The sequence below is a fragment of the Carcharodon carcharias genome, chromosome 25, assembly GCF_017639515.1.
Source record: "Carcharodon carcharias isolate sCarCar2 chromosome 25, sCarCar2.pri, whole genome shotgun sequence".
NCBI classification, from domain to species: Eukaryota; Metazoa; Chordata; class Chondrichthyes; order Lamniformes; family Lamnidae; genus Carcharodon; species Carcharodon carcharias.
In genome coordinates this window covers 35,563,425-35,635,513 of record NC_054491.1, presented here as the reverse complement: position 1 = coordinate 35,635,513, position 72,089 = coordinate 35,563,425, and the positions used below count along the sequence as shown (strand labels likewise).

Below are 72,089 nucleotides of genomic sequence, written 5' to 3'. Positions count from 1 at the left end.
TATTTACTCAACTGTCTGTCCAACAAAACAGTTGCAAATTGCTCTCAATCTTTGCAGTTTATTCTGTAATGCAGGATGTTGTCTCTCTACTAAGACAGGTTGCAAGATTTCAAGATAAGTTGAACATTAACTGCTATCTTGCTGGCCCGAAGGATTTTCCAAGAGTTGTGTTGCTTGTTTGGAGTTGTTTGGTATGGTGCCTGATTAGGATTTGGTAAAGTGTAGTGTGAAGCTTCATGGCGGGCTGTACGTTATTCTCACGCACATTATGATCAAGAGGCTGAAACTCTGTCTCCTCATACAAAGTGTTACCAGTCTCAGTGGCCTCACGCCATCTGCAGTCAAAAAGATTGTGCAGTTGCATTATCACTTATAATCTTGTTCACGTCTTTGAGCTTATTTCTCTTCCCTTTCGTAAAGTATAAAAAGCAAGTTAGCCACAAAAATTCCAATATTTGACTGGTATGGGGAAAGCTGGTTAATGAAGAAACTAGAGGGCTCCTCCATAACTGATGGAACATAACTGTGCAGAAACATCTGTGCTTGGAGGGACTTCTTAGCTTTTGGAATGTTAATGCACTCCAGCATAGGGCAAGAGTTCTTCGACTTGATTTATTGTATCTAATTACAGCATGACTCAGCGATTTAATAACTCAATGATGACTAGAGTGTTGCAGGTGCTATGTAAATGTTATTGCATTTTCCCTTGAAGAAAAATAAACTCTCAGTTTCCTGGGAGAAGGTGTCTGTTAGCTTTCTCCTGCTTCCCAACCACACCTCATGTCAGCAGCACTGTGCCTTTGAGCATAGCCACTCTCCCCTTTTAAAAAAATACTCTGGAAAGAAAAGTGTGTGCTTCTGCTGCAGCATTGGCAGGAAATGCTTGAAGGTTAATGAGTGTCTGACAAGAAAGGGGAAGAGCTTAAACTGGCGGGGGGTTGGGGGGGTGCAGATTTTAAAACATTTACAGGCACCAGGTGGCAGCAGGTGCTTGGGAACACCACCATATACAAGCTCCCCTCCAAGCTGAACCTGACTTAGAACGGCTGCCATTCTTCCACTGTCGCTGGGTCAAAATCCTGGAACTCCCTCCCTAACAGCACTGTGGGGGTACCTACACCACAGGGACTGCAGTGGTTCAAGAAGGCAGCTCACCACCACCTTCTCAAGGGCAATTAGGGATGGGCAATAAATGCTGGCCTAGGCAGTGACACTCACTTCCCATAAACAAATAAAAAAAAACAAATGTGAGTAGAAAAACAAATTAAGAGAAGTGACTACAGTGCTGTAGCGCCATTTACAATCTGTCTTCCTTTACGGGTAGTCCTTCTGAAAGGATGGTATTGGCGAATTTAAACTGCAATGTTGCTCTATGGTTGTCCCTAACAGATGTTCTATGTATGAGCGCCTGGCTTAAAATAGCTGCTGCACTCAATGTAAACAAATTTACGGCATCAAGCCTGAATACGCGATGCAGTCAAAAGATTTGAAGAACTCAATCCCTGACTCTCCTTTCACTTTCCCTCCTTGTGCTCTCTCTCTGTTTTTTTTTAAATCCTCATCTCTTTCTGCAGTGCTAATTCTTTTTATTATCTCTGTCACTGTCTCTGCTTCTTGGGGCTGACTATTCAAGTTGGAGATGGGAAACAGGAGCTGGGTTTTTGTTTCAGGCCAGAAACCCGTCTCCAGTGGGAAACTGATTAATGTTTAGATTTTCGTGGGGTTTGAGCCCTTAACTAATATGGAAATAGGTTTCGTGCCCACTTACAGCCAGTGCGGGAGCAGGAATGGAGCTGGGTGGAATACTTAAAGGAGAGCACGAGTTTCAGTTTAAACCCTTATTAAGTGCCCAGTTCCACTGTTCTCCAATGACCCTCTCTGGGGTCAGGCTGATATCCTGATCAACCATGACTGCCTCACAACTCCATAGCTGCCTGCTCAAATTGGTTCAGAAATTGACACCTGTGCACCCCTTTAAATACTCTACTACCCCCTTCAACAAGTTCTACGTGAGCTAATTAATGAGGTTAATTGGCGTCAATGGGGGAGAGAGTGTGATTCTTGTTCCACTGTCCCTCCACCCTGTTGATTGTTGCTGATACTGGGACAGGCATTTGAAATTATTGACATGCCGCCAGAATTGGTTTTAATGGGGTGGGGTGAGGGGGTGGGGGGGGGGGGGTGTTGGGGCATGTCTATTCCTGCCTCTGGGGGCTCAAAGATACAGCCCTTGGTCTCTCTCTCTCTCTCTCTGTGTCTCTCCATCACTCCTTTGTTCTTTTCCTCTCATTTCTCTCTCTTTACTTCTCGCTGCTTGAATACCTTTGTTCGGAACCAAAGAATTTCGATGTGAGAAAAGACCACGGTCCATCTCATTCAACTTTTGCCACCCTATTACAGACCCCAACACGAGGCAAGGTACACTCCATTAATGGAGAGCTTTAAAACCACTGGTCAAACTTCCTCTCAAGCATATAACACTGACCACATGTAATGTAATATTGCGTTCTATCCCAACATATTATCAACCTGTTTTATCACCTTCAACGACACTGACAGGGACCACAAGAAGTACGGGCCTGATGATTTTTAGTCAGTGGGGTTTATAGTGTGCAGGAGATAATAAAACCAATATTTACATAACTGGTGAATTCCCGTAAATAAACACCCACTGTTGAAATCTGGTTTATATGTTTAAAATTCATCATTAGATTATTTATTTAGAGCCTTTCACAAGGTCCCCAAGGATTTCTTGAAGTGTAGTCATTCTTGTAATGTAGGAAATGCAGCAGTTAATTTGTTTGCCACATGTTCTCACAAAGATAAATGATTTTTGGTTTAGAGATAAATATTGACCAGCACCCTGGGGAAAGTTCTGCTGCATGTATTCAAGAAGTGCCACAGGACTTTTTTTGCATCCATATGAGAGGGCAGTTGGAGCCTCATTTTAATATTTCATCCAAAAGCCAGTACCTCTGACAGGGCAACACTCCCTCAATACTTCTCTGAAGTGTTAACCTGCATGATGTCCTTAAGTCTCCTGCAGAGGCTGAGTGCGAACAAAGAGCCAAGGTTGATGTGTGCGGAATGATTGGCTAAATCACAAATTCTAATTGCTCCTTAAATGATTCCCATTTGCTGCTCCTGATAAGTAGATTAAATCAGATCAGTCAGTTTGATGCGTCTGCCAAAACCTGACACTCATTTCCAGTTATTTTTTAACAACCTTGAAATTGTTTTTGTAATCTGACGCTAAACATGGATTACACTATAATTAGAATAAATGAAACATCTCCTCAGAAATGACAGCATGTTAAACAGTCTCAACCTTTGACTCTTTAATGAATACATTTATAGTGGTTTATGGTTTCAGGCAGTACGAACGCACAGCAGAGCTTTTAGGGAGCCAAAGGTAGGCTAACTCATTAGGATGATAGAAAACCAAATTTGAGACAAGTGACATACCTAAGCCTTTGGTCACAGCTACTGAGTTCCACATTTTACACAGAACTACAAAGAATATATAGCAGAAACAGAGCTGTTGGCCCAACTAGTCAGTGCTGGTGTTTATGCTCTACACCAGCAACCTCCCACCCCTCTTTACCTGAAATTGTGGTAGTGCGTTCTCAGAGTACGTTCTCAGCACTCTCTGAGTCAAAAGGTTTCTCATAATTCTATACTGTATTTATTCATGTGTATCATACATTTATGGTTTCTATTTTTAGACCCTTCACCTCACCTGAGAGGAAACACCTTCTCTTATAGCTACCCTATATTTTTTAATCTTTCATGGATTGTGAGCACTGATGGTTAGGTCAGTATTTTTATTGCCCATCCCTAATTGCCCTTGAGAAAGTGGTGGTGAGCTGCCTTCTTGAACCGCTGCTGTCCATGTGGTGCAGGTGCACCCACAGTGCTGTTAGGGAGGGAGTTCCAGGATTTTGACCCAGCAACAGTGAAGGAATGGTGAAATATTTCTAAATCAGGATGATGTGCCTTGGTGGGGAACTTGCAGGTGGTGGTGTTCCCATACATCTGGTGCTTTTGTCCTTTTAGGCAGTAGAGGTTGTGCGTTTGGAAGGTGCTGTCTAGGGAGCCTTGGTGAGTTGCTGCAATGCATCTTGCAGATGATACACACTGCTGCTACTGTGCATCAGTGGTGGAGGGAGTGAATGTTGAATGTAGTGGATGGGGTACCAGCCAATTGGGCTGCTTTGTTGTGGATGGTATCGAGCTCCTAGAGTGTTATGGGAGCTGCACTCATTCCAACACACTTGTGCCTTGCAGATGGTGGACAGGCTTTGGGGAGTCAGGAGGTGAGTTACTCTTTGCAGAATTCCCAACCTCTGACCTGTTCTTGCAGCCACAATATTTATATGGCTAATTCGGTTCAGTTTCTGATCAATGATAACCCCAGGATGTTGATCGTGGGAGAATCAGCGCTGGTAATGCCACTGAATGCCCACAAAACTTTAAAGATTGTCGTCCCTCAGCCTTTCTTGTATCAATGGTCATATTTAACAATACGGTACTAATTTTAATAAGCAACTCAGTGAATGAATATTGATGCTAACATCCATGACAAAGCTAACTTTGCTACAAAATTATGCCTAGAGAAAGGGCATATGGTTCTAACCTGTAATCAGTAAATACTTGTGTAAGTGAAGCATTTGTCCACTTGGAGACTTGATTACAAAAGCAAAATACTGAGGATGCTGGAAATCTGAAATAAAAGCTGGAAATACTCAACAGGCCAGGCAGCATCTGTGGAGAGAAACAGAAGGTTTCAGGTCGATGACCTTTCATCAGAACCGGGTACATTATGGCCTGGGATCTCGGTGTCACAGCATGCCCAAGGTCACCGCTTTTACGTTTTAATACAATGATTTACATAATCAACAGCACATAAACAGACCCTTTGTCCCAACTACTCAATGCTAGTGTTGATGATCCACCCAGGTCTCCGCCCACACATTGCATCTCACCCTATCAGAAGAACATCTACTCCTTTCTTTCTCACTGACCTTAACCTTAAATGCATCGACGCTGTTCGCCTCTACCACTCTTTGAGGGGTTAAGTTCCGCATTCTAACCGGTCCCTAAGTTTAAAGAAAAAAGGGCCACTGTCCATTGTGGTGCAGATGATTTCGGGATACCAGGAATGAGAAAGTGGTCTCAGGCTGTGATCATTAGGTTTACACTTCGGGCAGAGTTTCCCATTCTGGAGGCTGATTGCGTTCTGCGTGCCGGAAGGTCGGAGTGATTCCCACCGGATGGCAGGGCGTGTAGCCGTGCGAGATTGTCTGCTTTTCAGCTCATTATTTATGCGCGACCGAGCAACTCGTTGAACCTGGTGGTGGGGGCAGGAGGGCTGAGATTCACCCACCTCCACCATTAACTCATGGGGCTGAAGGTCCAGCTGCCATATTTAAACGACATCCATACACACACACACGCACACACATACATTCAATCTCTGCAGCCCAGAGCCCAAGTCCAATGACGAGCCTCTGGAATCGGCCCTCAGGGAAATTTTGCAGCTCCAAACACGGGCAGGGGGCAACAGGCAGGGCTGTCAGAGGCCTTCAGCAGATTCGAACGAAGGGTGGAGGAGTCTGTCCCTGTTCTGTCTGATGTCGTGGCAGCGACATGCCAGTGCATCGAGGTCACCGTTGGAAAGGTGGCATTCGCCATGGAGCCACTGGTCCACCAGATGTGTGGTCAGACCCACACACCTGCATTGTAGCCTTGAGTGAGATCCATCAGTGCCTAGTTGAGAGGGGGATGGGGCACCTTGACCTCCCTCAGGAGTCCCTTCTCCTCAAGGAGTCAGGGAGGAGCACTCGGTCACCCAAAGGGAGGACCATCAGCTGCACGCCCCGGAGCAATCCAGGGGTGTCCTGCCACTCCAAGTCTCCTCTGCCTGTGACCCCCATCAACTCCAGCTGGTCCGGCCAAGAAGGGTGTCCCTGCCCCTGAGCAGGAGACCCTTATCAGGCCAGGGCCCTCTAGGCCTGGTTCAGTGTCTGGTCAATGGTAACCCCCAGGATGCTGATAGAGGGAGAATCATTGAGAGGCCTCCAGAGGACACATGCCAAGGTCATCTCAGACAACAGGGCATGGCAGTCAGCAGGCTGCCTCCACCTCTGCTGCAGATGTTGGGGATGCACCTAGACATGGTGGCAGGGTTAGAAAAGTTAAGAACCACAAAGTGTGGCACAGATGTTCATTCATTGTATATGCTTTGCACATCTGTAAGTATATTTTGCTTTTCTGCCTCAAAGCCCCAGCTAGTCAATCGCTCTTCCCTGTGATGCAATGTTCTGAGGTCATCCAAGTGTAATGGATCCCCCCCACCACCACAGCATCCCCCCCAGCCTCCTCAAGTATCCCCCATCGTGTCCCTCAGCTCCATGGTGTCTCACTCAACCTCAGCTCAGTCAGCCACTTTTATGTCCACAGAAGTTACCTGAACAAAGCCAGTTGCTCTATGAACATGGTGGTTGGAGAATGCACATGTAAGACTTGCATCAGAGTGGCCTCTGTGGCTATGTGGCCTCATACAATGTGGCCTCATGAGTGTAGATCTTGGAAAGTTTTTGATGATTCTGATGCTGCTTCACTGAACCCTGTTCTCTGTGGATGTTGTAGGTTTTAAACCCGACCCACCTTGGAGTCATTCCAACCAAGCGAACTTTTCAATGGCCTCCCTGTAATGACTATCAGGTTTAGGTGTGGCTTATGGTGTAAGTAATCATCGGCCTTTCATACCGGCCTGCAGCGTTAACTCATGACCATGTTTACATGGCTAAACATTACCCCTATAATAGTTCTCATTCTACCCCTGCATGATGCAGAGCAATGGATCTAATTAGCACTTGGTGACTCTTGAAATGACTGATCCAAGGGCATGACTATGGGATGGTTTTGGTGTGTGCTGGCCTCATGAAGCCTGGCCTATTACATGTAAGGATGCACCTAAAGGTCTGGCTACTGTGATTTGACAGAATCCCTGTGCTAGCTCTCATAATGGCAATTGACATGGTTATCTGATCGTGACAAGGCCATCAGTTTCTTAGGCTTACTCGTACATCTCCCAATCTGCTTGAATAAAAATGTGAAGGCCTGTAATGGAATGAGAGTGAAGCATTGCCCCAGGGCTGTCGAACACTTATCCCCCCAACCTCCACCGTCTTCCCTTAAACTGCCCCCACCCCAGTCATGCGTCTCTGTCCACCCCTCCCATGCTCCAGTCACCACCCCCTGCCCGCCCCTCTCCAGGTCGAACACCTGTCTTCCACCCTATTCCCTTCCCGCTGCTCTTGCCTGAGCAGCTGTGGCATGGAGTGGGAGCAGCTGCGAGGACAGTCCAGCGACAGGCAGTCGGACCCCACGCGTAACAAAACGCAAAGTCAGGAGCGAAATGCATTTCGCCAGGTGCGCGTCACTTATATTCGTCCATGGATCAGGCGAGTCTAATAAAGCTGCTGGTGGGGCAAATAGATTCAGAGTGCGAGCATGATTTCAACAAACTGAGCTTTTACTGATCATTCGTGAGATGCAAATGCAGTTCCCGACATGGAGCAGTGGAAAACGGCATGAAGGTCTGGAGGGAAAGATTCCAACTTATTTTCCCTCCCAGCAGAAATCTGACTTTTGTCATCGCTCCAAATTTGGTGCCCCTACCCACCGAGGACCGGAAAATCAGCCCAGCATCTTGGCTGACTGTTCACTAGCAGCATTGCATCCTATTGGTCATTGAGCCTGCCCTCTGGTCAATAGTCAGCCACTCCAGGGAGAAGCACAATGTGTAACTGTTCCCCACTCACTGCAGGCTTCTGTTCACCATTTCAATTCTGATTTTTAAAAATTCATTCATAGGATGTGGGCTGGCTAGGCCAGAATTTATTGCCCATCCCTAGTTGCCCTGGAGGCGGTGGTGGTGAGCTGCCTTCTACGTGGTGCAGGTACACCCCCAGTGCAGTTAGGGAGGGAGCTCCAGGATTTTGACCCTGTGAAGGAATGGCGATCTATTTCCAAGTCAGGATGGTGAGTGGCTTGGAGGGGAACTTGGAGGCGTTGAGTTTCCCTGAGTCTGCTGCCCTTGTCCTTCCAGATGGTAGCGGCAGTGGGTTTGGAAGATGCTGTCAACGGATGGCAGGATTCATAAGCCAGCAAGAAAAATCCAGCCCAGGGTGCGGTCTCGCTCAGTGGGAGTGTTAGCCACAAGGTCAAGAGCAGCTTGGGTATTTTAACCCAATAATATAAATCCATTGATAGCACATTCTGGCACTTTCCTCCACTGTCCTTTCTCACCCCCTATTTTCTGGGGGCATCATCATTTCCTTTGGGGAATGCTGCCACAGATGTCAATTTGCCTTCCTTAATACAGGATTCTGGTGTTGGCACAGTATTCAATTGGGGAGGGTATCTCAGCCGAGCCCAATTCCATCCTCAACAGGCAACCAGATAGATCCGGAGTCAGTGATCAGGACTGTGAGCACTAACTGACTTGATTTTCTTCTCTTTGTTTATTTGATTGGAGGGGATTATAATGCTGTCTGTACCCAAAGGTTCACATATGGACAGTTTTATTCTCACTTTTTATTCTTACTCAGTATTTACAGCTGTTTAAAGGTGGCCCAGAGAATAAAATACAAAACAATAAATGGCTTGAATTAACACCTCTGGAATTGTGTTCTCCCACAGCCAGCAATGAGACCGATTCCTAGCTCATCTGTTTTGGGATGTTGCTTGAAAGGTTTGTTTTTCTTCGTTCTTCCATGGGATGTGGACATCACTGGCCAGGTCAGCATTTGGTCATTCCTTGAACTGAATGGTTGCTCAGCCATTTCAGAGAGCACTTTGAGAGTCAGCCACATTGTTGTGGTCACGTATAGACCAGACCGGGTAAGGATGGCAGATTTCCTTCCCTAAAGGACATTAGTGAACCAGTTGGGTTTTTACAACAATCAATGATAGTCTCATGGTCACACTTACTGAGACTAGCTTTATGTTCCAGATTCATGGATGAATTTAAATTCCACCAGTTGCCATGATGTGATTTGAACCCATATCCCCAAAGCATTAACCTGGCCTCTGGATTACTAGTCCAGTGACATTACCACAATGCCACCATTTTCCCTGTGGGTCTGGACTGGAGAACTCTCTTCCCCTCATCCATAGTATTGTGAGTTCGACAATGCCAACCAAGCTACCTGAACAGGTAGACATGAGGTTGGCACTAAGAGATATCAGACCTGTGTGCTCAGCTTCATGTGCTGGTATAACAATGACAGTTTGAGCTCAGTGGTAAGGGGGGTCCAAGTGATAGAACAGGATAGACATCTACAACCATTCATAAATAGTCAGGAAAACAACATCTGCCCCATTGAGCCTATTCTGCAGGGTTGTGATGCCTGAAACATCAGGATTAAACATGCTTACCTATAAGGAACTTTGTGTTCTCCTGGGAGAGGCAATGAAATGGACAAAAAAAAACCAAGGTCAATTTTGGGGAAAGAAATCCTCTCAGACCACTACCATCAAGAAGGGCAAGGGCAACAGATAGATGGGAACATTGCCACCTGCAAATTCACCTCCAAGTCATTCACCATCCTGACTTGGAAACATATTGCCGTTCCTTCACTGTCACTGTGTCAAAATCCTGGAACTCCTGCCCTTACAGCACTGTGGTTGTACCTACATCACATGGACTGCAGCGGTTCAAGAAGGCAGCTCACCACCACCTTCTCAAGGGCAATTGGGGATGGGCAATAAATGCTGGCCCAGCCAGCGAAGTCCAAATTCCATGAATGAATAAAAAAAAGATGCCCTTGGGCAATCAATACTAATCTAGGAGATCACACTGACCATGATTTGTGTTAGCTAATATTCCACCTAGCTCTCTGTAGGTGATCTTGCCCTGGACTATGAACTGCTCTAGCTAGCTTTCAACGGTTTGCAGTGAATGAGCCACCATTACATGAGCTGCCAACTTTCTCTTCATTCAGATTTTGTTTCTTCCACTCCCTCTTTCTTTCCCAATTTTTCTCCAGCTCTTTCTTTCCTCATTCAGTCTCTTTCTCTCTCATTTGAGCTCCTTTATTCTCATTCATCCTCTCTCTATCTATCCAAATTCTGTTCCTCTTTTCTCCATTCCTTCCCTCGTTCAACTCGTTCTGTTTTATCTTCTTTAAAACTCTTACTGTTACCACAGATTATCTCAATCAATGTATGAACCCTATAAAGGCTGAGGCTGGAATGTTTACACAATCTTTTTTAAATTCTTTATTCACAGAATGTTGGTGAGGCTGGCAAGGCTTGTGTTTATTGACTATCACTAGTTGCCTTTGACAATCCAATGACATTAATTAGCACAGTCCTTTGGTATGATCCAACTAGTATTCTTTTACATGTCTGCGGGTTACAATCTAATATTGGTTAATTTAGGTTGGCTTGTGATCAATCAAGTGTGACTTGATGAGCTGTAATTATAGTAAGTGTTGCTGCCAGCATCTTGAAATTTTAAGCCTCCTCACTGACCAGCTGCCTGTGGAGGCCCAGCAAGTGTCTGAAGCTCACCAGCCTCACCTCCAACATTGGGTGGGCCTGGGGCCTGGGGCCTGCCCAGTTCAGGCACAGGAATCCCAGGCTGGTGTGAACCAATTCCTAGGCCAATGTTCTGACTTCCAACCTCACGGTGCATCAACTTTGACGCACTCACCAAACAAAAATAACCCTTCCCCAGCACAGAAACTGTGTTCATGCAAATATAAAATTCTGTGAATACCCCTTATTTTTTCTCTATAAATGAATCACACCATATAACTGAATTACATAAACATGTTATAGATGAATGTTTATACAATACTCCTTATTATTTTAAACATCCAATTTAATCTGATATAACCCCATTCCTTTTGTTAATTAGCCTCTACAATTATATAAAACTTTGCAACATACAATTCCATGTAGTTTTTGAATTACATTTATTTCAAATTCTGTGCATTTTTCTCCAGTATTTAATCTACTTTACCTTTATATTTACTAACAACTTCTTTGCTCCCTAAAGCTAACTAAAATGTATACATTCACCATTTCCATGTCAATCTTTCTCTCGTCATCAAACACATCATCCTACTTTCAATGAGTCACAGAGCCACAATATATTGATACAATCGCCACCAAATCTTTTACCAGGGCTTGAGACAAAGTGTAGACGAAGTGTCCAGGAATTGGCACAATACCAGCTCCCCACTCAGCCCTGAAGAGCTTCTGTTGGGGCCAAAGGTGGGAAATACTTCGACACATACGATGGAAGACCCCATCAAAAAGAAAGAATTAATGAAAAAAGATTTGCACCTTTACAATCTCAGGAATCCCAAAGTGCTACAACCAGTCAAGTACCTTAAAATATATTTTGGGAAATGCGATAGTCAATCTGCGCACAGCAAGCTCCCACAAAGAGCAATGTGATAGTGAGGAGATCATCTGTTTTAGTGATGTTAGTTGAGTGATAATTGTTGGCCAGAACAAGTAGAACTCCTCTACTCTTCTTAGAATAGTAACATGGGACCTTTTACGTCCGCCAGCCAGCCTCGGTTTAACAGCTCATCTGAAAATCAGTAGCTCCGACAAGGCAGCACTCCCTCAGCACCACACTGGAGTGTCAGCCTAGATTTTGTGCTCTGTCCTTTGAAATGGGAGTTGAATCCACAACATTCTGACCAGGATAGAGTGGCCAGCAGTAGGGAGCAGAGACATGTTTGTAGGACCAAGAGGGGCATTCAGGATCCACAACAATCAGGGCCACGCATCTCTTTTGAGAGTTTAGGAGCAGCCTTTTAACCTTTAAAAGCCATTGATTAAGCTGCCCTATACACTGATACAATCGATTGTGATACCCAGTATTCATTTTGCATCTCTTGTTACATGAAAATTCTATCGGCACCTGGAAACTGGTGCAGGACTCCAATTTACATACTTAAATAAGGCTCCTTTCCACGGGCCTGTTTTGGGCCATTTCATTTAAAATTGGATCAGGCAGTCTGCACTCAGCTGGTGATCAGGAAATTTAAAAACTCATTTGCCAACCACCCTGTTTTCAGCATGAAAGGCCAGCGATACGTCCCACAGGAACGTTAATGGGGCTACCAACCTGAGAATTTGAAGTATTTCCAATAATTGTATACACTCAATATTATAGTAATGACTCTTGTCCTGATCTCCAAATATTGCTTAAAGACAGAAGAAATTGGGGTAGGAGTAGGCCACACAGCCCCTCAAGCCTGCTCAATTCACCTTATTTCAGTTTCACAGTGACTTTTAGACTCATTCTCGGGATGTGGGCATGTGTGGCAAGGCCGATATTTATTGAAAACAAAAACAGAATTACCTGGAAAAACTCAGCAGGTCTGGCAACATTGGCGGAGAAGAAAAGAGTTGACGTTTTGAGTCCTCATGACCCTTCGACAGAACTACAGTTCTGAGTTTTTCCAGGTAATTCTGTTTTTGTTTTGGATTTCCAGCATCCGCAGTTTTTTTGTTTTTTCGCCGATATTTATTGCCCATTCCTAATTGCTGTTCAGAACATAGGAACAGGAGTAGGCCATTTAGCCTGTCAAATGAGAAGGTTGAGATAAGACTCCTCCTTGAACAACTGCAGTCTAGATAGTGAAGGTGTTCTAAAGAGCAGGCTATTAGGAAGTTCCGGGTTTCTGACCTAGCAACAATGAAGGAATAGTGATGTGAATCCGAACAGAGATGATGTGGCGACTTGGTGGAAGAGTTGAGGTGATGGTGCTCCCATGGACTTGCTATACTTGTACTTGTAATTGATGGTGACCAGGGATTTTGGAGGTGCAGCTGAAGGAGCCTTGGTGGGTTGATGCGGTGAATCCTGTAGCTGGTACACAATTTAGCCGAGGTGTGCCTGAGGTGGAGGGATAGGATATTTAGGAGGTGGATGAGCTGCCAATGAGACAAACTGCTTTGACCTGGATAATGATCTGTGACTTAAAATGATCTTTAAAATATTTAGCATAGGAAACCTGTATTTTGAGCAAGTCTGCAACTGCAATATGTTCTTATCGTGCTTTATCCAAAAGTCTTTGTTCGAATCAAATTAATTGCAGCCAAAAGGGGAAAAACTGCTTATAGCCACAAGATTACACATCCTTAACCTCCTGCAAAACAACAGAGGGTTGAATCACACCACCAATTACCTCAATGCCTTCCTGCTCAATGTACTTCCTACAAAACAGACAGTGCCTTATACCTATTCTTAAGCAGCTATAATTCACCTGGAGTAACCAAAAGAGAAGCCTAAACTATTATTTAATTGATGAACTTTCTACTTTCAAAGTGAGGAAAAATATTCCACCAGATACTGAAGATGTTGATCAGATTATGTCATCCAAATTGAAGTTATTATAGTTGGCCACTCTAAAGCAATTCTCTTGGTTGACAATCTAAAGAAGAAGCACCTAGAGTGATAACCAAAAATGTGGGTGGCAGAAATGTTTTAGGTCGCTTGGATTTGAACTTTACTAATTGCTTTATGCTTCATCAAAACCAACCCTGAAGATTTCAATTCCAGCAAGTATAACCAATACATTTAATACAATCTTTAATCTATGGAGGGAGTTTAGTTGTTGCTATTTTGAAACTAATTTGCCTTTCATGGTTTACCAAGACAAACGGTTACCTTGTGGGAACAATATTTTGCTGAAAGTTGGGGATGGATTCAGACAGTAAAGTGTGAAACTATATTTTTATACAGCAAGCGATGAAATGATAGAGACAAAAACCTCAAAAAAGCAACATGCAAGTCCAGCAGTTAATGACCTACTTCTGTTACTTCAATCTTTAGCAAGCAGTAAAAATAAGAAACGAAATTGTCATTGTAATTGAATCGAGAGGTTTAGATTGTGTTGTTCAATACACTGACAACTCGCCAGATGTAGCAAATTGACTGCACACGTGACAAATTGAAATTCTCTTGAAGAAACTGGTGACACTAAGGGATAGTAACTGAAGAGCTTGGTTTTGCTTAGCTGCTGCTTGGTGTCTTTCACAAAACTGTTGAGATGCATGAGTCGTGGGCAACGCTGCACTGCTGCCCATGAGGATTGAAATGTCCAATTTTGACAAGCTGCAGCAGTGCAGCGATATCCAAATACGTTCAGCCTTCACCTTAATGAATCTATTGAAAGGAGTGATTTATGGAATAGAGTGCTACTGATGTAAAAGGTCATCACAGGTCACGAGCCAAACGTTTATTAAACGTCTGGAAACTGTGTTCGGAAATGGCACGTGACAGAGTGTAAGCAAGGCAAGATTCAGATTGCAGAAGCCAATGCATAGAGACTTGTTGATTCTTTTTCCCTCTCCTAGGCCGGGACTTTTCCCATGGCAGGCAGGCTGAGGTGGGCACAGAACTGATCACCACCCACGATTGGCAGCGCGCCGCCATTTTACATAGGCGGGCCAATTAAGGCCAGCCCAGCGTAAAATGCGGCCGGCAGCGCTCAGCACTACCTGTGCGGGCAGGGAGAGGAGGGGGAGAGTCGGGGCCAATGTTCTTCCGTGCATGTGCGCAGATCTGCCTCAGGCAGATTGAATGGATATTAATAGGATTGAATAAGTAAATTAAAAGTTTATTTAAACATGTCGCCTCATGTGATTGTGTCATGAAGTTTCCTGAAAAACGCAAAGGCCGCTTGTGCCTTTCACCTGCCCGCCAACCTTAAGCTTGGACAGGCAGCATTCTAAAGTGCTTTAATTACACTCTTAATGGCCTTAATTGGCCGTTGACATTTCAGTGGGCGCGTGCTGGAGTTGGCTGTGTGGCTGCCGGACAAAATATCAAAATGCGTGCGATGAAATCGGCTTGTCATTTTACACGTCAGCGTGTCGGGTCTGGCTCTGCACACCAACTGGAAAATTCTGCCCCTAGTCTCCTAATATATCTCAAAATAGAGACCGTTTACTCTGAATGAAATGTGTTTTGTTTTCAATAAATTGGAGCACAATATCATGGACAGAACACTTCACTTAACAGATTGCCAATACTTTTTGAGAGTGTATACAGTTGGCTTGCTTTGTGGACCAGTTGGATTGCAAAACTCTTTTTGAAGCTGTTCTTCTAGCTCAGTCAGTGAGTATATCAGTCTTGACTGTTCAGAGTTCTAAACCTTAAACATATTTTCAAAAGATTGGGCATTTGTTTTGTTAATATTGCAGACATTTTGTATCATGGGCCACCACACTTCAAGGAGAGCTTCAGAGAGTCTTTGAGAGTCCGTGCTCCCCTAGAATGCTGGTCAACAGTAGCTCTAGAATATTCTGGCGAATCTGTGTTGCACCCTTCCTCCAAAGTCAATATAACCTTCCTGACATGCCCAAAATTAAACGCAATATTCAGATGTCTATCCAGAGCTCTGTACAGCTGCAATATAATTTCTAGCCATTTCAAATTGTGTTCTCTCAAGAGACATTCCGCACTTAAATTACTTAAAAATTGGCCAAGCATGTATCACTGGATGACTAAACATTTTTTCATAATTACTAACAACTGCTGTCAGCAAAGAAAAGAACAACACAGGGCAGAGCATAACTGGTGTTAATGATAACATTTAATATTTCTGGTTCAGAAAAAAAAAAAGCAAAATTCAGGGGTAATGAAATGCAAGAAGTGTGATCATTTATAAAGTTAGGAATACAGCTTTAGGACAAAATGGGATTTTTTATAAAAAATACTTTCACAAGATGTGGGCGTCAACCCTAATTGCCCTTGAGAAGGTGGTGGTGGTGAGCTACCTTCTTGAACCGCTACAGTCCTTGTGGTGTAGGTACACCCATGGTGCTGTTAGGGCAGGACTTTCAGGATTTTGACCCAGTGACAGTGAAGGAACGATGATATATTTCCAAGTCAGGATGGTGTGTGGCTTGGAGGGGAACTTATAGGTGGTGGCGTTCCCATGTGTCCGCTGCCCTTGTCCTTCCAGGTGGTAGAGCATGGGTTTGGAAGGTGCTAAGGACCTTTGTAGATGTTACACACTGCTGCCACTGTGCATTGGTGGTGGAGGGACTGAATGTTTAAGGTGGTGGATGAGGTATCAGTCAAGTGGGCTGCTTTGTCCTGGATGGTGTCGAGCTTCTTGAGTGTTGTGGGAGCTGCACTCATCCATGCAAGTGGAGAATATTCCATCACACTCCTGACTTGTTCCTTGTGGACAGGCTTTGGAGTCAGGAGGTGAGTTATTTGCTGCAGGATTCCTAGCCTCTGATCTGCTCTTGTAGCCACAGTATTTATATAGCTAGTCCAGTTCAGTTTCTGGTCAATGGTAACTCCCAGGATGTTGATAGAGTTGATTTGTTGCCCAAGTTCTATATACAAATACATATAGCATAAGGAACATAAAAAAACAAATTAGAAGCGCTAATCCGTTTTAAAGGATATGATGTAATGGCCGTCACTGGTTACAAACTGAGCATGAAATATTCCAGGTTATATGGTCTCTGGAAAAGACAGGAAAATTGGAAAAGGAGGAGTAGCAATATTGATAAAGGATTCTACTGCAATATCGGAAAGAATGATATATGACCAGCCAATAGAAATACTTTGGGCCTGATTTTCAAATGTCAGTGGAGTCAGGATCTGGAATAGGCACAATCTGAAAATTGGGGTCCTGAGATTCATTTCAGGATTCTGATGCCTTTGAAAATTTCAAAGGGCTGGTGGTGGGTGGGGGAGGAAGGGGGTGGGGTGTGGGAAATGGGAAACCCATTTGCCACCAATTAATGGCCCATTCGGTTGGGAATGTGCATTTTAATATTTATTTCGGCCAACCCAAAGGGTGAAATTTTACAGCCCCACCTCACCAGCGGGATTTTCCCATCCCGCCAAAGTCAATGGGCTTTGGAATGGCTCGCTGCATGTTAGGGTCCTGCCCCCTGCCACGACTGTAAAATTCTGCTCAAAGAGTCTGGCGCACTTTAGTGCCCAGCTGTCGGGTTTATCGCGGGGACACCAGAAAGCTTATCTCTACTCTTGGAGCCAGAAGTTTGATGGCCATAAACTATTCCTTTTCTTTGTTTGCACTGCTACTTTCCACCATGTTTCATCTCCTGGCCTTTTTAAGGTTCTGCCTCCTCTACATAGCAAGGCAGTGGCAAGCCCCAACTTGCCTGACCCTGCTTTGAAAATCTGCTCCTAGGGAGAGAATCGAGGAACAGAAAAGACTTTGGTGCGAGTTTACAGACAACCCGATAGCAGCAAAATAAAGTAACAGGATTGCATAAACACAAAGGTCAGGCAGCTTATTGCAAAAACAGTGACTGCAAAGGGAAATTTTAATTTTCAGAACAGTTTGAGTCCCAAATCTAATGTATTCAAGACTGTTTCCTGTAAAAGGTATACACTTAAACCAATAAGAGAAAAAAATTTAGATTCAATGCTATCCAATGAATTTTAATTATTTAAGAATCTCATGGTAAGAGGGTACCTAGAAATTTGTGGCAATAATGTGAACGAACTTAGGTTTAAGAGGGAGAGGTTTTAAATTTAGCAAGTCTATATAGAGTATCGTACATAACAGCTCTACATGTGTAACGGTCAAAAAGAGAAGTGAGAACGGGTATAAAACTAAAAGGGCTTAGATAAATGCAAAGAACAGAAGAGATATAAAGAACAGCAAAGGGATATAAAGGAAGTAGTAAGAGCTGCAAAGGGGAATATGAGAAAAACATATTGCAAGGGTTATCAAGGACAACACTAACATTTTTTCCAAATATATTAAAACATAAATGGATATGGATAACATGGGGCCTGTGGAGGCAGACACAGATATTGGAATTGAAAATAGGGAAATGTAAGATTTATTTATCTTGTATTGATCTTTAAAATAGAAGAAGAGAATAAAATACCAAAGATAAGAAAAACTAAAAATATGTCACGGGAGAAAGTTAGTAGTTTTAATATGACTAAACATGATAATAATGGAGAAAATAATAAGACTAACGATAGCAGTCTCCAAGACCTGTTGTTTTCTACACAGGCTATTAAAAAAAGCAGATGAGGAAATTACAAATGCTTTAGCCATGATTTTCCACAAATCCCCTGAATCAGAAATTGGCTCTTTGAATTGTAACATTGCCAATGTCACGATGATGCAATAAAATTCAGCTGAAGTGCTTCTGACGTTCTTTTGCAACCTTTTGTTGCAACCATTTCACCTGATACGGCTGCTGGAACCTCAGTTTAATGACTTGCCCAAAAGACATTACCTCTGGAAGTGCAGCACTCCCTCAGTACTGCACTGGAATGTCAGCCTAGATTCCATGATCTGGACTGAGGCTCAACCCACGGCCTGCTGATAGTGAGGCAAGAATGCAACCACTTGGCCACAGCTGACATCCTGAGAGCAAGTGTTAACATTAAACTAAATGACACCGTAATTTTAGTGCATAGTGTAATTCCAAATCTCTTCAGATTTATACTTTCAGAACCAACAGGTTAGATTCCAGCCAGTTGGCCTAGCCTCACAGTGCCCTTAGTGAAATAGGCCTCAGTTAACCCAACATCCTGATAGGTCATTGAAAGTTAGAAGGTGGCAGACTCAAATTAAGGATGACACTTTTTGTGTTATTTAAACATTGATGGGGCAATACCTGCGTGTGGAAATCAAACATTAAAAAATTAACATGGATCTGCACAAAACCAGTCAACTTGGTCGCAAAAATGGCTTTGCCTGTGTATTTTTAAAATTCATTTATGGGATGTGGGCATCGCTGGCTAGGCCTACATTTAAGGCCCCTCCCTAATTGCCCTTGAGGAGGTGGTGGTGAGTTGCCTTCTTGAACTGCTGCAGTCCATGTGGTGTAGGTACATCCACAGTGCTGTTAGGGAGGAAGTTCCAGGGGCTAGCCAGTCCTTAATGTTATGGGATAGTGCTATCTGTTGTCCAGAAGGGCTATTGCAGAACAAAATATTAATTAAGGGAATCCATGGTGAAGTCAAGCCTATTTCATTGTGTAGGGTGAATTTAAAACAGGAAAGGTGATTGTTGGGATAGTGGAGAAATTGCCCATTGCAGGGATTCAATTTATCCTAGGGAATGAAATAGCTGTATCACAGATATAGGCAATGCCTACTGTAGTAGAGCAGCCTGTTGAGACACAAGCAACAGAGGTGTTACACAAAGAGCATCCTGGATTGTTTCTAGATTGTATGGTAGCGAGATCACAGCACACAAGTTTAAACAGGAAGAGGAGGAGTCTAAAAGACAGGGGGAGGATACTGAAATTCAGTTGGCTGGATCGATCTTTGAAAAGATTACTCGGCGGGGGGGAAGATTAAAGAGGATGAGGTTGAGGTGTGTCGTTCTGTGCAATTAATGGGAATTACAGCCAAAGGATTCAGATTTAAAGAAATTGTATCAGACAGCTTATTCTGAAACAGGAGCAGAATTCATTCCAGAGAATTATTACATTAAGAACAATGTGCTAATGAGCAAATGGAGACTGCCTCATATTCCCGCAAATAAAAAGCGAGTGGTAGTGCACCAAGTGGTAACACCGTCTGGGTATTGGAATGAAATTTTGAGAACGGCTTATGAAATTCCAATGGCTGGACATTTGGGAATTCGGAAAGCTCAAACTAAGATACAAAAACATTTCTATTGGCCTGAACTACAGAAAGATATCAGCTGATAGGAAAGCCTCAGGCAGTGATTAAGTCTGTACCTTTAATTCCAATTCCAGCATTTGAGGAACTTTTTAACAGGGTCCTAATTGATTGTGTAGGACCCCTGCCAAAGACTAAAAGTGGAAATCAGTACTACCGACAATCACAGATGTATCCATCAGATTTCCAGAAGCAATATCTTTCAGGAAAATGACAGCAAAGGTGATTGTAGAAGAGTTAACCAAATTCTTTACAAGTTATGGATTACCAAAAGAAATACAGTCAGCTCAGGAATCGGATTTCATGGGTAGAATCTTCGGCTCGGTAAGCAGGCCCTACCCCCGCTCGCCGAGGTGTAAAGTGACGCGTGGTGATGTCAGGTGTGTGTCCCGACCTCACCGCATGTCATTTAGATTTTCAGTTCAGCAGACGCGCTGTTAAGGCCATTTAAAAAGTCATTTAGGCAATTAGCTGAGCTGCCTTAAAGTTGACCTTAAAGTTAAAGTCCTTACAACCACACCCCCACTCCACCTCTCTCTCTCTCTCTCTCTCCGCCCCCCACACACACACCTTAAACCAGCTTATATTTCAACTCTTTCTTGGACTCGAACTCAAGTTCTGTCGAAGGGTCATGAGGACTCGAAACGTCAACTCTTTTCTTCTCCGCCAATGCTGCCAGACCTGCTGAGTTTTTCCAGGTAATTCTGTTTTTGTTTTTGTTAAAGTTGACGGGGCAGGCGAAGAGCCCAGGCGGCCTTCACATTTTTCTTGGAACCTCATCCACGGGCGGGATGAGGCTTCATGAACGTTTTTTGGAGTGTTTGAAAAATTTTGAATAAAATTAACGGACATGTCCCAGGCCATGTGACAGTTTCACATGAGGGGACATGTCCTTAATTTTTTTTTACCTTTATTCAATGTTTTATAAGTGAAAGTAATCTTTCTGAAGTACCTCTGTGCCTCAGGGAGATTTCTGCGCTCTTTCACGCGTATGCCTGACTTGGGCAACCAACCCTCCCTCTGCCCACATAAAATGGTGGCACCCAGCCGATTGGGGGCGCTGATTGGCTGCACAAGTCCCCCAATGGGGAGAAAATTCTCCCCCACATCACAGCTGTTTAAAGAGGTAATGAACAACCTAGGAATTAAACAATTTACGTCGCACATCTATCACCCTGAGTCACAAGGAGCCTTAGAAAGATGGCATCAGACATTAAAGTCAATTATTAGTGCATTTACTTAAAACTGTCCACATGATTAGCATCGAGGAATTCCATTCTTGCTACTTGTTATCAGGGACACCCCTAATGAGTCAACAGGGTTCAGTCCTTTCGAGTTAATTTATGGTCATTAATTAAGGGGACCACTCAAACTGATTCAGCAGAAATTAGTAAATCTTGTGTGCTTAAGTTTTCTTTTTTTGTGTGTGAATAAAACTTTTATTTTTAATTTTTAAAATCACAGAAGTGTTACTGGACCTCTTACTGCTGAGATCGATACATCTTCTAAGTTTCAGAAAAAAAAAAAGGTTGTGGCCCATAAGCCAAGTTTCCCTCTGGGATTTGGTTTGTGCAGCAATTAACACCGGCTGTGGTCATTAAACTAGTTAAGCCTGTCTTTCCTCAACTATTAATCCTGTTGCCTGATATCCTTAAATTTTAAATCCTGGTTGAGTAACTTTGTGTGTTTATCTCTTTTATCAGTCAGAAAGAGGATCAAAATGGAACTGTCAAAATCAGGCGAGGTAAGAACATCACCTCATTCACCAATATATTTGTAAAAATGTGCTCCACAAACCCTGACTTATTTGTTTAAGATCAAAATTGTGTTGCAAAATGTTATAATGAAGAAATAATTTGCTTCTCCCTTCCCCTTAGATAATGTTGTGGCTCGTTGCTGTTTAAATCCAAAGCAAAATGCTGCGGAAATCTGAAATAAAAACAGAAAATGCTGAAAATACTCAGCAGGTCTGGCAGCGCCTGTGGAGAAAGAAACAGAGTTAACGTTTCAGGTCGATGACCTTTCACCAGAACTGGGAAAAGTTAGGAATGTAATAGGCTTTAAGCAAATGAAAGGAGAAGGTGAGAAAAGAACAAAAGGAAAAGTCTGTGATTGGGTGGAAGGCAGGAGAGATTAAATAACAGAAGATTTGGAGGTGAAGGATCAAAGGGACAGTGGGACAAGTAAACAAACAACAGTAGGTGAAAAGCAGAATGACAAACATCTACCATCTGAAATCAAAACAAGATAAAAATGAGAGTAAAGCTGAAACCTGCAAGCTCAAAGGAAACAACATGGGGGCAAGGATAAGGATGATGGTCTGAAATTGTTGAACTCAGCTTTGAGTCTGGAAGGCTGCAAAATGCCTAATTTTAAAAACTGAGGTGTTCCCCGAGCTTACATTGAGATTCATTGAACGCTGCGGGAGGTCGGGAACAGAGAGCAAGGTGGGGAATTAAAATGACAGGTGACTCAAAGTTTGGGGTCATGTTTACAGTCTGAATGGAGATGTTCTGCAAAGCGGCCACCCATTCTGCGCTTGGTCTCCCCAGTGCACCACAGACTGCATCGTGAAAAGCAAATACAGTTTGCCCATGTGTTGTTGAAGTGTGTGATCTTTCAACCTGAAGGGAAAAGAAAAAGTTTTTGTTAAAGAATCTAAGGCCCCAAATACTGCTTCCAGGTAAAACAAAGATTTACTTTGTTCAATTTAGCGGTGGAGGTGGGGAGGGGTAGGGAGTGTGGGGGTAGTTCAGTCTGCCAGCTGGTTAGCATGTGGTTCAGAATAATGCCAATAACACAGGTTCAAGCAGACTTGGGTCCTCCCTCCCCAACTGCCCCAGCTTGATGCACAGTAGTGCCCCTCAAGCTAGATGATCAATTGTCTCTCTCTCTCTTTCTGTCTTAAAGAGAGAGATGCCTACAGTCCCTTGTGGACTATACCTAACTACCTACCTAACTTTCAGTTCAGTAAACTATATTCATTGCTCATAATGCAGTCTGTTCTACACTGGGGAGACCAAACACAGATTGGGTGACTTCCATCCAAGTCAGCAAGCATGACCCCATGTTTTCGGTCACCTGTCATTTTAGTTCTCCATCTTGCTCTCACGCATGATTTATTGAATAGCATAGTAGGATTGAGGGGACGATTGGTCTACTCCTGCTCCTGTTTCTTACTTTCTTATCTCTGCCACAGTCAGAAACAGTTCTTGCTCGAAGGAGCTCAGTGAATCAGCATTCATCATTGTTCCACTAGGTTCACCACTCCCTGGGAAGAGAACACCTAAGGGGATATTATGAAAATCTTTTTTCACCCAGAGTGGTGGGTGTCTGGAATTTGATAGTTGAGTCATAAACCTTCAGCTCATTCAAAAGGTACCTGGATCTGTTGAGTTTGTGACCTCAGCTGCTTTCTAACTGATCCAGTGGAGAAAAAAAAGTCTACACAACATTATCCTTTCATCATCTTATTAATCTCAATCAAATCAATTTGCCCACGGCCAAAGTCAGACTGATTGGCCTATAATTACTTGGCCTATCCCTTGCATCCTTTTTAAACAATTGTACAACCTCGAATCCTTTGGTTCCTCGCCTGTATCTATCTGATTGAAATATAATCCACAGAGCATCTGTTATTTCCTCCTTGGCTTCCTTTAACAGCCTGGGATACAATCCATCTGGCCCTGGTGATTTATCCACCTTCAAGGATGCCAGTTTCTCCAGTACCTGCTCTCTTGTTATGCTTATTGTATCTAATATTTCACCCTCTGTCTCATTAGTTAGAATGTCTGCATTTTCGCTCTCCTTTGTGAAGATGGAGAAAAAGTACCCATTAAGAACCCTGCCCACATCTTTTGCATCAATGCATAAGTTACCTTGTGCATTCCTGATAGGCCCTACCCTTTCCTTAGTTATCCTCTTGCTTTTAATGTACTGATAAAACATCTTTGGATTTTCCTTGATTTTACCTGCCAATATTCTTTCATGTCCTCTCTTTGTTTCCTTGATTTCATTTTTTCTTCACCCCTGTATTTTCTATACCCCTCTAGGCTTTCTAATGTATTAATTTTTTGTGACAGTCATAAGCTTTCCTTTTCTGCTTTTTCTTACCCTGTACACTTCCAGATAACTAGGGAGCTCTAGATTTGGCAGTACTGCTCTTTTACTTTGTGGAAACATGTCTATAATGTGCCCATAGAATCTCACTTTTGAATGCCTCCCATTGGTCTGATTTCCCTTCAAGTAGCTGTATCCAGTCTACTTTCACCAGATCACCCCTCAGCTTCGTAAAATTTGTCTTTCCCCAATTTAGAACTTTTATTCCTGTTCTATCTTTATCCTTTTCCATAATGATGCTAAATCTAATTGTATTATGGTCACTATCTCCAAAGTGGTCACCCACTGCTACTTCATCCACTTGCTCAGCTTCATTTCCTAAGACTAAATCTAGAATTGCACCCACTCTGGTTGGGCTTGTTATGTGCTGGCTAAAAAATTGCTCTTGAATGCAGTTTAAGAATGTTGTGCCCTCTGTGCCTATTATACCGTTTGTATTCCAGTTGATATTCGGGTAGTTGAAGTCCCCAACTATTATTGCCCTATTGTTTTTGCACTTGAAAATTTGCCTAAATACTTGCTCTTCTATCTCCCTCTCACTATTTGGGGATACTGAGTACACCCTTGGTAGTGTCACCGCCCCTTTTTTATTTCTGAGCTCAACTTATATGGGCCTCATTTGATGCTTCATTTAGTATATCATCTTTCCTCACAGCTGGAATTGATTCTTTAACCAATAATGCAACACCCCAACCTTTTTTAGACCCCTCTTTATCCTATCTGAAAAATGCATGTCCAGGGATGTTGAGCTGCTATTTTTGCCCCTCTTTAAGCCAAGTTTGCATTATAACAATGATATCATGCTGCCATTTGTCTAGCTATGCCCTCACTTTGTTTGCTTTACTCATTGCATTTAAATATATACTTTTTATAACACTGCAAAATTCCTGTGCTGTACACTTCTTAACTTTTCTTCTTCTGTCTTGCAGAATCACTTGCTAATTTTCTGTCTCCCACTCCCTGCTCTGAATTTGTCCTGTCTGAATCTGATCAGGTTCCCACCCCTCTGCCAATCTAGTTTAAACTCTCCCCAACAACCTGAAAGGACATTTGTGCTGCCCCTCTTAAGGTGTAGATCATCCGGCGATCCCATCTTCCCCAAAACTGGTCCCAATGCCCTAGAAATCTGAAACTCTCCATCCTGCACCATCTCTCCAGCCACGCATTCACCTGGTGTATTCTCCTATTTCCATACTCACCAGTGTGTAGGCTTGGGAGTGATCAGGAGGTTACTACCTTTGAGGTCCTGCTCCCTAATCTAATTTCTAATTCACTAAACTTAGCCTGCAGGACCTCATCCCTTTTTCTACCAATGTCTTTGGCACCAGTGTGGACCATGACCTCTGGCTGTGCACCCTCACCCTCCAGAATGGCCTGTAGCCGTTTGGTGATATCCTTGACCGTGGCATAGGGGAGGCGACGTACCATCCTGGAATCACATCAGCGACCACAAAAGCACCTAACAAATCCCCTATCACTACTGCTCTTCCCCTCTTCTTTCTCCCCTCCTGTACAGCTGAACCACCCATGGTGTCACGAACGTGGCTCTGACTGCACTCCTCTGAGGAACGAACGCTCTCACCAGCATCCAAAATGGAAAACCGATTTGACTCAGACGACTCCTGCCTGCTGGTCACTCCTTCCCTTTCTGCCACCTGACCTTTGATGTGACCACCTCTCTGAATGTGCTATCCACGTAGCTTTCAGCCTCATAGATGCACCGCAGTGACTCCAGCCGCAGCTTGAGCTCTGAAACCTGGAGCTCAGTTTTCTGCTGCTGGTGACACTTCCTGCACATATGGACATCCCGGACACTGGTAGCATCTATGACTTCCCATATATTACAGGATGTGCATTCCACATGACCAAGCTGCCTTGCCATGCCTTAACTTTATTTCATTTACGTTATTTTATTTTACTTCAGTTTACTTAGATTAACTTTATTTTACTTGTCCTAACTTAATGAACCTTACAACTCTTGATAAACTTTATCAGTACTGATAAAGCTGAATAATTAGCACACATTTTACTAGTTGCAATAAACCTTATTTAAAGACACACCTAACCAACCAATGAACTTATGTTTTTCCTTATGTAATGTCACTATATGAATGTTTTCAATTTCAGCCAGCTGCTGAGTAGAGGTACTTTTGTGCAGGTCAGGCTTCTCCCAGCTCCCTAAAGGAGTGAAGACCCAGGGCCTCGCCCTGTATTTATCTGCTGCCCAGTAGATGTGTAGAATTTTGAATAAATTTGACATACCCTCCATGTTTTGAACACTCACTCAGGAGTTCACTCTGGCAATAGTCCTGGAGGACTGCCTGTCTGCATTTTTAAAAATTATTCATTCATGGGAGGGACATGGGCGTCACTTATTGCATTTATTGCCCATTGCGAATTGCACTTGCTCAGAGGGCATTTAAGAGTCAACCACATTGCTGTGGGTCTGGAGTCACATCTAGGCCAGACCAGGTAAGGATGACAGATTCCCTTCCCTAAAGAACATTAGTGGGTTTTTACAACAATCGACAATGGTTTCATGGTCACAATTAGATTTTTAATTCCGCTTTTTTTTTGATGAATTCAAATTTCACCACCTGCCATGGGCCTCTGGATTACTAGTCCAGTGATAATACCACTACTAGAGAATTGGCCCATTATTCGTTTGGGTTTTGCCATAGCAAATGCAATAATCTGTAGGCCCAGGCTTACAAAATTGACCTGCTGACTCATGGACCTGCAACACACTCATCATGGCTGGAACTTTATGACTAAGCACCTTTTCTCCACTGCACCCCTCCTCCCCGCCTTCCAAGACCACCCCTCCAAATGACCCCCACTGCCCCCCACCACCCTCCCCCCTCCCCCAGCCCTCCATAAAATATCCTGGGAGAGGTAATTCAACAGAGAGCAGTCAGGGCCAATAAGGAGAAAATTACTCTGGGAAATTCCTCTCCAACCATCTCAGGAGATCGAAAGAGTCCAGGGGATCACATAGATCAGGGGGCAGGAAACAGGAGTCATGACTGTTTCTGGGTCCTGTACCCACCCTTGGGGTTGAAATTTTGACTGGGGAACCCCCTTAATTGGCCTGTACAATTAATGGAGGTTGGCACTCAAAGCCAGATACCCAATCAGAGACCTTCCATTTTAAGAAGAGCAACCAGTTGCAATACAGTATAAGTAACTAGCAGGGCCCTTGAAGGGGGGTAGTACAAGCAATCACTCTATAGGGTGACCTTTGGATATACTCCCATGCAGGCAGGGCGGGTTTGTAGGCCTGCATGGAGCTCTAGCACATCAACCTACCGGCTGGTGCTTGTCTCCAGGTAGTTAAAGATTCACCCCCACCAGCCCCCCCACCCACACTCCCACCACTGCCCTCTTTGTACCAGATAACTGGAGAAAACTGAACAATCCTATGGGGGCCAGCACCCTGACAGCCCAAAAACCACCTCAGCCAAAACGGAACCAGGACCAGGAAATTGGCATGCCCTCCTATCAGAAAATGTTGACATCACTGGACATCACTCATGTTCAACAGTGTTCATTTGTGCTCAGTTGACATCAGTTGCGTTCAAAGGTGCTCATTTTGTCATCATTTGGTATCATTTGCACTCAAAAACAATCATTTAGCTCTCATTTCACATCCCAAGTTGCGATCAGCTGACCTTGCTGGTATTTTCGGGCCCTGTCCACCTCCGTTCCCAGTCTCGGTGTTCCCAAAAATCCTGCCCCTGTAAAGCGCCTTTCCAATTGTGTTAATGTCTAGCTGTGTTACCATGGCAACCTCTCAGGAATGAGAAAGCAATCAGCAATGACATAAGTTATTTGGTAATAACTTTCCCCTCTTTTCCTAGGGAAGGCACTTTGAAGAGGATTCTAACGCAAGGTGCGTTGCCATTATTATTGTTGAATCAATAAGATTAAGAATTATGCAGAGATTTAGGTTGAAAGCATTTTTTATGAATTATTGGTGCAAGGAGTTAAATTAACATTTAGCTGAGAAACTGAACTGATGTCAGCAAGCTGCAAGAGAAAAAGACTTGCATTTATATAGCACCTTTCATGACCTCTGGAAGCTCCAAAGCACTTTACAGAAAATGAAGCACTTTTTGGAAGTGTAGTCACTGCTGTAATGTAGAAAGTGCAGCAGCCAATCTGCCCTGCAAGCTATCAAAAACAGCAATGATCTGTAGATAAGGGGACTGAATGACCAAAGGGCCATGTTAAAAGTTTCTTGCTCTCATTTTAACTCAAGTAAAGCCAATTGACAGCAAAACTTCCATTGGGCTGTTCCCACAATTTAATGTGCACCCGATAAAAAGGCAGACGCATCTTTTCTTACTTTGAGATTGATCAAATTTGCTTCCTAACAAAATTCTATCATTGGAAGAGGGTGTAAAGATGTTGCCGAGCTCGGTTGTTTATGTCAGGATGTTGCCATCAATATATGCAGAGTAGGCCTGGGCCTGTTTCCTGGTTTGAGACCTGACTTCACTATAGTTTGATTTTATCTATTTTACAGGATTTCTGTGCAAGAACAAGGTTGTTTGGTTAATCCTAGTGCAACTGCTAGTTCTACCCAGTAAGTAAAGGCCTTTTAATTAGTCACTATAGCCAAGTCGAGTCAATCTTCACCCAGGGTTGACAATTCTGATTGGATGTATTCCTGGAGGTTTCCTTGCGTTGGCCCATAACTTCCAAGCTTCTAGGAGTTGTAACTGGGGATACACAAACCTGTGCTGGGGAACCCCCATCTCCCCCACCGGAGATCCCCAGGTAAGGATTGACCAGCAATTGTCCGGGAAGTTCAAACTTCCGACGGCCAATTATCCTGCAATTGGAACTATGCAAAAGTTCAATTTAAATTGCAAACTTTATATGGTTCCGACTGTCTTACAGTAATAGTTACCCAGGAAAAGTTACAAGAATTAAAACCATTTCCAACCCCAGGGTAACTATAGTGCTGAACCCCAAAGGGACTCCCCCCACACCCCCACCCCCAAACATTACACAGGAACCCCCTGAACACCTGATCCCTCCAGTAACCACACCGATCACCCGACACCCCCTGAACAACCGACCATCCCAAACACTGAGCCCCCTGAACCCCACTGAGCACCTGACCCCACACCCCTGACCAACCGACTGCCTGCCTCCCTGAACGTCCTCCAAATCAAGTACACCCTCTGAACAACCGACCCTGTCCCCCGCTACCAACCATACACACCACCCCCTCCGTGACTACCCCCGCCCCCCCCTACAACCAATGTCTCTGCACTGCCCAGAACTCCAACCCAATCCTGCCCGCTTACCTCACAAACCTACCTTCCCCCTGGCTTGAAAGTGGCCGGACTTCTGAACTTACCTGCTTAACCGCAGCCAGTGCTGCAAAAAAAAGGGGGCGTGGCTTACTTACCTCTGACTTTCCAGCCCCCCCACTGAGGGCGCTGTCCTAACCACTTCCTGCCGGCCTGAGTCAGAATTTTGGGAGAGAAAGGATCACCTGGATTTCGAGGTGGGAAACTAGGAGCTGAGTAGCAATCCGACTCTGATCGCCACTGCACAGAAATTCAAGCCCAAGAGTTCCCAACTCCAACTTCCCACCCCCAACGCTAAAGCCGTTGTTGATATGAACCCCACCCCCCACATCTCTCCTTCCAGAGCACCACATTCCCAAACCTATTGTAAAGCAATCTGCCTTCTAATTACAAAAACAGAATTACCTGGAAAAACTCAGCTGGTCTGGCAGCATCGGCGGAGAAGAAAAGAGTTGACGTTTCGAGTCCTCATGACCCTTCTGTCGAAGGACTTCTGCCGATGCTGCCAGACCTGCTGAGTTTTTCCAGGTAATTCTGTTTTTGTTTTGGATTTCCAGCATCCGCAGTTTTTTTGTTTTTAGCCTTCTAATTATCTGATTTGATGATACTAGAGACTATGAACCTTTTTATTCTGTCTTCAATATTTTTATAAAGATTATAATAAATGTTCAAAGAAAATGAAAGATATCACTTTTTTAATGGATGTATCATTCATGTGTAGATAAATTAATTCGAATCTGCAGAAACGTGCCTTAATAGCAGGCAGCCAGTATTTGTGACAAATCACGTCTGGCTGACCTGTTTGAGCTCTTTGATGAAGTAACATCATGATGAAGGCAACGCAGTAAATCTACAAATGGACTTTCAAAAGGCATTTGTTGAAGTACCACAGCAACAGGCCTATTCAGGAAGTAGAAGCAGATGGTGTTAAAGGGACAGTGGTAACTTGGGTGCGTAATTGGCTAACTTAAGCGGTAGGCGGAGAGTGGTAGTAAACTGATATTTTTTTGATTGGAAGGAAGTGTGCAGTACGGTCCCCAAGGGATCAGTATTAGGCCCATGACCTCTCTTATTGTATAAATAACCAGGACTTGGATGTACGAAGTACAATTTTGAAGCTTCCAGATAACACAGCAATGTCGTAAACAGTAAGCAGGACAGTAGCAGACTTCAGGAGGACTTGTCTTAGACAGCCTGAAAAAAGGACAAACACATGGCAAATGCAAATTAATGCAAATGAATAAGAAATGTTGCATTTTGGGAGAAACAACTTGGAGATGCAGGAGAGTGGGACCAGGTAGAAGTCTCTTTCAGACAACCAGTGCAGACTCGATGGGCCAAATGGCCTCCTTCTGCATCGTAAAGATTCTGTGATTCTGAGAGGCAGTCTAATATAAATGGGGCAAAAGCAGAGAGACCTAGAGGTGCACATTCACAACCCTTTGAAGATGTACGGTAAGTTGATAGGGTGGTTAAGAAAGTAGAGGGCCTTCTTCAACAAGTGGATCCTGTTGAAGGTTTGGATTTGAAGTGGAGGAGATCTACTCCCTGACAGACTTCCCCAGTGCTGGATATTTCAATGTGAGGTTCAAGCCAGTGGCAGCATGTGTCAAGTTCCTGAAGGTGTTTGAGGAGAAGCGAGACCTGCTGGAGATGAAGATCCTGACGGTGGAGCTGCTCTTTTTTTCTGCCGTGGCAATGGGACTGTGTGGTGACTGTGCATCGCTACAACCCTCACGTCCCTGTTGCCGACGTGTTCACCTTCCTCACCAGGTACCTCGACAAGGTTGGGAGCTGCACCGAGGTTAGAGACGCCTTTGGGATTTGGACATACAAACACCAGGTTCAGGTCACGCTCAAGACTGATGGTAAGGGAGCCAACTCCCACCCTCCTTCCAGCTTCGCAATGGGGGGAAGCCATGGCTACCTTGTCTACGCTGGGCAGTCCAAACTTTGTCGCTCATGCGGCAAGTCTGATCATGTGGTGGCCAACTGCAGTGCCGTCCTCTGCAAGAACTGCAAACAGGAAGGGCATTAGACAAAGGACTGCAAACAGGCTAAGTGCTGCAACCTGTGTGGCGAGGCAGGTCACCTCTACAAGACCTGCCCCAAACGCTGCCTCACTTATGCACAGGCAGCCAAAGCCAACGAGGGGGAAGCAGAGGAAATGCTTCATGTCACTACTACCACCAAGGCCCCCAGTGAGAACAACGGGACAAAGGAGGACACAGAGAGAGACAAAGTGGAGGAAAAGATTGAGGTGGCAGACAGCCAATCAACAGCATTGCCCCTTGAACCTCCCACTCCTCTGGAAAGCGAATCAATGGAGGAGGAGGAAGCAGCAGAAAATCAGCAGGGGGAGTGGCAGCTGGTGAAGCGAGCCCAAAGGAAGAAGGGGCTAAGAAGGGACCAAGCATTTCCCAGACAAGTGGCAAGAGGCGTCTCCCATCCAGCACGAATGACAAGAGCAGCAGCTTTTCGGACGAAGATGTGCCAGGGCGGCACCTACAGAAGAAGCGGCAAAGCTCTAGGGAGTTGGAGGGCAAGACACCCAAGCTCCAGAATATTGGAGACAATGAGGAGATAAGCGCACCCCCAACTTTGCCCACAACCCAAAGAGGCCAGTGCACCCCAGCCCCAGGAATCTGGGAGCAGTGAGGTGCTCAGTGCACCCCAGCTCCGGGAAGCCGGGAGCAGCAACGCCCCTGAGGGGGAGAGGATTGGAGAAGCTTCTCCAACAGAGGACATTTCAAATCCCACTCTCTGCACGGACTCCCAGATGCCACCCGAGCAGAACATCGCCAAAGGGGAGGTTCAGGACAGTTTCCTCAGCCCATCCAAAGTGAGGCAATTTGTGAACACTGGGTATGCAGGAGCAGACCAAAGATCTGGGACTCTCAGAGACAACAGGTTTGGTAAGAGACTAAATGCTTTAAAATGGGTGTAAAGATTGTATCCATAAATGTGCGTAGCATTAAATCTACACCGCGATGTGTTGCGACCTTGGACTACCTTGCCAGGGTCAAAGCTGACCTGTTGTTTCTGCAGGATTGTGCGATACCGCACCTCAGCTCCTACAGGCAATGTGGTCCCATGGTCCATCAACCTGGTCGGGAGGGAACGACTCTCGTTCCTCCAGCCTAGGTATTCTGCAGCGGGGAGGCAGCTTCACTGTCTCAGAGGTTAAGGAGGTGGTGGGCAGATGCCTCCTTGTAGCAGACGTAATGTACAAGAATGTTCCACTCCGGGTAATTAACGTGTACGCCCCGTCACAAAAGGGCGAGCGGCTGGAGGTTTTTCAGCAGCTCCCACTGCTGCTGGCGACCTCCAGGCCGGTCATTCTGGGCGGTGACTTCAACTGCATCATCGATGCGGCTGGACGATCCGGCAGGGCCGACAGCAGATTGGACACTATGTCCAGATCCCTGATGGAAACAGTAAAGGATGCCAAGCTGCACAACGTCTTCAGTAACCCTGCAGATGGAGCGCAGCGTAGATACACCTGGTCGCAGCCAGACGGGTCCATCCGTTCCAGGATAGACTTCCTGTTTGTGTCCCATATGTTCGCAGTCAGATCCACCAACGTCAAGCCGGTGTTCTTCTCTGACCACTGCCTCCTACTTAGAGGAAGATCAGAGCGTGGGCAGAGGGGCATGGAAGCTAAACGTGCAACTGCTGACTCCAGAGAACATTGAGGAGCTTGAGGGATTACAAAGGTTCGAGAACCATGAAACTCCTCTTTGAGTCCCTGACACACTGGTGGGAAGCGATCAAGGGAAACATCAAAAGGTTTTTCATCCTCAAAAGCGCCCAGAAAGCTAGAAAGGAACAGAGGGAAATGTCCCGACTCCAGAAAAACATGCAGGATCTGCTCCGGCTGCAGTCGATGGGGATCGATGTCAAGGAGGAACTCCAAGAGGTGAAGAGCCAGCAAGCCTTGCTCTTTGCCTCGGAGGCCTCCAAGATCATCTTCCGTTCCAGAGTCCGCTTCATGGAGCAGGATGAGACATGCTCATGTTTCTTCTTCCAAAAGGTACACAGAGAGAGCTCTGTGATCAGCAGCATGAAGGAAAAAGATGGCTCAGTAAAGTCATCGCAGTTTGATATTTTGAGGATCAGCAAATCCTTTTATGCCGGATTTTATGACATGAAGCCCACAGACAGCACGGCCTCCCAGTCCTTCCTGTCCTCTATCACGGAGGTCTTAGACAACAGTACACGGGAGAGCCTGGACAAACCGCTAACTCCTGACGAACTGACTAAGGCCCTTGAGTCTTTCGAGAGAGAAACTCCTGGAAGCGATGGCTTGCCGGCGGAGTTCTATTCGGCTCTGTGGGACTGGATCAACCCAGACCTGCTAGAAGTGTACGATAGTATGCTCCTGGCCGGCAGTATGTCAGAATCCATGAGGAAAGGCATCATCACCCTCATCTACAAGCACAAGGGGGAAAGGGAGGAAATTAGAAATTGGCGATCCATTTCACTGTTGAATGTGGACTATAAGATTCTGTCCAAGGTCATCGCCAATCGGGTCATATCCGTTCTGGAATTGGCAATCGACCCTGACCAGACTTGCACTGTGCCGGTTAGGAAGATCCCTGACAGCCTAGTGCTGCTCAGGGATACGATTGACTATGTACAGGACAGGGGTGTGGATACCTGCCTAATCAGCCTGGATCAGGAGAAGGCCTTTGACAGAATATCACACACCTACATGGTGGATGTGCTCTCCAAAATGGGGTTTGGGGAGGGAATTCGCAATTGGATCCAACTGCTCTACACAAACATCAGTAGCGCAGTCTCAATCAATGGGTGGGAAACAGAAAGCTTTCTTATTAAATCTGGAGTCAGGCAGGGCTGCCCTCTCTCCCCTGTCCTGTTTATGTGTTGCATAGAACCCTTTGCTGAGTCCATCAGGAAGGATCCGGGCATAAGAGGAGTGACAATCCCAGGCAGTGGAGGCACTCAGATCAAAGCCTCCCTGTACATGAACAATGTGACTGTCTTTTGCTCGGATCCGCTGTCGGTGCACAGACTGATTCACATCTGCAACCAGTTCGAACTGGCCTCGGGAGCCAAGGTAAATCGTGGGAAGAGCGAGACCATGTTCTTAGGGAACTGGAGGAACCGGGGCATGCGTTAGAAACTGTATGGAGTGAGAGGCTATGTTGGAAAGAAAACTGGGCATGTGGGAGCGATGCTCCCTCTCCATTGTGGGTAAGAATCTGGTCATCAGGTGTGTGGCACTCTCGCTGTTGCTGTATGTGGCGCAGGTCTGGCCCATTCCAGACTCCTGCGCGATGGCGATCACCCAGGCCATCTTTCGCTTTATCTGGAGGTCGAAAATGGATCGTGTCCGTAGGGACGCAATATACAAGCTTCTAGATAAAGGGGGAAAAAAACGTGCCCAACATCGCCCTCATACTGATGGCCACCTTTGTGTGCGGCTGGATCAAGCTGTGCATAGACCCTCGGTACACAAACACCAAGTGTCACTACATGCTGAGGTTCTATCTGTCCCCCGTGTTGCGAAGGATGGGTCTGGCCACGCTGCCGCGGAACGCTCCAAGTAGTTGGACCGTGCAATACCACCTGTCCCTCGCGGAAAAGTTTATGCAGAGAAACATCTTTGACCACAAGTCCATCAGGCAGTGGTCGGCACATAACATCTTAGAGGCCCTGCGGGAAAAGGAGAGGGTGGTTCCTGTGGGATAGTTCCCCGAGCAGACTGTCAAAGTCATTTTACAGAATGCCTAATCGCCAGAACTTTCCAACAAGCACCAAGATGTAGCTTGGCTGGTGGTGAGAAAGGTTCTCCCTGTCAGATCTTTCCAACACGCCAGGAGTCTCACCCCCTCTGCACGTTGTCCTCGAGGTGGCTGTGGTGAGGAGGAGACTGTTGTTCACCTCCTTGTGGATTGTGCCTTTGCAAAGAAGGTCTGGAGAGAGAAGCAGTGGTTTCTGTCGAGGTTCATCCCGAGCAGTTCTGTGCCACAGGACTCTGTGCTCTACGGGCTGTTCCCAGAGACACACACCAAGACAAACATCAACTGCAGCTGGAGGATCATCAACTCAGTAAAAGACGCTCTTTGGTCTGCCCGAAACTTGTTGGTCTTCCAGTGCAAAGAGTTGTCCCCGACCGTGATGCAGACTGGCACATTCCAAAGTCCAGGACGACGTGCTGAGGGACGCACTAAAGCTTGGGGCAGCCGCTGCAAAGGCGCAATGGGGGAGGGCCACTGTCTAAGACCTTTCTGCCACAGTGCACCTAGGGGCTGGGAACTGTTGAGAGCCCCTTGGGCTGTACAGCGCAAAATGAATGTCTGCATTGATTACTAATTGTATTATAATTGTATTGAAGCACCTCAGAGAGCAACATGATGTATGTTGATAACTCCAATCCCATTGTCTGATTGTCCATATTGAAATGATTGGAATATTCATTGATTGTATTGATGCACCTTGTGATCCAAGTGTAAAAGTTGAATCTGATTGTACTTTTGTGACGGTGATTTTTGAAATGTTTTGGAATGTTCTTCCAGATATTTTACGAATAAAGTATATTTTTCAAAAAAAAATGATAGCTACTGCAAAGGTGCAATGGGGAAAGACTAGTGTATAAGGCCTTTCAGCCACAGTACACCAATGAGCTAGTAATGGTGCAGGACCCTTTGGGATGCAAGCTTGTTCTTGAATGTGTATAGTTACTACAATTGTTTTGAGGCACACAAAGTGCAACATGATCTGTGGAAAAAGCTGATTGTTTGTTCTGCTTCCTACTATGACAATTTGAAATGTATTTTGTAATGTTCTTTTAGATGTTTCTTTTAGAATAAAGCATGTTTTGCAAAAAAAAAGCAGATGATATATATAGCTTAGTAAATAAGGATATTGAATATAAAGACAAGAAAGTCATGGTAAACATTTACAAATATCTGGTTAGGCATCAAATGGAATATTGTGTACAACAAGGTCTTGGTACAAGGTACACAGGAGGTTTAACAAGGATGTTACCAGGACTGAGGGGATTTAATCATGTGGAAAGACTGGAGAAGCTGGGATTGATCTTAGAGCAGAGAGAATTAAGGAGAAACCTATTAGATGTTTTGAAACTGATGAGGCTTTTGATGGAGCCATTGGGTCAAATCCCTTTCCTTTGGTAATTGGGCAATAATAGATTTAAAAGAATTGGCAAATGAAATGGAGGAAAAATTAGGAGAATTTTTTCTCGCAGAGGGTCGTTAGGATGTAAAACTTTATCAAACTCCAGATGGAATTTTCCATTCCAGGAATAAGTCCTGTGGCGGGGGCAGGGACGGGAAGTGTTTCCCGCCATGGGAATTCATGCCATGTCATGTGACATCGGCCTCATTAACTATGCAGTGGGGTGGGTGGGGTGGGTTTCCTGACGTTGTGACAGGACAGGATGGATGGCTCACGCCCTGAGTACCGTCTTAAAAGATGCCAGGGCATTATTGAGGATATAAGATGGACTTCCCGAAGATAGAAGGTGGACCTCCGGGTAGACTCAGAAGCTGGAAGGTCCACCTGACAGATACTCCCCCTTACCCACTGCTGCACGTTACAATGTCCACGACTCCTGGAGGCCTCCACCCTGATCTCTGCAGGCTGCCCCAGGCCTTCTTCAGCTAAGTCCAGATATCTCCATGCCACGTTGGTGCAGATGTGGGAAGGGTGTGGGTGATTCCAGTCTTCTGCACCCCATTAACAGGATACAATTCGATTTCACGTCAGCCTCTGGGGTGGGGGGGGGGGGGATGGGGGGGGGGGTTGGGTTGGGTTGGGGGGGGGGGCTGCAGGAGCGCAAAAATCTTGCCACCATTTTATGCCAGTGGGAAACCGATTGTTCAGCTCCTACGGCACTCTTTCCCCCTCTTCCAACACCCCCCCCCCCCCCCTTCCCCGTCCACCTTAAACCTGCTGCGGGTGGGACTGGAAAATTCCGGCCATAATCATGTTATGTTCAAAGTACATTTTGCTGCTCTTTCTTAAATGAACCTCCTTATTAACTGCAGGGATCTGTTGGTGCCTAATCAGAGTATCCAAAGAAGCATGGAAATGTTTACCAACTGCCTACGTGTTGCACTTCAGTAAGTAGATAATCTATTGGTCATTATGACTATCCCTAGTTTGTTTTACAATTACTACCGCTTGGATCTTGCAAATCCTTGAACCTGGGCTTACAGATGAAGCCACATATTTTCCTTAGCTCTGTGGCTAGCTCCAACACAGCTGAATAAGAAGTTAAAATCCCACTCCCGAGACATGGGCCTGAATTTTTCAGGCGGCCGGCGGGCTTGGCGGGAGCGGCCGCGGAGTCGATCGGCTCCGTGCCGCCATTTTACGCGGACGGGCCAATTAAAGCCCGCCCAGCCTAAGACGCGAGCCATCGCGTTCGGCGCTACCTGAGCGGGCGGCGGGAGTGGGTGGGGGTGGGAGGAGAGTGAGTCGGGGGGCCAGCAAGGAGCTGCCTCAGGGAGATTGAACTGCCATTCAAATTATCAAATACATGGGTTAAAAATTTATTCAAACATGTCCCCTCATGTGACATGAGATGGGGCGTGTTTTTATAGTTAGGAAAAAATTTTCATTTTATTAATAAAAGCTTTAGGAAACCTGATCCCGCTGGCGGATGAGGTTTCCTAAGAAACGCGAAGGCCGCTTAGCGGGGACAGCGTTAACAATTAGCTTAATCACTACCTTAATGGCCTTAATAGGCCGTTTAAATATCGGCGAGCACACAGCCAACTCTGGCGCGTGCCCGCCGCGCGAAACATCGCGAGACAGCGCAATGATGCCGGGACACACGCCCAACATCGTCCCGCGTCACTTTACACGTCAGTGTGTCGGGCCCCTCCCTGCACGCCAACTGAAAAATCCTGCCCACGAGCACATAACCTACGTTGACACCTCAGTGAAGTGCTGTACTGTTGGATGTGCCATCCTTCGGATGAGACGTTAACCCGAGGCCCAGCTGCTCTCACACATGCACATAGAAGATACCCAAAGCACAGCAGAATCATAACAGCGGAGCAGAGGCCATTCAGCCCATCAAGTCTTAGCCAGCTCTCTGTAACCTGAAAATTTCTCATCTTCAAGTGTTTATCCAATTCCCTTTTGAAAGTCACAAATGAATCTTTCTCCACTGCCCTCTCATGCATAACCATTCTGTACATTTAAAAAAAAATCTTTATGTGTCCTTTGGCTTACTTTGCCCATCACCTTGAATCTGTGTCCTCTGGTTCTTGACCCGTCCACCAATTTTCTCTCACCCTCCATTGTTGAATAATGCATTTGCAACCCTCCAATCCACTGTGACCTTTGCACAATATATAAGGAATTTTGGAACATCGCAATCACTAAATCCACACTCTCTGCAGCTACCTCTTTCAAAACCCCAGGTTGTAGGCCATTAGTACCAAAGGACTTATCGGTTTTCAATCCCATTAACATCTCCAGTACTTTTTATGAACTAATATTAAACACTTTAAGCTCCTCACTTTTCGAGTCTTGGCTCCTCATTATTTCTGGTCTAGTGTCTCTTAATGTGCACTCATTGTGCTTGTTTCAGATAAACAAAATAAGTGACAGCCATTTGCTGACTCATTCCTCAGGGCGATGCCTTGATAATCAGGGTCAAGCTGCCTGATTTAAATTTCAAACAATATTGGCAGTCATCATCACTGGAGCATTCTCCATGGCATCGCCTCTACCAATCAGAGTCCACTTGCTAACCAATCAGCACTCTCTTCACATAGATTATAATTTCTTTTTCTTCTAATACTGGTTATCTTGCGAAATGTCCTGATGAATGCAAGATGAAAAGCTTTGACACGTCTCTCCTTTCAGCAGTAAAAATTTATTCCTTAAAAGATGCAAATGGTCACTGACTCATACAAGGCCTTTTGCTTCAGCACTGTCTCTGGAACGACATTGTAACAAACTTCCCTGCTCACTCTGTTCATAACAAGTGGCCCTTACGGGAAAGTGCATGCTCATGGACACTGAGTGGGAACAAGAGGACTGTTCCTGGTTGTGGTACCCTCAACATGGCAGAACTGCTTGCTAATAGTCAATATCTAGCATCATGGAGCACTTGAGCAAGATTAGAGGCAGACAGCACCTGTACAAAAGTATAGAATGAGAGTCTAGAGCAAAAGAGGGAAGTAAATTTAGGATTGGAACAACTTCCCTCCTTGCCTAGCACCACCGCTCAACCCCCCTCCCCCAACCCCCTTCAATCCCCACAACATCTGCCTGAATTTTGCACTATATTTGTAGGTGGTGGCTTCAGTTAACTGTTACTTTACAATAGCACAGCTAAGGTCAGGAGTCAGTGACATTGTGTATGGGTTGGTGGGGGGTATAGAGGCAAGGTCTGCCTTGGAACACCTCAACCTTCTTACTCTTCATTTTGAAAGGGCAGACTGTTTACAGTGGGTAAAGGTTCAAATAAGATATTTCACCTCTGTTTCTTTTTAATAGGGCATCAGACCAGCAGGACAAAGAAGTGGGAAATTCCAATAACCATCACGCAGAATTCTGCACGCTGGTGCTAATTCAGTCCATTAGGTATGTTTCTCATAACATACACACTCAGCTGGCTATGTAGCCTCTTTGTGCACCCTGTTGACTCATTTCTGGTAACAGGATGTGAGGCTGGTTTGAGTTCTTCCTGCTTTATGATGACATGTTAATTACTTTGCAGGAGAGCACTAACTATTTTACTTTTTCAGTTTTTACTTCTTGACGTTGGTGAGCGTGTAACAGCTCACAGTTAGCTTCAAGAGTTAGTGTTGTCAGTTCATTCACTCATATCATTCTCCTCACCTCCCTGTCAGATGAATTCTGTGACCTTCTCATAACTGCTCTACCAGGGCATTACTTTTTAACTTTGTTCTGGAGATCTGTGGATGTCAGATATTAAAGTTCAATTTCATCTGCTGGATGCATGTATAGAATTTTTATTTAAAAGCAGTTACAAGGACACTGACTTACAAAGACACTGACTTAAGATGGCTGCCAGAGGTCACCTGACCTGTCTGCAACTACAAGTTGGTCAAGCTTCTGGAAGCTTCCACCGTGGATTATAAATGGACTGACTAAGACAACCTTCCAGTGGAATTTCTCTCCTGCTAATACCAATGATTGTTTCAAGGATGGGCTGAAACCTAAAATGGCAGCCACAATTTACATCACAATGCAGCTACATTTCATTTCCTCAGGATGGAGACAGAGGGCAGAATTTTCTGTGCCTGCTGGCATCAGGTCTCATGGCGAGCGCAAGCAGACAATATGGCGGGAAGGTCAAAAATCAGTTTCACAACTTTGTGAAACCAGTTTGCAATGATCCACTTGCCTGTCAATGCCGGGCTGTCATTCCCACTGCCGCACATCTGGAACTTCATTGTAATATGTCTGCATATCATTATAAGCCCAGCTCACCAGAACCACGCCCCACGCTGGATCATCTGAGCACGTTGGCATGATTGTACCCCGACATGTTTCACAACTGTACATAAGCAACATGCACTCAGTGGGCTGCACTTGGCTCGGAACTTCAAGGTTTGTTTGCCTACCTGGCTTCGAGCAGCATGCACAGTCATCAGCGCCAGACAGTGTCACATCACTTTTAGGGGGGTTCACAGGCAGGTCCTTACCTACCAGAGCAGCTGTAAGGCAGAGGGGTGGTTCTTAGATGGCTGCAGGGCTAGGGCTTGCTTGGGGAATAAGTGGCCTTGGGGGATAAGTGGCCTCAGGCAAGGGAAGAGGCTGCAGGGCGAGGGCTGTACTGGGGTTAGGGGGTTATACCAGGGCGTGTGTGTGTGTGTGTGTGTGGAGGGGTGGGGGGGTGGGGGGCACGTGTTGATCTGTGCAATTGGCCTCAAGATGGTGAGGGCTGAGGAGACAGTCTCCAGAGGAGATGAGGCCAGATGGAGATTTGAGGGGGTGTGTGAGGGAGTGAGTGGTGATGTCCCTTGAGCTGGCAGTGAGTGAGATGCCAGTGAATGTGTGATGTGCTTGAGTGTGTGAGTTTAGAGCGATGAGATGGTTGCCTTACAGTGGCAGTATGGAGCAGATCATTCATTCTCTTTCGGCACTGGATGGCCAACCTCTTCTGTGCAGCATTAGCACTGACCACCACTGCCACCACCTTCAAAGCCAGAGTGATGAGATTGCTGGACCTCCTGAGGCCAGAGCTGGGGTGGAGGACATCACGACAAGCCTCCAAAAGACATTCCAGTAATGGTTCACTGAACTCTGCTTGGCTTTTGGGGCCATGACTTCACTAGAGCAAGGATTGAAAACTGGGTGCGCGGCTGCAGTTTAGATATGGCACCCGGAGTGCGGAAACAGTGAGGTAACGGCATGGCGGGCGACTCAGTGGCCGTCCACCAGCGAGACGGCATGTTTCCTGTGGCTCCATAACTAATGTGGCGGGATTGGGACAATATAGCATGAAAAGCTGCTGTTGCGGCCGGTGGGTGAAACGTCCCGTCTCCCGCCCGCTACCGCACATTGTGCGAATCTGATTCCTCCCAGAGAGCCTACAGGGTCGAAGGCTACCTTACAGATGTTGATATTTTTTCCTAGCTCATCAAATGGAAGAATGGGCTATTCAGAAGTGACTGCCTGGACCTTAAAAAAATTAATTACCTTGTCCAAAACACAGTGGCCAAGATCTGTTCGGACATGAGCTAATAAAGTACCTTCTGTGGAAAATACCATTGTCATGGAAAGAGAGGTCATGTGATCGAAATCACCCTTTTGAAATTCCTTCAATTAGGACTCTGTTTGCTTTGCAGCAGTCTACAGAAATAATATCTAGAAAGCAGATCCACCATCAGAAAGCTGCTTGCCCCTTCTCTCTCAGTTACATTTCAACACTGTGAGCAGCAGACAGGGAAATTCTGAAGAAGACTTTGATTACCTTCGTACAATTCCAGGAAAGAAGAAACAACAGCCAGGGCTTTAAGCTTCACCTCAGCCGAAAACCAAAGCTTTTGGATTATTACGGACAGACCAGCCATCCACCTACAACCAACAAACTCTTTACATCTTTGTCTTTTACAATTGAATCTTAATTTGGCCAAAAGTTGACCTCCTTTATTTCATAGGTTGTATTTTTTTGTGCATGCGCATGCATGCAACAGTGTGTTTACCTTTTAATTTTTTAAAATATTTTTACCTTAGTGGGTTTTTACCACAATAAAAATTAACCCCTTACATGTTGAAAGTCAAGAAAGTCTAAGTGAGTTCTTTGCAATCAGCATGTAAGCAGCTAAGTGCATACACTGAATTGGCATATTCATACTTTTAAACTTCAAAAGCCCCGTTGTGATCAACCGAGAAGTGGGAAAAAGAGAGGGAGTCCTTCCACCTTTCCTCCCCTGGTGGTAGTATCTTGGACTATCATTCAGTCGGCCAGTTAGCTTGACGTCTGTCATGGGGAATCGATCATTAAGGAGGTTATAGCTGGGCACTTAGTAGTGCTCAAGACAATCGGGAAGAGTCAGCATGGTTTTGTGAAAGGAAAATCATGTTTAACCAAATCATATTTATTGGAGTTTTTTGAAGGACTAATATGTGCAGTGGATAAAGGGGAGCCTGTAGATGTACTGTAATTGGATTTCCAGCAGGCATTTAATAAGGTGCCACATCAAAGATTATTAGGGAAAACAAAAGCACATTATTTAGTGGGTAACATATTAGCATGAATGCAAGATTGGCTGGCTGGGAGAAAGCAAAGAGATGCATAAATGGATCTTTTTTGAATTGACAGGATGTGACGAGTGGAGTCCCACAGAGGTCTGTGCTGGGACCTCCGCTTTTTACAATTAAGTAAATTGATGTACAATGACTTAGATGAGGGGAGCGAAGACATGGTAGCTAAATTTGCAGGTGACACAAAGATAGGTAGGAAAGTATGTTGTGAGGAGGACATGAGGAGGTTGCAGATGGATATAGATAGGTTGAGTGAGTGGGCAAGATCTAAATGGAGCTTAATGTGGGAAAATGTGAAGTTGTTCACTTTGGCAGGAAGAACAAAAAAGCAGAGTATTACTTAAATGAAGTACAGCTTCATAACTCTGAGATGCAGAAGGATCTAGGTGTTCTAGTACATGAGTCACAAAAAAATAGTATGCAGGTATAGCAAGCAATTAATGGAATGCTTTACTTTATTATGAGAGGGATTGATCATAAAAGTAAGAATATTATGCTTCAGTTATACAGGGCGTTGGTGAGCCCACACCTTGAACATTGTCTGCAGTTTTGGTCTCTTTATTTAAGGCAAGATGTAAATGCATTGGAGGCGGATCAAAGGAGGTTTACTAGATTGAAACCTGGAATGAGTGGATTGTCTTATGAGGAAAGGTTGGACAGACTGGGCTTGTTTCCACTGGAGTTCAGAAGAATGAGGGGTGATTTGATTGAAGTATACAAGATCCTGAACGGCTTTGACAAGGTGGACGTCAAAAGGATGTTTCCTCTTGTGGGTGAGTCCAGAACTAGGGGGCACTGTTTTAAAATTATGGGCCACCCTTTTAGGACGGAGATGAGGAGAATTTTTTTCTCTGATGGTTGTGTGACTTTAGAACTCTGCCTCAGAAGGCAGTGGAAGTGGGGCCATTGAATATTTTTAAGGCAAAGGTAGATATTGGCAGGGGAATCAAAGGTTATCGGGGTTAGATGAGAACGTGGAAATCGAAACACAATTAGATCAGCCATGTTCTCATTGAATGGCGGAGCAGGATCAAGAGGCCGGACGGTCTACTCTTGTTCCTATTTCTTATGTTCATATGTCCTTAATAAGAAAACAGAATGGAGCAAATCATTTTTCAAATCAGCAAATCAAAAAGCAAATATATAGGAAATTTTTATTGGTGATCAGGGCCCAGGGTGCACAGGACCCAGATTGAAGAGGGTTCAGAGTGAACAGAACCAAGAGTGCATCATACTGAGGGGAATTTGCCCTTATTTTAGTGGGCTCAGTGGATGCATAGTAAGAGGAAGAAAAGAGGATATGTTGTGATTGGCAGGTCATGTGGACTGTTCCATTTGCCTCTTGTCCAGACTATACATCATAGCTTCCTTTGTGCTGTTGTTATTTAGACCCATAGTGAGCACGCTCAGGCTCTCGTAATTACACACCCCACTCCTGATACCATGTTCCAAGTGGTGGATCAAATGGCTTCTGCTCTCAAGCCTTTATACACCAAGGATGACATCAGAAGTGACATGATTATGACAAGCCTCTGGTAAGCCACAGTGCACAACAGCACTTTTCCAAACAGGTAGTATCCCTGCCTCTGAGCCAGAAGCCGTAGGTTCATTAATGGCTAAGAAAGGTGCGTTCATAATGCAGCTAAACAGTTTGATTATCAACCTACAAACCTTTCCAACACTCGCCACTGGCAGGCGGTAAGAATGGGGGAGATTCCTGGTCAGCTATGTGATGGATAGGATGTCGGAGCCCCTAACATCACTATCCATAGCTCCAGACTACAACATCTATGTAAAAGTCAATGCCAATTTTCAGCCCTGCTCTATAAGCCTTGGCTCTTCAGCAGGGCTTCTTTGTTTGTCAATGTTTCAAAGGATCTTTCTAGGTTGAGACCTGCACAGTTTGTCAAAATGCATATTCAATAACAATCAATATTCAATAACTCAATATTCAATAACTCAACTCCTTAAGTCAAAAATCGATAAGCAGAATACTGTAAATGCTGTAAGTCTGAAATAAGAACAGAAAATGTTTGAAGTAATGGGCTGAGGACAGAAATGTCAGAAATGCCTATTGCGTTGTTCCAGTGAAGCTCAACATCAGCCTGAGGAACAGCACCTCATCTTTCAGTTAGGATCCTTTACAGCCTCCTGGGCTCAACATTGAATTCAACAATTTTTGACTATAATCTCTGCTCCATTTTGTTTGCTTTGCTTTTTTGTTTTTTCTCTTATTTTTTGCTTTTGATCAGCAGCACACATGCTCTTTTGTTTCTTTTCTTGTCCCATCACCATTCTCTTTGGCCCTGGAGGACTAACTCTTCTCCTGCCTTCTACCCTATTCATAGACTTTTGTCCTTCTCCCACCCGCCCCTTGCTCAAAACCTCCTTTCCCAGTTCTGATGGAAGGTCACAGGCCTGAACTATTAACTCTGTTTCTGTCCACAGATGATGCCATAATCTGCTAAGTATTTCCAGCATTTTCTGTTTCTGTTTCTGTTCCTCAAATCAATTCCTGGGTTTGTGTTGCTAAAAAAAGACATTTTTTTATCAAAGCTTTTCAAATTACACTCCTCAAGACAATCGCAAGTGTACCAATGTAAAGCTAATGAATTGTGCTGATGAGTTCAAGATGAAAAGCTTCAACAGAATGTCTTTTTTCAGCAATACACAAGTTCTGCACTACCAAACAGCTACTTTGGTTTGTCTTGTGTGCGATCCTCCATTGTCACCACTCATGTATTTTCTACTAATATTCCCTCCAGACAGCTCATGCCCATGTTTCAGAATTTAATAGATATCTTTTCTGTTTCTTTAAGATTGGTGCAGCTGTGTCGTCACACTAACCAGGAAGACTACAGAGCTCACTTTGTGCAAGTCCTCCAAAGAACTATAAGGTAACTGGTGGAAATCATTCGCAATGCATTCCTACCCACTTCCAATATGCACTGCTGGGCAACAATAACTAGGAGAACAATTTGTTAAAAGGCATGTGATGGTTCGTTCACTGGAGGTGACTGCTGCTGAGTACTTAGATGAGGATGGGACAGCAAGCAGGAGAATGCTAATGCATACTGAGATGTTGGGTGCACTGACTGATCTACCAGGCAGGGTCCTGTCACTGTCGAGGAGCATGGTGTATTACAGTTTCACTTGGCAGAGGGCATGTTGCGAGCTTTTTGAGCCTCTCTTTGCCTCTGTTCCATCTCCTAGAAGCACTGCCATTATTATCGCCACACCAGTTGCAGTTTTTGGGTGCGAGGCTCACTTGTTCCTCTGCTGCCCCAGCCTCGTGCAGGCAAATGTAGGGCCAAAACACCTAAAAAAAACCACTCCAGTCACTTTGTAGTAGAAAAAGTTCTAAACATTTAATCTGCCAACAATCAGGGTGTCTGGCCCTTTAAATAGTACTACTGCAGGTGCTACCATGTTTTTTTTCTGATTGATTTTATATTTCCTTCCACCACCTTGTTTAAATGTTTCATAACTTCCCTATTTTTTTATTTTTTTGCAAGTACATTTCCTGTTCTGATGTAGCCCATAGTTACCGTCCTGGTCCTGTCTGCCCCAGAACTGGTGATATTGCTCCACAAATCAGAAAGCTCCCCACTCCTGACACCATACATCATGAGGCATTAAGTTCACTAATCTTCTGATCCTAACCTATTCTAGCACATGGCTGGGGGGTAATCTGGAGACTGACACCCTTGAAGTACTGATCCTAAACCTGCTACTATTATTTCATTGATCATATGGTCAAGCTAATGGCCTGTTCCTTTACAACTGATCAATTTGATTTCCCTGCTCTACTCTCTTTGTACTTTCTGTATAATGTCTGGATGATAACCTGGTCATGTATACATATGTAAAGTTAGAATTTGATTTCATCTCGTATGGTCTGGGCTTGTGTTTTTGTTATAAATGGCTTGTGGAATTTTGTACTCCAACTAGAAATAACGAAAGGGTTAAAGTTCATTCACAGAAAGCTTTATGGTATACAGAGTATAATTTAGCAGTCTGAGCTATTTAGTTTCTGCTGAGCGGTATGCATAAATTATGCCTATGACCACATTATGAATCAAGACAGCTGGATAGGAAGTGAAACTGTAGGCCTCTTAAGGAGTAGGACTTTAAGGGGTGGAAATTGCTAAATTATTTGTAAAAGACGTGCAAGTGTAGGGAAGGATCAGAAGTTTGGGGGCTGAATGCTTCATGATAGTGGTGGTGTCAGAAAGGGGATTTCCAGTTTACGAGGCACTGTCACCAGTTCTGGGAAAGACAGGAGCTGAACAACAGGTATTGTAAACAAGTTGGTTTCTGGTATTTTGAAGAAATTCTCACATTCCTGGAGATCTTGATCACAATAACACTTTCCCTGTCATAATAAATTATTCAGGAGAGCAAGTGTGAGAAATGGACTATAAGGATGTTGTTCTTTCCGTGATAATTGATGGAGTTGGGGTCCAAAGGATCATGGAAGTTTCTGCCCAGGAATCAAATGGGATAATTAATAACTAATTTCTCCATATATCTATGGCTCAGAAATTGCTTTTCTGAAGGACAGAGTAAAAGGATTACATTGCATTCATTTTTGTTTTGTCAAATTCACATTGTCTTTTTGCAGTATTGGAAGACACGTTCACCCCTTTTGCAACGTGAGCAACTCTCCTTCCTGCTCATTTCTCCTAAGCTGCTTCCAGAACCTGTTGCGGCCCGAATGCAATTCCCCTTTAAGACGTGCAGACTGGCCTTAAGTAGCTCAGGTTAGCTTTGAATGGTGTTAGCTTTGCACAATCTTAAGCACCCCCCCACCCCCACTCCCCTGCTGAGGAGTACAATCATTCATCAGCATATTTAAAGCTAGGGGCAGAATTGTCCCAGAAACCGGCAAAGTCCGATATCGGGTAGGGAAATTGGTGCGTGACCTGCTGATGACAATAGTGGCTTTTTCTGTTGTATCATTCTGCAGCCCTAGAGCACTCATTTGAGTTTGAAGTGTGATCATGAGGGGTTAACAGTAGAGGGACTATCATTGGTACTGTCAGGAATTGTTACTTAAGTGCTGCTTGAGTGGGCACAATTGCTTAACTAGTTTGACTCACGTCAATTAAGCTCAAGCTTAACGCTCTCAGCTGCAGAAGAATGCTCATCATTGGCATGTTTTGGCACTTGTCCAGCTGTTTTCTTCCTCCCCACCCCCGCCCCCACCCACCGTTGCAGCATGTGCTTGTGTTCAGATGTCAGTCTGTGCTGCCATTGACCTCCCCTTGCACTGTCACCCTTGCCCTGGCACCACAAGCCAGCTATAAAGAAGCCGTTGTGGAGCTGCTTCATTGCATTGGGATCATCGCAAGCGCTGGGCAAAGTTGTGTGCACTCCCCTCCGAGATCCCCTCGAAATTCAGGTCACCAGGCGCACGACGTTTAAAGGTAGTTGTAAATCATGTCGACGTGAGCTTTAAATATGAGGTGGTGATGGGGGTGGGGTGTTGTTGGGTGGGGGGGGCGGTGGGGGGGGCGGTGTTGGAGGTGATTCCGGCATGTGGCCACAATAACGAGATGCAAAGGCATTCAAATTAAGTATCCAACATTCGATGGCGGGAAATGTGCCCCGTCATTGGCTGGGCAGAGGAGTCAATTGCTTCCTCGATTCACGACGCCGGGAAACGCACCTCGGGCCTTCTCGCGTGGTTCTCCGTTCTCCTCACTGAACACGCCCGTCACGATCGAACGCGGAAAATCACGGCCTAGGCTGCATGCAGCTATCGTGTAAATGGGCAGGGAGCACAAACTCCACGTGCTGCTCACATCAGAATGGGCTGTCCAATTTTACCACTGACATTTTTACAACAACACCACCAACAGTTTGTATGTCAACAGTGCTTTTGACATGTTAAAATGTCCCAAGGCACAGAGGCATTGTAAATCAAATGTGACACTGAGCCGCATAAGGAAATGTTAGGACAGCTGACCAAAAGCTTGGACAAAGAGGTAGGTTTTAAGGAGCATGTTATAGGAGGAATTCGAGGTATAGAGGCAGAGTGGTATAGGGAGGGAATTCCAGAGCTTACGGCCTAGGCAACTGAAGACCCGGCCACCAATTAAAAAAGAGTATGCACAAGAGGCCAGAATTAGAGAAGTGCAGATATCTGTGGGTTTTGGGGCCGGAGCAATTACAGAGATAGGGAGAGGCGAGGCCATAGCAAGATCTGATAACAAGGATGAGAATTTTAAAATCAAAGCATTGCTTAACCAGAAGCCATTGTAGGTCAGTGAGCAGAGGGGTGATGGGTGAATTGAATGCGGTGTGAGCTATGACCCAGGCAGCAGAATTTTTCATGACCTCAAATTTACTGAGCATAGAATGTGGGAGGCCAGCCAGAGGAATGTTCGAATAGACAAGTCTGGAGGTAACAAAGGCATCACTGTGGACTTCAGCAGCCAAAGAGCTGAGGCAGGGACCGAGTCAGGTGATTTTGTTGAGTTGAAAACAGGCAGTATCACAGAAGGTGTATGATATGTGGGTGAAAGCTCATTTCTGGATTAAATATGACACCGAGGTTGCGAACAACCTGACTCGGTCTCAGGCAATTGCCAGGGAATATGATGAAGTTAGTGGCTAGTGAACGGAATTTGTAGCAGGGACCAAAAACAATGGCTTCAGTTTTCCCAATATTTAATTGAGGAATTTTTTTGCTTAACAGTATGGATGTCAGATAAGCAGTATGATAGAGTGGAGGGGTCAAGAGAGGTGGTGGTGAAGTAGAGCTCAGTGTGTTCAGCGTACATGTGGGATCCTACGGTGTGTTAATGGATGATGCTGCCAAGTGGCAGCGTGTAATTGCGAAAAAGGAGGGGCCCAAGGATAAATCCTTGGGAACAGCAGAGGTGACTGGTTGGGAACTTAGAGTAATCATTGATGGCAATTCTCTGGCAACAATTAGATAGAAAAGAATGGAACCAGGTAAGTGACGAGGGTCCTGATCAAGCATGTAGCATCTGAAAAGCTCCCTTTAATAAAGTTTATCTGTTTCTTGTCCTGCAGCTGGACAATGGTGAAGTGGCATTGGAATAAGATGGTGTGGTCAAGTGTGTCAAAGGCTGCAGACAGGTTGAGGAGGGATAGTTTAACTTTATCACAGTCACATACGATGTCATTTGTGACATTGTTCAGAGCTGTTTCGGTACTGTGGCAGGGGTAAAATCCTCTTTAGAGGGATTCAAACATAGAATCCCGGGAAAGATGGGAACAGATTTGGGAGTGTGTAATGACTTGACAGACCGGACAGGTTTCAACAAGAAACAGATAAACTTTATTAAAGGGAGCTTTTCAGGTGCTACATGCTTGATCAGGACCCTCGTCAGGAAACCCCACACCCTGAATTACATTCGCTTAGGGCTCATTGGTCAGAGCCTCCGAGAACATCATGTGACCCCTGATAGACAGGAGAGGCTATACCTTCAGTTACTGCATTTCCTCCCCCTTTAGTTTTTGACAGTCTATTTACAGAGAACATTTGAATATACAACAACATATACATATATACAACTTCAGGTGATTAAAGAGGTCTCTGAAGTGCTTTCCTTATTCGGTTAGAACAATGTAGCCTATCACTTGAGGTTTGTCCACAGGATTGACATGATCAGGAGCAGCAGCACAAGATACATCTTTAGAAAGTGGCAGTTCAGGGTTAGGCAACTCTACAGAAACATCGGAATGCCTATTTTAGATCGATTGTCACATCAGGAATTGATGGTTCGACGGTAATCACAGGCTGAGTAGTTGGTTGTTAGAATGTCCCTCAAACATGAATATGGTCCACATATTTTCAAACAATACTGACTTCCATTTCCACCTGGAAGGATAAGGGACCTGTCTCTGAGACAATGTTTCCAGGAACCCGACAAGTTCCATTTCCAAAATTCCACACACAAACTGTGTCTCCTACAGTGAATATGCGAGCTTTGTTGTGAATATCGTAATTCAATTTTTGATTATGCTGATTCCTCTCTACCTTCCCCTCTAAGTTTTGAAACACCACAGTTAACCTTGTATATAAGCGGTGTTTCATCAATAATTCAGACGCTGTTGAACCGGTAATCGAAATGAGGTGTTGTACGATAACTGAGGAGAAAGCAGGAAAGTCGAGTTTCCTGGGCACCTCCTGATAACCTCTTCATTCCAGATTTGAAAGTTTGCACAGCTTTCTCAGATAAACCATTTGATGAGGGATGATATGGAGCTGTTTTAAGACGTTGGATTCCATTTAAATTCATGAATCTCTGAAACCCTGTACTGGTAAAGACTGTACCGTTGTCAGAAACAATGATTTCCTCTAGGCCATGTATACTAAAACAATGACGCAGCTTCTCAATTGTTGCACTCGATGTTGGTGCTCTGACTTCGTATATATCTATCCATTTAGAATGTGCATCTATGATCAACAAAAACATGGTACCTAAGAAGGGACCAACATAATCAATATATAGTCCAACCCAGGGTCGACCAGGCCACTCCCACGGATACAGTGGAGCTGAAACAGGCAACTTCTCTTGTTGCTGACAATGGAGACAATGCTTGACCATGTTTTCAACGTTACTGTCAATGCCTGACCCCCAGACATTGCGCAAGTATTTTCATCTTTGATATACGCACTGTGAAGTTCTGTCAAGAATGGCTCCTTTGCTTGTGAAGCAACAACAACTGTTGATCTCCACAACAAGGTTCCATCTTGACAACTTAACTCTGTTTTTCTGGCATGGAATGGTCTCATCTCTTCAGACACTGGTGAATGAGACCACCCTTGCAAAACAAGGTCTCTGACTTTCAACAAAATTGGATCACTGTTCATCCAATTTCTAATTTGCTTTGCACACACAGACAAAGAATCCAAGAAATTCAGCACAAGCACAACTTCTTGTGGCACTGGAGCATGCACAATGCCATCTGGTAATGGGAGACGATTGAGTGCATCGCATTTGCAATATGTAAGCCAGGACGGTGCACAAAAGTAAACTGATGCGCAGATAATATCAAAGCCCAAGATTGTATTCTTGCTGATGCTATTGGTGGAATGGCCTTATCCTCACTGAATAAACCCATTAATGGTTTATGGTCTGACATAATGGTGAAGTGTTGTCCATGTAGGCACTGGTGAAATTTCTCCACTCTGAATACCACAGATAAACTTTCCTTTCCGAGCTGGAAATAACCCTTCTCAGCTGTGGAGAGTGTTCTGGAGACATAGCTAGTTGGCTTTTCTGATCCATCTTCCATTCTATGCGATAACACAGCTCCCACATCATAAGGAGAAGCATCACTTGTTGATACCAATTCTTTTGATGGGTCATAGTGTACAAAAAATCCCGACAAATGCAACAGTTTCTTTACTTCCACAAAGGCTTCTTCCTGTTGTGAATTCCACAACCAACATTGATTCACATTTAAAGACCAGTGTAATGGTGCTAACACTCTTGATAAGTTTGGCAAAGAGCAGTTATATTAGTTGATCATACTCAGGAAAGATTTAAGTTCAATTACATTGGAAGGTGACAGCGTATCTTTTATTGCCCGAACTTTCTCTTCTACTGGATGCAAACTCATGGTATTCACCCTGTGACCCAGGTAAGTAACTTCAGGTGCTGGAATGTACATTTTTCTTTCTTTAATCGTACGTTGGCTTCCATGCATCTTCTCCACACCTCCTCCAGGTTGGCCAAGTGTTCGGTCTCAGTTGACTCTATGATCAGAACATCATCTAGGTATACTACCACTTGGGGAAGTCCTTGCAAAAGACTCTCCATTGTCCTTTGGAAGATCGCACATGCAGACTACACTCCAAAGAGTAGGCGAGTGTACCAACACGCCCTTGGACGTGTTGATGGTCACATATCCTCTAGATGTGCTGTTCCAGCTCTAGTTTTTGATAGGCATGATTCATATCCTGTTTGGCAAAGGATTTGCCTCTAGCTAGCTTTTTATATAAGTCATCTATCCCGGGAATGGAATACTTATCTAGTCTAGCTGCCTTGTTCACAATCAATTTATAGTCCTCATAAATGCGTGTGGTTTGGCCAAATGTAACCACTGGGACTATAGGTGCTGCCCATTCCGAGAATTGGACAGGCTGGATGATGCCCAGCTTTTCTAACCGACACAGTTCTGCTTCCACCTTGTCATTCATTGCATAAGGTCTAGGCTTAAAGAACTATGGTGTCACCTGAGGATCCATATATCTTTTTGCTTGCAAGCCTTTTAACTTCCCCAATTTGCCCTGAAATATACTGTTGTATTTCCTTAGCAGTTCAGGAACTCCTTCTGTTTTCAGGTGAAATATTTCAGACCAGTCAAGCTTGATTTTCTGTAACCAGTCTCAGCCCAGAAGACTAGATCCTTCTCCTGTCACTATGATCACTGCAAGCTGAGCTGTCTGTTGCCTATAAGACACTGTATAAGATACTGTGGCGATGCCATTTACCTGTATAGATTCTCCAGCAAATGTCTTCAATTTGGCGGATGTCTGCTCCGGATTCAGTGGTTTGGTACCTTCATTTAGCTATTTAAATGTGTGCTCTCCCATCACTGTGGGTGAGGTTCCTGTATCCACCTCCATTATTAGTGGGGGGCTTCCCATTAACCTGTATTGTGACAGTAATAAGTTTGGTTTTTACAAGGTTACGTTAAACAGGGAATAAATGTCAGTATCGGCAGCTTCAGGTTCTGCTGTACTTTTTAACTCAATCGTGTTGGTTTGCTGCCCAAGGGCTGTTTTGATCTCGCCCTGCATTGCCTTACTACGTGACCTTTCTTATGGCAACAATGGCATTCTGCCTTCATTAATCTACAGGGGCAGAATTTTATGTATGACATGTGGGTGGTGGGCCCCAAAAGTCAACGCTTAAAACGTTGCGCACTGACATCTGGCGAGCATCCCGATGTCACCACACGCCATCGCGATATTTAGCTGATTTAGCTGGGCGGATGCGCGATGAAGCGTGACACATGCCCACCATTAATTAAAGGCCTTGTTAAGGCCCTTAACTCAGCAATTGATGCCGATTTTGAGGTGCCTCTGCGATCTTCGGCTCAGCACACAGGCGCAACAGGCAGGCGGGTAAGTGACTTTTTAAGAAACCTCATCCACGGGCGGGATATGTGGGCTCAGAGGGGTTGTTAATGTTTTATGTGAAGTATTTATTGTAGAAAGTGTTTTAAACTTGCCTGTGTGATTGTTAGAAGTTCAGATCAATTTCCAGCAGCTTTCTCTGTACTTTGAAGCTTCAGCTCACCAGTCTGCAGTCAGGAATCTTTATCAGGCCTGCAGCTTTCTGGAGGCCTCCCTTCAGCCTGCGGGTATGGGTTCTGACATCTCTAGTGGAGGCAGCTCCTCTGAGGAGGAAGGGAGGACTAGAATAAGGAGGAGACCAGGAGTGGACAATAAACCTCCAGGGGAGCCATCTTTGGGAGGCCAGGCGCAGGCACAAGGGGCGCAGGGCCAAGAGGTTGTCCAAGGTGGAAGGGGCCACAGAAGACCCCACTATCCTGCTGCCAGTGTATACAGGCAGCAAAGCAATTACCTCAATATGTCTGAGATGCCGTGCCGAAGGAGGCTCCAAATGTCAAGGGGGACAGTCAACGATATCTGTCAGATGATTAGCCCTGAGATATCTCCTAAATGTGTGGGTGGACACCCCATCCCAGCAGTTCTGAAGGTTACAGTTGCCCTTAACTTCTATGCCTCTGGCTCCTTCCAGAGCTCGGTAGGTGATCTTTGCGGTGTCTCCCAATCAGCTGTCCACACTTGTGTCAAGCAGGTTACAGACGCTCTGTTCAGACGGGCATTGACCTTCATCCACTTCCGATGCGACCAGGCAAGTCAGACGCAGTGAGCCAGAGGCTTCGCGGCCATTGCTGGCTTCCCCCGTGTCCAGGGTGCAATAGACTGTACACATGTGGCCATCAAGGCGCCAGCAGGTGAGCCCGGTGCCTTCTTCAACAGGAAGGGCTTCCACTCCATTTACGTGCAGATAGTGTGTGATCACAGAATGCAGATTCTGCAAGTCTGGGCAAGGTACCCAGGCAGTTCCCACGACGTCTACATCCTCAGACACTCCCAGGTGCCAGGGCTCTTCAGTGCTCCAGCCCGGCTGGATGGTTGGCTGCTGGGTGACAAGGGCTATCCCCTCAGAAGGTGGCTCATGATGCCTCTCCGCCATCCAAGAACAGAAGCTGAGCAGCGCTACAATAGGAGCCACGGCACCACAAGGGCTGTGCTGGAGAGAGCCATCGGTCTTCTCAAGATGCGCTTCCGATGCCTGGACCGCTCAGGGGACACTCTCCAGTACCCCCCAGATCATGTCTCTGTGATAGTGGTAGCATGCTGCACTCTGCACAATCTTGCTGGAAAGGGGGGATGCAGTTGACGATGAAGTCGTTGATGCCCTGGATGAGGCTGCACATGATGAATCCAGCAGTAGCTCAGAGGATGAGGAAGCACAGGGCAATGATGAGGGGCAGCTCGCTGACCTGTTACTACACCAAGGAGGCAGGGACATCCGGGACACTTTAATCCAACGAACCTTCAGTTAGCTCCACATACATGGATCAGCAGGACCAGCATTGCCTGGCACTTCCACACGTGGCACTTAGGTGCTACATCTTCCACCTCATCAGCTGTAACTAAGGGCTTAGTATAAAAACATCAATGTCCGCTCAAACACTCATGATATGTCTGTGACAAATGCAGCACAAAGGAAACACCCTCAGCCATGGTCACAAATGTGGACTTTATTGCCACCAAAAAAAATGAACAAACGTCGCTCTGACATTGAGAATCAAACATTCCCTAATCTTGGGCCAACACAAAATCACCAGTGACAAACCCGTGGAGTGCCGAAGGTGCCTTATGCTTACGTTTGCGGGTGCTACGACTTGCTGCTGTCCCATCACTCGGAGTGGCTTGTGAGCCAGCCTGCTGACTCTGCTGTCCTGTTGGCCTCAATGCCTTGACGGGCGTCCTCTGGCCCGTGGAGCCTGTGATGGCCCCGCCTGGAAGGGAGTGGCCAGTTCCAGAACTGGCACCTCCCCAGTTGTCACAGCCTCAACAGATGCAATGGTCACTGGCAGAGGGGCAGAGGAGATGCTGCCCTCATCCAGAGCACCCTGAGAGGAGCTCACAGCGACGACAGGCAGCTGCTGCACTGACCTGAGGTCACATTGGACCTCCCTGATCACTGCAGATGGATGGGCACCGAGTGGCGACACTTGATGCCCAGAACATCTCCCACCTGTGGCCATTAGCACTGTGAGAGCTTGCAGATCAGAGCATAACCCAATCAGATGCTGATCAATCCGTTTGAAGACTCTCTCCATGAGAGTCGCCAATCTCTCAGTGGAGGAAGCCTGAAGCTCTTTCCTGAGGTTCATGCCATCACTGACACTCTGCCTGGACTCCTCCACCACAGAGACCAAGTGAAGCACACCCTCATGCAACCCTGCCAGATGCTCCCGCGCACCCGGCCGCTTGTGCTGCAGCTGCTGCATGGCAGACATCTCCAGAGGCACATCATCACTGCCCGACTCAGCGTGTGCCTGGTCCCTGCAGTCCTCCGTCTGCTGGCACCATCAGCATTCTCTGTCCATGCCATCTCCTCCAGCGATCGTGAAGTGCCCTCTCCAGTGTGACCCTGGACACTAACCGACGTTATAGTCCCCACTGATGTGGTAGTCGCTGTGCTGGTGCCTGCCTCGATGAAATTATATGTTGCAAGTGACAAGTGATGCCCCTCAGGTGTGGAGGGGGGGCTCTGGACTTGTTGCTGGCGGCCATGCGGTGGTGATGCTGAAATTAATAAGGACAATGGATGAGTTAGTGTTCAGTCAGTAACACCATTCATCCCTTTCCCCTACAGTCTCATAATACGCTCAATCTTCAAGAACTAAAGAACATTAGTGGGGCGGTAAATAGTCAAGAGGAGGCCCAATCATTACACAGGCTGGTCAGATGGCCTAAGGAATGCCACATGGAATGTTATGTGGATAAGTGTTCGCTTAAGCATTTGGGCAAGACAAACAAGGTACGGGAATACAGGAGAAATGGTAGGACCGTGGGAAGTCAGGACGATTACAGCGACCTTGCTGGGCAGACCTGTTAAGGTAGCAGAACAGGAACATAAGGTGTTTAACAAGGTAAAAGCCAGACTTGCCTTTATTAGCCGAGGAATAGAATATAGGAAAAGGGAGGTCATGTTGCAAGTGCAGAAAACACTGTCGAGGCCACAGCTACACTTCTGCCTTCAGTTATGACCTGAGCTTCATGGGAGGGATGGGATTGGAATGGGGAGAGAGCAGAGGTTCCTGACCATGATGCATGCTGGCCTGGAGAGTTGGAGTGATGAGGAAACATTGCAAACACTGGTGACATTTGCCGTGGAGCACAGGAGATTGACGGGTCACATTATTGACCTTCATACCATTATGAGGGGCATAGAACAGGTGGACAGAAGGCAACATTTCCCCTTGGCGCAGGGATGACTAACGTGGTGGTATTTATTTAAGTTGAGTGCCATGAGGTTGACAGGTGACATGCTGAGGACCTTTTGGACTGAGTGATGTGGGACACACTGGCTGGAAGGGTGGTGGAGGTACAAACCCTCCTAAGATGCAATAAGTATTTGGATGTGCAGCAGCGATGCCATGGCATGTTAGGCCATGGGGATAGTGGTCAGAAATGGGATAAGGTGACTTTGGAAGGTGCTAGAGACGCGCATCCTCAAGGGGCTGAGGGACCTTTGTGTATGACCCACACGTGTGACTGTATCAGTCTGTGAATGAGCAGTGTTGCAGCATTAACGATTGCAGCAACAATCAGTGCTTTGGATGGTGGGGAGACAGAGTGGATGGGACTGTGGACCTCAAATACCTGGCCGCTGCACCCCAGCCTCACCAACACCTGCCGCCCTGGCCGCTTGCCTCCTCCCCAGCTCCATGCCCTGCTCCTCAAAGTGGGTGACATTCTGCAGCACGGCGTGCCCACCACCAGTCTGCAAATGCTCCCAGCTATTGTGTTCTGTTTTTGCCTGCAAAACAGAGAAGAGCATTTATTGGGGCTGATCGCTCATGTACTCTGCACACGCACGCCATACCCCACCCACAGTGGCCCATCTGAGGCCTCCAGCGGCTCCTGTCCACACTACTGGTGATCAGTCACCAGAAGATAGTCCGGCTGCCCCCAACCCCCTCCCCCAACGGCCACCTTGGACACATTCACCGTCTATCACTTTGAATAACACACGGGTCTTAGCGCCCAATGCAAGGAGGCGCAACAAGGTGCGGCGCCGAGGCCAGCAGATGACTCTTGGCCACGACACCTTGAGGCTCCCCTTCCACCATCTTATCACCATGTGTTGGAGTTCTGAGTATGTGTCTCGCTGCCTCCCATGCAGGTTGCCCCCAGACTACTCAAATGCGACAAACACCGACATATGCTGCAGGGAGAACCCATCTTCTCCTCAAACACTAAGGCTGATGTAAGCATGGCCACTATCTGTTTGCCCACCCAGCGTGCGCCAAATGCCCAAAGCAGTAACGACACTAAGACATGGGGGGTGGGGGAGCCTCAAAGCCTAAGGCTACCTGCTGGGTTAAATGGCCAAGGCCGACATGGTACTCACCCTTCCAGAGCGCAACAAATCATTGAAGCGTTTGCGGCGCTGCGTTCCTGTGCACCGCACAGCATCTTGGGAGCTGACGACCTCCGCCGCCTCCTGCCAGGCCTGCTTGGTAACATGGGGGGCCCTCCTCCTCCCATCCTCGGGAAACAAGACCTCCCGACGTTCTGCAACCTCTTCGAGGAGGGCAGCAAGGCGGGCATCAGAGAACCGAGGGGCACACTGGCCCCCCATTGGCCTATCCTGCAGCCTGGCCCCCTCCTCCTCTGCCCTGGCCCTCCTCTAGAGCCTGCCGTGCAGACTGGTCGCTGGCCATGATGAACAGCCTAAAGGAGGCTGCCTGGCCTTTCTTTATACAGACTGCTGGTTCCCCATTGTACACGCCCACCGCACATTTAAATTCCTGCTGTACATTGGAGTCTGCAACGCGCTGGGTGGACACTAATTGGCCTGCCCGTGTAAAATGGCGGCGTGGCCCCTTTCACCGGCGGAGATCGGCTATGCATCCACCGCCAATTGGGTCGGGTCCTCCCGCCTGGCAAACATAAAATTCTGCCCCAGGTGTTCGGTCTGTGGTCACCCCCACACCTATAACAAATTAACCTCGGAGTTGCTGCTGAAGTGTTTCTACTCAGCCTTATCATGTTTCTAACAGCGGGACATCACCTCTCGCTTCACTGCTGTGGGTCTGGTTTTCACGCCCCGTCAGGCAGTAGGTTCTTGCCCCACATGAATAACAGCGCCATATTGTATGTGTTGCAAAGCCTGAGAGCCTCTCACAGCACTTTCCATGGCGAGGGACATTTCCTGGCCGCGCTTCAAGTCCATGTCGGCCTCTGCGAGTAAACGGCGCTGAATGGCATCTTCCTGAACTCCACTAATCGGTCCCGCAGCGCATCACTTAATGTGTCCAGAAAGTCGCCGGGTTCTGTCAACTGCTTAAGGTTTGCTACATAGGTTGCGATGGACTCTCCCGGGGCCCTAACTCTGGAAATTAAACTTAAACCTCTGCATTATTATGGATGGCTTCGGCTGGAAATGCGTTTTCACGAAGTCCACTAAGTCATTAAAGGATTTAGGATTGGTTGTGTTGGGGCTGTCAGGCTGTGGATGAGATTGTATGTCTTGCTACCACATACAGTCAGAAGGATTGCTTTCTGCTTCTCCTCCGCAGTAATTTCGTTCGCTATAAAATAAAAACCAAAGCGCTCTACACACTGGCTCCAGTCTTCCATAGTTGCACCGTAAGGATCGATTCTGCTGAAGAGTGGCATGACTGGTGAATAGTCTTTTTTTGCTTCTTAAGATTTGATGTACTCACCTCAACAAGGTGAGGTGCAGTGTCGGAGCTATTTTACCCTCGTCGCCAAATGTAATGACTTGAGGGACTGGACAGGTTTCAACAAGTCACAGATAAACTTTATTACACAGAGCTTTTCAGATGCTACATGCTCAATCAGGACCCTCGGCAGGAAGCCCCGCCTCATCGATTACCTGCACTTAGGGCTCATTGGTCGGAGCCTCCAAGAACATCATGTGACCCCTGATAAGACAGCAAGAGAGGCTATACCTTCAGGTACTACAAAGCGACAACATATCCAAGGACTTTGGAAAGGAAAAGGAGGTTGCAGACGAGACGGTAATTTTCCAGAACAGAGGGTTCAAGGGTTGGTTTTTGAGGAGAGGGGTAATGCCGGCGGACTTACTAGAGGGAGGGACAGAGCCTGAGGAGAGAGAACATTAACAATATCAGTTAACATGGTGACCAGGAAGGGAAATTAGGTGGTCAGGAGTTTAATGGGCGTAGGATTGACGGAGCAGGAGGTAGGCCTCAATTTTTGTTTTGCTTTTCTTTTGCAGCTTTAGCCATTGAAAATCTATTTAAACAAGTTTAAACATCTTCCTGTCAGAGATGACAGGTTTTTAGTTTGTTCATCCTATTTTAAGAAGAGCAGGATTTTCAGGCCTTGTATTTGTTGTGGTCACTTTGACAAACGACCACAGGAGACTCAGGTACAGGTTTCGAACGTTTATTCGAACAATTGCAAGGAGGGCACCATCTCAATACAGCTTGAGACAGTACTCTGCTAAACTACAAGCTTTCACCATATTTATACATTATTGGTCACGTACAAGAACAGTTTCCAGATTCTGTTCTTGTCAACATATAAGTTTACATTACAAGACATCTCTGGTAACAAGTACACCCCTATTTGTTTTCACCCAGGCAGAGACCTTACCATCTGTTCTTCCTCTATCTGTTGAAGAGCACATTTAATCTTAGTTGCTATTGCCACCTTCTGACTACAGTGTGGCTCCTGTTGTTTGCAGGCCCTTAAGGCTGTGCAAGGTTCACCTGGCAACCCTTAACTCCAATGTGCTTGGAGATTTTAAGTAATTCATCCCTTTCAATAAGTTCTTACTGCACCCCTATATTCCCCCTAATAATTACTGTATCCCTTTATTTCCCCCTAACATATCTAATTCAGATTAAATTCCAAGTTTTGTTAAGTCATTTATCATTTACTTAAAAGGTGCCCAACACCACTCATTTTATTCACTCTTAGTACAGTTCAATCACAAATCCAAGTTGTTGGCACTGGAACACCCTGTAATGATGTCTCTTACTCATTCCTTATGTTTATTGACCCGAGGGGGAGCACTGCGCCGGAGCACCCATCAATGCTTTAGAGAAGGTCCACAATCACAAAGAGGGACACGTGGGTGACTTGCTTACTGTTTGCTGTTGAGAATCCTTTCATGTTTGCAAATAACCACATCTCACAGACGCTCATGCCGATGTTTTCATTATGTGCTGTAACTGTGGCTGTGGCTGCAGCTGAGGGTTCTCTCAGTTTAGCTTCATATTCCAGTAAAACAAAGATGCCTTGGTCTGAATTAGTCTTTGATTCAAAATTTATGACAGCTCCCATCATACTAATGACACTAAGTATTCAAGTATTTTTTGTGGTAATTTCATATCATGGCAAAGAATTTACAATAACAAGAATTTCACCACGGCCACAATAAAAGTCTGTTTTTCACAATTTAAGCAATATCTTAAACCTAACATAATAGAGAACAGAGTAAAATCTAGCACAATACTACTGTGTTTCTTATTCCAAATGAATGCAAAACACTACTCACGATTCCTTCACCATTACACAGTATCTTGATATTCTGCTAAAATGGTATAAAAGTTTATAGATTGGAAAATCTCTTGTGGTGGTTTGCTGCACCCTTCATAACCTCACTATCTAAAGCGGAAATGCTCTGGAGGATGAGGAAATTCCAGATAGGGGCCAGTCCTCAAAGGAGGAGTAGTGAATGAGGTGAGGGAACACGGTGACGTTCAGGTAGAAGGTTCTGGCTGTAATCGTATTGATGGACATGACACCTGGGATGTCTTGATACGCCAGAGGTTTTGATAGTCTCTAATGCTCCTGCATCAGAGATGCTAGGGGGCCATCTGTACGATCCTTTCCCATGTGTCATGCGAGTATCCTGTCACCGTCATCTCCACATAACATCCATTTCCCAACATGAACACACAAGTTGTTCTTCCCTCCTTCAACATTCCCAAGCTTTCGACAACCTCCAGATCCAAGCACTACAGCAACAGCTACAGCCACAGATACAGCCACAGCCACAGCTACAGACACAGACACAGACACAGACACGGACACGGCTACCACACAGAATTAAAACATCAGCATGAGGATGTGTGAGGTGTGGTTATTTGCAAACATGAAAGGATTCTCAACAGCAAACTGTAAGCAAGTCACCTATCTGTCCCTCTTTGTGACTGTGGACCTTTTCTAAAGCATTGCTGGGTGCTCGGGTGCAGTGCTCCCCCTCTCTTGCTGCTGCACTGGACAGAGACGGCTGATCTGCCACCTCCCTTGCCCTGGATGACCTCAGCGAATGACTTATCTGTGCGGCTGCAGCCCACCACTTGAGCGGCCCCTTTAGCACCTTGAGCGGCCCCCGCCACTTCAGAAGACACCTGCAGAGATGTATGAGAATCTTCCGTGTCCGCAGCACTGCCTGAAGATTGTGTCAATGGCCGGTGGACTGGAGAGATGCTGGCCCCATCAGAAGGGCCCTGAGATGTGCTTCCAGTTGGAGACAGCTGCTGCTCATCGTCTGCCATAAGGACCGGCTGGTCCTCCCTGCCAACTGGTGAGATCCCAGGAGCTGGGTCTGCGCCCAAGCTCACAGTTCCCCTGTCACCCAGGGTCTTTGCTCCTGACTTCAGAGTCAGGGTGATGATGTGCGGGTCAGAGTGCTTACCATTGACTGTGTCTGCAACGTGCTCGGTTTGTCCCTCCTGGACAGTCACCAGGCTGCTCATGGAGGAAGCTTGGCACTCCAAAGAGTGGGCGATCACAGTGCACATGGACTGAATGGGCACCTCCATAGTCCGGCCCAGAGCACACACACACTCTGTTATACCCGCCAAATCTTCATGGACCTCACGCTGGATATCAGCGTCTGCCGCCTTACGGTCAACTCCAGAGGGTTATTATCTGACTCGGAATCAGTTTCCGGATCACCCCGGACACTCCCCTGACTGCCTGAGGCCTGCTCCACCACATTCTCCAACAGCTGCATGTGCGAACATGAAGTGCCCTCACCAGTGTGTATGTGACCCCTCTCCAATGTGCCAATCCCTGCCAAGGTGTCAGTATCTTTGATGGTACTTGGTGCTGAGAGAGGATGTGATGCTGAATCCTCTGAAGGTTCTTCCTCCTCAGCGGCACAGCTTCTGGCAGAGAGTGAGAGGAAGAGGCTTCTCCTGTGACAAAGAGACATAAGAAGGCATCACAGACCTTGCCACATCAGCGCTATTACAAGACATTTATCAAATGTTCTATTGTCCAAATGAGTGATGAGACTCTGCAGACACTATGTACACACTTAAACGATCATCTGAAGTTTCAGATGATGAAGCTTGCCAGGGTTTCAGTGTCTGAACTATATTAACCAGCTTCATTGAATAATGCCCGCCCTCCATTAAACTTCCACTAGCCCTGTCCCCTTTTCTATCCATTTTGCCATCTCACCAAACCCAGGCCTCCCTCCAATCTCACCTCTGTTTTACTGCTGGAGGACTCGGGGTCCATGAGTGTCTGAACCTCCTCCTCAAAAGGACTCAGAACTTCCAGGTTTAGTACTCCCCCACCTGTCCGGGTTCTCTCGCGGCCATTGTGGTCTCGCTTCTCCTGAAAAGATTTGTAAGACTGCAGTCATTAACAATTTCAAATAATCTCATGGGATGCCAAAAGCCCATTATCAGCTCAGTGTGTGCCAGCCTGGATGCTTTGCTCGAGCTGATTGTGCAAACCACCCACCCCCCACTACAGGACCATTACTTGAAACGCACAGTGACATTGTTGAGGACAGCCCTGCCCTAGTTGAATCATGCTGCCTTTGAGGAGCAGCCAAACTCACTTCCCTCCTGCATTCACGAGCACGCCCTGCAGCACACTGGCCCAAGATTGCTCATACTGAGGCCATAGTCACTCTGGCTGACCTCATTAGGTCATTCAGCCTTTTCTGGTATTGGGAACAAATCCTTCTGACCAGCCCAACACTTTTCACCACCTCGGCCATCTCCTCCCACACTGCATGTGTCTGGCTAGGCTTCCTCCTCTTGCCAGAGGTTGGCGGGTTGGCATCAGCAGTTCATGTCAGGCGGAGACTGCACGCAGGATGGCTCTGAGGGGATCCTTGCTGAATCTAGGGCCTGGTTTGGCCCTTCACCCCCACATCTCCCCTCACTCCAATGGCGCTGGCATCTCTGTAGGGGAACGTAATAACTGTACAACTCCTCCATGCAAAGGAGTGGTGAACTTGCTGAGTTTTAAGAAGAATGCCACCTCTAAACAGTGCCAAGGGTTGGAGACAGCAGAACTCAAAATAAAATGCACTTACCTTAGAAGCCTGCAAGCTGCTCAATGACAAATTATCCAAAAATATTTTTCACAATCCTGCATTTGCTGGGGCCCCTGACACTGTCCCGTGACAGGGGGTCCTTTGAAGTACTGGCCATGACTTTGTTCCGGGTCACAGCCTACGACCTCGTTGGCTGGACATTCAATCCTCCAGCACTCATTGGGCGGGGTGATGGCCTCAAACCTGCCCTTCAGCTTAATTAGCCCCAGTCACCATATTATCAGATGTGTTCTGAAGACAGGCCCAGAAGTTGAAACCCTATCGACTCCCTGGTGTGGAACCTCAGTGCCCAGCATCGTGTGTAGTTCAGTAGGTCTCGCAAAGAGGATCTGAGTCTTGTATAGTTTAACAGTTAATACTTATTAACTACTCATAATTGTGTAAATATATATACAGTATAAGGCGTCTCCATGCTTGCCTCTATGCATGTCTCTGTTCAGTACAAGATTGCCCTTTAAACTTGGGTCATATGTTCCTTTGCATCACAGTATGATGTTACTGTACCCAGTCCCACATTAACTCTTTCTATGCCAGACCCTTATACTACACCTCCCCGCCAGTCTTTATCAAACGTATTTATAATACATTCCTGTTTACCCAACTTATTTACATTACTTCTACTACCCCTTCTCCCCCACTGAAGTCCATGTGTTTACAGCTTCAGGTGATCTAGTGGATTTATAACTCTTCCAGATCTTGTCTTTACAATAGTTGGAGGAGTGTTAGACTCTGTCCTACTGGGAATTCCTTAATGAGTAGGAAGTTGTTTTGGATATGATCATTCTGGCGTTTGGTTAGTTAATCTTAATTCTCTTTTCTCATCCCATGGAACTGAACTGATCCTTCTTCACTCCCCATCTGGTGTTATCGATGGTCATTGATTTATCTAGTTCCTTACAGGGAGAACAAACATGCAGCTTGTCTATAGTGCGCATTCTGTTTCTCTTCCAATGTGCAGTTCGCAATGATGCATGTTGGGATGGAAGATGTCTCTTCCTATTTTGTGGGTGTGACTTATCAATGGGCTTGCTTTGCAGTTTAGCTTTCTGTGCGAAGACGTTCTCTTTGGTTTGATCCCTTGCAACACTGAGATGTACAGCAATCAATGATGGCTGCTTCTCTTCTCCAGGATTGGCTGGCTAACAGTTGTACTGGCTGGAGGTTGCAGCATAAGTGTCATAGTGTCTTGCGGTATCTTTTCAACAGATGTCGGAGCCAAAGGTAAGGCTCTTCTTGCTGCTGGTTCATCTCTTGGCTGTCTTCCACTTGAGGCGTCATGGTAACCATCTGTGTGGTTGGCTGGTCTGACCAATGAGGAGCTTCTGAAAGAAAATGGACGAACTGGCTCCGCAAAGAGTGAAGACAATTCAGAGCGGAAGTCCCAGTTGAGAGTATTTTTCCTTTTCAGACTTTGGGAACTTACAGCTTTGTGTAATTGACAAACAGAGGTTATTTTGACTTTTTGTGACATTTTAAGAAGCTTCAGGGCAACACAAGTATCTCTGCTCCGAAGAGAAAAAGACTGGTTACAGATGACATATATGATTTCAACGATTTGTTTGCCACCTTATCTTCATGGTTCCAGAATCATGCTGATAACAGGAAGTCGAATTCCCCTGGGCCCATAGAATGGTGTGTCTGTCGTTCATAGCCATAGATCTCTCAGCCATGGTTCCTTGTCCGGGAGAACCATAACACTGGCTCCCGTGCCTGACAATTTGAACGGCCTTTTCAAGGGTCAAACCTTCCTTAGCTTGAAGCATGTCTGAGAGTATATTGTCAGCCAATCCGACAATGACTCTGTTCCTGATTAGCTCTGATTTCAAGTCACCATAGTCACAGCCGTTCAGACATTCTGTACAGGTCATTAACAAAGGAATCAATGAGTTCTCTTGGCTGTTGAACATGTTTGTTAAAAATTTTCTCTTTCAAGGGTCATGCTACTGCTCAAATTAAAATACCTGTCAAATGATTTTAAAACTTCGTTAAATTTTGCTGAGGATTCATTGATTCCTTGATTATATTATCGGCTATTGGACCTGCCGAATAGAACAGTGTGTTAACTTGTTCAGTTTCTGGATTTTTGTCTAGGCCAGAAGCAATCATGTATATAAGGAATCTCTTTCTCCAATGTCTCCAAATTTGTGACTGGTCTTGGCCTTGAGTGAGTCCAAACTGTTGGCAGGTGGTAATTGCCAGGCTGACCAAATCCCAAAGGGAAACTTGGTCAGACTATCACAACGATTTGCAATTTGTATTTATTATGAGAAGGTATGTGTACTGAAGTCAGAAGTAAAGATTCCACGATCATGTTTGGAGATTTTAATCATTAAATTAAAATATTTATTAACAAAAGAAAGAAAACTTAAACACAAGATTATAGTTACACTGTTAAGGTTAGTCTTATAACATTTCTCAAAAGATTTCTACTTAGCTAGCTTCAAAAGTAAATAGCCTTTTCCAGGCAAGAATCCCTATAGATTCTTAATCCATAAAACATCCTGTAATATTAACGCAAGGCACCCAGTGATGCTATAAGGGAGGTATTTCACAATTTTTTCTCTCCCTCTCACTCAGCAATAGAAATCCAAGGTTTGTTACAAAACTTTGTTTTCTGGAACAAGCAAGCACTTCTCAGGGATGGCTAGAGGCTGCTTTCTCACAGGCCTGCCTTTGCACAGCCCAGCCTTCAAGATCTCATGTGGCCACTCCTCATACAACTTTCAATCTTTCCTTAAATATATTTTCTCCACTTTTATCTTTAAACCCATTGTTCTTAACCTTCTTTTGAAAGCTACCTTTCCCAGAATTGAAAAATCTTTCATGCTGTCTTTATGGCCAGCATTTTCAGGAAAAATGAACTTAATAACTTTGCTTTATTTATTTATGATCTTTTCCAGTTGCAAAACTTCCTGTTATGCCTCTTTGAAATTCAACAGCTAAAAATTCAACTCCTTATCAATCTGCTAATGCAAATTTCTGTTTGTGCTGTATCTCCTGGGATTCCATCTTAGCTCATCCATCTCCATTTCAAAATGCCTACTTTTACACCTTACCCCTTTGATGATTTAAACATTGCAGTCTAATGTCTTCAATTTAATTAAATTAGTCACACACATGCCCGCGCACACATACACACAAACAGGTGCACACAGCCCCCACAAGCCTGCTTCACAGTATCCTGCAGTAATATTGGGGAAAATATATTTTCTTTACAAAACTGGCCTGATAAGGTAGATTTTTGGTCAATGGTCATTTAAAATTGTAAGTGTGTATGGCTTTAAATGCTATTAGGAAATCCAAGATGGCGCTGTTTATACTTCCCAGAGAGGTTTCCCGTGCTTGTCAGTTTTGGTGGGCTCCCGCAGTAATGGTGGTCACAATGTCAGCGTTTTAAAATTTTCAACAGTGACTCCCTGGATCGACCTTTCTGAGTTTTCCCCTCAATATCTAAGTATTTTCAGTTCGTGAAGCCCTTGATTCTTGGAATTTGCTGGGTTTTTTAATCATTAGGTTGTTTTTTCATCAGGTCAGAATGCTGCTTTTAGAATCTTCCACGTTTTAAATTTCTTCTCCAACTTCTGTAAGGTTCTGGGTTGTTCCGATGGCTGTCACGGTGTTGTAAGAAGTTGTGTGTAGTTCAGTAGGTCTAACAAAGTGGTTCTGAGTTTTGTATAGTTTAACAGTAAACGTTTATTAACTAATTGTAACTATATACATATATACAGTATAAGGTCTAAACTAGGAGCTGTCTCCATACTTGCCTCTACACACGTTTCTGTGCAGTACAAGACTGTCCTGTACACTCAGGTCATGTGTTCCTTTATATCATAGTGTAGATGGTACTGTATCCAGTCCCACATTAACCCTTTCTTTGCCAGACCCTTATACTGCAATGAGTGAATTCAAGGTGAGACATTTCTCCTGAATTCATGGTTGGAATTTACTAGTAACTACCTTATATTTATGGTTTCAACCTTGTCCACAAGTGGAAATAGCTTCATGATGTTGACCGTATTAAACCCATACATAATTTTAAAGATCTCGTTTGGCCATAGAGTCAAAATATAAACTTCTACCTTGTTATTATAGATCTGAAATCCCTTCAGGCCCCTCTTTGCAATCCGCTATTTATCAGCGGAGTCAATTGTGATTCATGAGATCCCAGGGGATGTATCTGAGCTGGTTGTCAAATTCAGATCTGACTTTCATGCCATAGAAACAGGATTAGTCATTCAGCCCCCATGTTCAAGTATTGAACCGGACCACGGTTTACCACATCACTCCCCCATCCACGCACTTGCTTCCCAAACCTTAACACGTTTGTGCAACAAAAATCCATGAATCCAAGTTTCAAGAGCTTCAGTTGACCCACTAGGCACAGAAGCCTCTAGGGGACACAGACCTCAACCTCCCTCCGCAACTATGTAAAGCAGCTAATTATAAAGCATTTGGGACACCTTGCATGAAAGTCACTATATAACTGCAAGTCCAATTTGTTACTTTGTTTATCGTTAAACAGGAAACATGCACCCAGGTTTCGGATGCAGTAGTGATACCCCTCAGGGGCAATATAAACTCATTGGGGGGTGGTGGGGGTGGTGTGGGAGGGTGATGAAAATATTGTGGAGGCTGTAAATCTAGAATATGTTGTAATATGCCTTTAAGGGATAGCACCATGCCATCAATTTAAGGGCAGTGAGTCATGTGATCCAGTCTCAGTTTTACTTCAGCCTGGAACAGAGCAGAGACACACAGCTCTGCTGCTGATGTCCTCAAGCTTTCTGTCCATGTATATCTGTTCCCATGTGCCTTGTCTTAGTAAATGAACCCCTAACATGTTTGCACAATCCCTTATGAGTGATTGGTGCCTTTCCATCATTAAAACACACACAGCAGGATGAAAACTGAAAACGCTGGAAAAAACTCAGCAAGTTAGATAGCATCTGTGAAGAGATTAACAGAGGCCCCTCCAGCAAACGTTCTGCCAATCATGGCTTCTCCTCACTGACATGATCTGCTGAACCCATCCACCCACCGTTCTTTACCTCCTCCCTATTGAAAGCTGGGCTCTGTCCCCCACCTCCCACCAGAACCACACTCGGTTTTTCCCAATTCCTGGAGGTCAAATCCACTAGATTCGGCAGCATGCCCATAGTTCTGGGGAACTCCAGGCTCCCCGACCAACATCAAACTGCATTCCCCTGCCCCCACTCCCCAAACTCTTTCCAATAAATGCTGAGGCCAAGACTGACAAATTGACATAAGAAACACACAGGTACCACATAGGTACCAAAGTAACATCAGATTAGCCCTTGAGCCTGTTTTGCCCTCAATGAGATCATAACTGATCTGCGACCTAACTCCATATATCCATCTCTGCGCAATAGTCTGCTTATTGCAATTGATATGAAACTTAAAATCCTTTATTAAAACCTCTTTGTCTTTGCTATGTGCTTGCCTAATCTCTGCATTTATACAAGCTATCACCTTACCCGGGGCCTATACGCAACTCCCACTGCAGTTTTAAACCTTTCTATATTTCTTAATTTTATCCTTGAACCCTTACAACAGTCAGTGCAGGTGAGACATTAAATTTGTGGCATCCTTGGTCAGTTTATCTCAATTACCAAATGAAAAAAATTGCTGAGTTTTTGAGGGCATATTACATATGTTTAGCAGCTATATCAGTCTACAATGCTGCCTCTGGGTATTGTTGAACATTCCCTTCCCATTCATTTTATGCGGTATATCCAAGACAGCTTGAATCTTACTGACTAGCATCATTCACCATTTGCCTTCTGAGAAACTTCCATGAATCTTGGAAACCTTTTGATACACAAGTTTTCATCAAGGGACACTGACCCACAATCAGTGCTGGGAATCCGGGCTGATTTTTTTTCCATCCATCCCAAGGATATCCTTGGACCCTTACAAAAGTCCAGCACATTCACTGCCGATGGGACAATGAATTCGGGATTTCTTGATCTGCATATCTCAGCTACTGAAGGAAAAAAAATTGCTGAGTCATCGAGAGTATTATTTTGGCAATTATTAACTCACGCAATCTGCAGTGCTGCCTCCAGGTGTTTTTGAATACTTCCCTATGCTATGAAGAGTTTCCAAGGTCAACATAGATTCTTACTGAAACAAACACAAAAATTGCTGGAAAAACTCAGCAGGTCTGACAGCATTTGTGGACAGAAAGACAGACTTAACGTTTCGAGTCCGTATGACTCCTCTTCAGACTACTAGATTCTTACTGACCAGCAGTGACATTCGCTCACCATTTTCCTCCTGAAAATCTTACATTGATCTTGGAAACCACTCCCCGCCCGCAGAGCCCTCTTTACTCCAGTAGAAAAAAGACCACGATTTTTAAACCTTCTTAATTCTTCACCTACCAAGAAAAAAAGAGAGATTTGGTTTTATAAAGCGTCTCTCATGAACTCTGGATGTCCCAAATTCTTATAGCTCCTCAACATTGCCTTAGGCCTGCTTCACAAAGCACACTGTTCAGTAAAATTAAAAGCTGTTTAAACTAATTGCTAATCCCACAAGACAGCCCAATACATTGATGTACATGGCTAGAATTCCACAGAGTGCAGAGATCTCAGAGGGTTGTGAGGCTGGAGGAGATCACAGAGGTAGTGAGGCGCGAGGCCATAGGAGGATTTGAAAATGAGAATTTTAAAATCCGGACATTGCTTAACTGGGTGCCAGTGTAAATTAGCAAGCACAAGGGTGATGAAATGTTTACAAACGAATAATGTAACTAGTGACAGGGACTAGACAGTTGTAAGGGCCCAAGGATCGCCTTTGGTATCCTTGGGATAGAAAGGAAAAAACAATCAGCCCAATTTCCCACCTCAAAGGTGGTTCAGTGTCCCTTTCTGAAAATACACATATATATTGAATAAAGACAGAGTTGATCTTGGCCAGTTGACCCACCATATCTGAAACAGTCAAAGCTGAAATAAAGCCAATTAAGTACTTTTAAAATGTAATGCAGAAAATGAGCCAGCAGGATGACTCAAAACAGCAATGCAGACATGGCCATCTGCTTTAGTGATGTCATTTGAGGAATAAAGGTTGGCCAGAGCACCTTAGAGAGCTCCCACGCTTTTCTTCAAAATTGTGCTTTGGAATCTTTTATGTTACCTGAGAGGACTGGGATTCTGAGGGCTGGGTTTTCCCACGAGCTTTGGGACTCTGAATTTGGGATGAAATAAGTGCCCGAGCCCAAACCTACTGGCAGCATGCCCTTTGGCACAATCTTGCTGGAGGCTGTCTCCTGATTGGCTGCCTCGGTGCTCATTGACCTATTAAGGCATGTAGTTAAAGTAAACATTTTTAGAAGTGAAGCCATTGGGCCATTTGAAGTGGAGAGGAAACCCGTCTGAGTTCACTATTTGGGCCACAGGTATGGATTTTCTGAGCTGGCAGCCCTGTCTATGGGGCATGGAGCCTCTGGCTCTGACTCCACCTCCACTCAGCTGGTGGCCTCTGTATGTGATCGGGGGCCGAAACACTGGTGGCAAAATGCCGGCATATTCACTAAATTGTCCCCAGTTTGGTCCTTAA

At 45.2% G+C, this 72,089-nt stretch overlaps 1 long non-coding RNA gene across 1 annotated transcript; it reads left to right on the top strand.

Annotated features, from left to right (window-relative positions):
• The first annotated feature begins 21,393 nt into the window (after window positions 1–21,393).
• Window positions 21,394–28,365, top strand: LOC121269548. The gene is made up of 3 exons (XR_005941372.1): window positions 21,394–21,434; window positions 27,670–27,701; window positions 28,338–28,365. It is a non-coding gene; the product is annotated as an uncharacterized LOC121269548 (long non-coding RNA).
• Window positions 28,366–72,089: the final 43,724 nt, after the last annotated feature.